Below are 72,089 nucleotides of genomic sequence, written 5' to 3' on the forward strand. Positions count from 1 at the left end.
GAGAAGATGTCATTTAGACTTCAAGGAGGAGGAGCCGAATCACTTTCACAGTACCAAAAGGGAGAAAGGCCAAGAGAGAATTCCAACCCACTTTTATTTCAATTCACAATCTATTTATCTCCTCTGTTTCATCCATTTTGTTCTCAACCCTTATCATGGCACCTCCTTTACCCTGATGAAGTGAGGTGTCGTGGTGTGCGTGCATGTGTGTGTTTGTGTGTGTTAGAAGGCTATCACTTGGGGTTAGAATGTGTAGCTAATAATGACCTTAAGGGCATTTGATCAAAAAGAGGTGGAGAGGGAAGGTGTGTGGAGATTGGGCATTCTCAAACTCTGCTAGCTGGAAGGCAAACTGGTCAAACTTTGCTTGAGGGTATTCTGTTCATATTTACCAGTCATCTTAAAAATCTACAAGCTTCCCTGATGGCTCAGATGGTAAAGAATCCACCTGCAATGCAGGAGACCCACGTTTGATCCCTGGGTTGAGAAGATCTCTTAGAGAAGGGAATGGCTACCCACTCCAGTATTCTTGCCTGGAGAATTCCATGGACAGAGGAACTGGAGAGAAAAATGTGTAATGTTGATAATAATGGAAGAGACATAATCCAACCATCATTGTTCAATACATATCAGTTCAGTCACTCAGTCATGTCCAACTCTTTGTGACACCATGGAGGCAGCATGCTAGGCCTCCCTGTCCATCACCAACTCCTGGAGTTCACTCAAATTCATTTCCATTGAATCAGTGATGCCATCCAACCATCTCATCCTCTGTTGTCCCCTTCTCCTCCCACCTTCGACCTTTCCCAGCATCAGGGTCTTTTCCACTGAGTCAGTTCTTTGTATGAGGTGGCTAAAGTATCGGAGTTTCAGCTTCAACATCAGTCCTTCCAATGAATATTCAGGACTGATTTCCTTCAGGATGGACTGGTTGGATCTCCTTGCAGTCCAAGGAACTCTCAAGAGTCTTCTCCAACACTGCATTTCAAAAGCATCAATTCTTGGCGCTCAGCTTTCTTTATAGTCCAACTTTCACATCCGTACATGACCACAGGAAAAACCATAGCCTTGACTAGATGGACCTTTGCTGGCAAAGTAATGTCTCTGTTTTTTAATATGCTGTCTAGGTTGGTCATAGCTTTTCTTCCAAGGAGCAAGCATCTTTTAATTTCATGGCTGCAGTCACCATCTGCAGTGATTTTGGAGCCCCCCAAAATAAAGTCTGTCACTGTTTCCATTGTTTCCACATCTATTTGCCGTGAAGCGATGGGACCAGATCCTATGATCTTAGTTTTCTGAATGTTGAGTTTTAAGCCAACTTTTTCACTCTCCTCTTTCACTTTCATCAAGAGGCTCTTTAGTTCTTCTTTGCTTTCTACCATAAGGGTGATATCATCTGCATATCTGAGGTTATTGATATTTCTCCTGACAGTCTTGGTCCAAGCTTGTGCTTCATCCAGCCTGGCATTTCACATGATGTACTCTGCATATAAGTTAAATAAGCAGGGTGACAGTATACAACCTTAACATACTCCTTTCCTGATTTGGAACCAGTCTGTTGTTTCATGTCCAGTTCTAACTGTTGCTTCTTGACCTGCATACATATTTCTCAGGAGGCAGGTAAGGTGGTCTGGTATTCCCAGACGATCCAATCTAAGTAGACATGGGAAAATTTATTATAGTCCTTGGGGTTGCAAAGAGTTGGACACAATTGAATGACTAACACTTCCACTTTTTCACTTAAAAATTTACATTCCTTCTTTTAGGAATCTATTTTTAAACAAATAATAAGAAATATAGAAAAAGATTTGTGTCAAAAAATCTGAATCTCAGCATTGTTTATATCAATGAAAAAACTTAAGGATTTGTCAGGTAAGTTATGACATATCCACAATAGTGGGATTCTGTCATTAAAAATATTGCCCTTAAGAACTTTTAGTCACGGGGAAATGAATTATTCTAAGTGAAAAGGATACATTTAAAGCCATGTGACTAATATAAGTTCTGCCAAAAGTGAAATATTGAAAAAGACTGTACAAACATGTCAATTGAATTTGGGGTTACTTTTTCTTCTTGTTACTTTTTGCATTTAAAACACCACAAACACACACACACACCCCTCCAAAACCATCAGGGAACAAAAGAAAGAGAAATAAGGCATAGGGATGTACTAGCTCAAATGCAGACAAACCTTCTGGGAAGTGCCCACAACTTCAAACACAGAACCAAACTTTGACCCAGCTGCAAAAACCCATTGTTGAAAAGACATGTAGGGCTCATAGAACCAGGGAGAAGCCTGAAGATAAAGCTGGAGAAAGACAGATAGGCAACCCGGAATGTCTGTGGGGCCAGAGCAAGTGTACAAATGGAAGCCCATATACTATATGTTTAAATATGTATGAGTTATAAATCAAACTAGTGACATGAAATATGTTCTGTTCTTCGCCCTTGACAAATATGCCTTCAGAATAACAACGAAAAATATATGCAAAGCCATAATTACTTCCAAATAACTGTGGCTCGCCTGCACATTTGCCCTGGGGTTCTGCAGACTCAGCAGGAGCCAGGCAGGAATAGAGAGAGAACAGAGAAGAGTTTCCCCTGACTGCTGGTGCTCTTCCTTCAGCTTCCTCTTCTGAGAGCTCAGGCAGTCCATAAGGAAAGCTCTTTGTTTTCTCTTTTTTTGAGGTGTCTAAGGGGGCTCTTAATTCTCATACAGCTGACTGCCCACTAATACCCCCTTTACCTAGAGATCTCTTGTACCTTTCATCATTTAAGGACACAGAGGTGCTGGCTCAGAACCAGGAAGCCACCAGGCCTGTGTCTTAGTCTTGGACTTCCCAGCCTCTTGAACTGAGAGCAATACATTTCTGTTACTTGTAAGACAGTCAGGGTACCATGTTTTGTTATAGCAGCTCAAATACATTAAGACAGTGCATAAGATAAACTGGAGACAGGAAGACAAATGAGGAACCATCTCGGCCTTGGAGTAAATGTTAATGGTTGCCTCTGATACCAGTGGTCATCAAAAACAATGACCCTCAGATTGCATCTGTGGACTTGGACTCCAGGAAGTCCTTTCCAACTCTCTGTAGGTTATGGTGTGATTTCCTGCCTAACTGATAAGATTGTAAGTGATGCTGAGTGAAGTAAGTAGCTCTCTGCTTGCTCTCAGGCAAGCATATTTGGATGCACAAAGCCTGATACGCTGGCTTGTGTCTGGAGGTACTACCCCTGGATTAAGGTAATTGCACTGAGACCCACGATGTCTTGGAACACTTGCCTATGAAGGATGAAATGAATCCCTTGGAGAATATTTATCACACACAGGTACACACAGTCACACACAGAATGTTGGGAGGACCTAGTAACATATAACTGCAATAGAAGAATTTGTGTGTCAGAATTTATGTGTCCTCTCATAGCAACTGATCTCAGTGCTTGTGTGTGAATAAATCTGGGGGGAGGGCTGCGGGGAAAGCTTTTATTTTATACCTCGACTTGTGAGTTTAATGCCTAGCTTCTGATTAAGTTTCTGAAAAGCACAACAGAAGGTCTCTGGGATTAGGGATTATAAATTCTCCCACATGAGCCAATATTTCAAAATCTCTCACTCAAGTGTGTTAAAGCCCATGCTTCTAGGCTGAATGATTCATGGCCTCTAATACATATTTTCTCCTTTGAAGGTTGAAGTGACGATGATGTCTTTTACTTTATTAATTTCTTCTGTCCTCTTAGTTTCTCTGTCCTTCCATCCAAGGCTTCTCTCTCTTTCCTTCTGAGCTCCCCTCTTGCTTCAAATTAGCCACCTTCTCTCTCTGACATCTCTGTCAGGGGGGCACTTGTTGTTTGTCTTATTCAGAACTGATACCCAGGTGACATCATTTACCCCTCCACTTTCCTCACATCTCATCAGTCAAAAGTGCTGTCAGCCCTGTCAATGTGACCCATATGAAATCTTTTATGGGCCCACCATCCATTCACATCCTGAGATCCCATTGAGCTACTCCATTATTGCTCATCTTTATATTATGTCCAGAGCTCAAATTTTAAAAATAGTCTCCATTAAAAATTTTATCTCTCTTCATATTCTCTTAGGAGATTAATACATTGTTACTAAACACTATTTTCAAACTTTCCAAGGAGCTTCCCAGGATAAATCTCAAATTCTTTAACTTGGCATTAAAGGTTCTCCCTCCATCGAGTATCCATCTTCTTTACATCTTTCCTCCCACAACATTTGCAGCTGGATTTCAGTGTTCTTGAAACTTAAAGCACGTTTTTTACTGGACTATCTTTGTTCCTACTATTCCACCTGCCTACAATTATTTCCCTCTATCTCTACCTTTGCCCAATTCTAGTGTATTTTTTTAAAGCAGGGGTCCCCAGCCTCAGGGATCAAATGCCTGATGATCTGAAGTGGAACTGATATAATAATAATAGAAATAAAGTGCACAATAAGTGTGATGCACTTGAATCATCCTGCAACCACTCTCCCTGCCCCCTGGTCCATGGGAAAATTGTCTTCCATGAAACTGGTCACTGATGCCAAAAAAGTTGGGAACTGTTCCTTTAAAGTCTGCCTTACACCTGACCTCTGCTTTGGAATCTTTTCTGTTTAATATTCTCTTCTTCTCTAATAACCTATAAGAACTTATACTCTCGATCATTCTCTCATTTTAATTTAATGCTAGCTAGCTATAATGTTATTTCTCTACTAAAGGAAATATCCTGTCTTCCAGCTAATGTATATTCCTTGAGTATATGACCTTCCTCTTGTATTGCTTTGACTTGAAACTCTTAACAACAACAATTAATGAAAAGATTAATAGCAACATTCATTGGGTACTTACTATGTGCTGGGCACTGTGCTAAGAGTTTCATGTTTCTGATATTACTTGACTCCTTACCATCAATGAATTAGATAGGCAGTGATACTTACTGCTTTGCACACAAGGAAGCTAAAGCTTAGAGAAGCAAAGAAACTTGTCTGAGGTCACTAAACTAGAAAGTTGTAAAGTCAGCAGGTGAATCTTGGACTTTCTTGTGGCAAAGACTAAACTTATGCACCCATTTTCTACTGAATCTCCAGTTTTTCATTCAGTTTTCATTTTAAAAAGTTTCTGAGGGCCAATCATATACAAAGCATTGTCCTTGTAACTTATTCATTGATATGACAACTACAAATAGCTAAAAGTAGTTCAAACTGGCCTACCCCAAATGGGCCATTTCCTGTGAAGCAGGCAACATCCTTAGGGAACTAAAGTGCAGCAAACTATCATGCAGAATTAAGGATGGCGCAAATTCCTTTGTACTTTTTTGTTGCCAGAGCTACTCCAGGTCCTTTGCTTAATACCCTCCATCTCCCATCTTTAGCAGGAGTGTCCTGTTCAAAACCTACCAACCCCCACCTTTAGCAGGAGTTCATATGAATCTTTAAGTTAAAGGGTTCAAAGATAATAAAGGAAGTTACAAACAACAACAAAACCCAGGGAGAACCATCTGGGGTCAAGATCACTAGGAATCTGACCTCCACCAGACCTGAGTCTCATACAGGCTAATTTTACAACTTGAACATATTACATGATATACCTACCAGTGGCCATGACCAGACATTAAGGACCAAAGAAGATAAAAAGAGGGTAGCACTCCACTATCTCAAAAAAAAACCCTGCCCTTTCCCAGGCAGATTAAAGCATATGTCTCTCCATCATTGACCTCACTCCTCCTCCCTTTGTCTTTACTCTTTAAAAGTAAATCCCTCACCAGTAGGGCCAGAAGCTGATCTGTAAACTTAGTTCTGCTACTCTATTGTTTGGCCTCTGAATAAAGCTAGTGTTATATCCATGTCAGCTTCAGTTTTGTTATTTGCCTACTCAAAGCTAACATAAAAAAGAACCCTCCCTGCCATTCAGAAAGCCTAGGCAGGGCTTGGGCCCAAGCAGGGTCCATATGACTTAATTTAATAATATTTTCATTAAGAGGTCAAGTCCCATTCTCCTCCCCCTTGAATCTAAACTGGACTTACTAAATTGCCTAAAAAAATTGGGACAGAAGAGAATGCAGTGCCAGTTTCCAGTCTGGGACCTTGAGAGACTAGTGGCTTCCACTTCCTCTCTTGGAGCACTTTCTAGAGGAATCCTGAGATCTCTGAAACTACTCTGAATAATCGGAGACTGCCATGCTAAAGCGGTCACAGGAAGACATTTCCAGCTGAGTCCAGGCTTCCTGCCAACCATACCCATGGCACTAACCATGTAAGTGGAGATGCCATGGGCCCTCTAGACCAGTCTGTCTGCCAGCTGAATATCAGTTAGTAACTTTGGACAATGACAGGAAGTGGGAGACCCATCCAAGCTCTGCCCCAATTCCTCACCCTTAACATCATGGGATGTAATGACATGGTTGTTATTTAAGTGAAGTGTTAATCGCTCAGTAGTGTCCAACTCTTTATGACCTTATGGACTGCAGATAGAATAAATTGGTCATAGCACCGCTCCTTAGTTTATGTGTCCTTCTAAGTCAAGAGATGATGGGAACTCAATAATATTTCTTGTTTTAATTCTAAATTTCCATGGGACAAATTTTTAAATTGGGCTCAGCTTGTGTTGCTTTTCAACTCCTGCTACAGAGGAAAAAAAAAAAACAAAAACAAAAAACAGCCAAGGAGAAGGGTTCACAGAATACAAATAGGGCTTCCAGCATCCACTACAGTGTATGTGTCACAGGGGGATGAGCAGTTCTGAGAAAAATCCTCAGTAATGCTTTACTTAAAAGCCTGCCTTCCTTATTTCTGGATCCTCAAATGACACTGCTCTCTGCTTCTAGCCTGTGAAGTGTATCAGCCTCCTAAAGCGTTTCACGTACTCATTAGCACAGTACTGATCCCTGGAGCAGCCTCCATTATTCACTCTCCTCTAGCCGTTCTTTAGCAAGCACAGGAAATTGGCACCCAAGGCAGAATCAGCCTCTATCAGTTAAACATTCTCCCCAGGAGCTGGATTGGGATGCTGGTCCAGAGGCAGAGTAGTGGAGTAGTTAGGAAGGAATCTAATACCTCTGAGATATTGCAAGTTCAGTTCCAGACAACCTCAATAAAGTGAATATCTGAATATCACCACAATAAAGTCACACAAGTTTTTTGGTTTCCAGTCAAAAGTTATGTTTATACTATACTGTAGTCTAGTAAATATATGGTAGCATTATGTCTAAAACCACAATGTATATACCTTAATTAAAAAATACTTCACTGCTAAAACATGCTAACCATCCTCCGAACCTTCACAAGTCATAATCTTTTTGCAACACAAACATTAAAAATTACTGATTACAGATCACCATAACAAATACAAGTAAAAAAGTTTGAAATATTGCAAAAATTGCCAAAAATGTGACATGGAGGCAGAAAGTAAGCAAATATTTGAAAAATGGCACTGATAGACTTGCTCAAGGCAGGGTTGCCACAAACCTTCAATTGTAAACAAACACATAATATCTATGAAGTGCAATAAAGTGAAGTATAATAAAATGAGGTGTGCCTATGTATACATGTTGCATAAAGCAACATTTTTCCAGACATTAGTCATTCATTATAAATTTTTGGATTTGGAACCATTTCCACATACTATCAGTACTAATGTTTACTTTATATTTTTCTTCAAATAAATTTATTTAAAATATAAATATACTTATTTAAAAAGTAACTATCAGGATTTCTGGATTCTGGGTCAGATTGTAAGGGTCTTAGAAGTCCCCACTCACTCCTAACAAGTAAAATGCTGAAGAGACAGAAGTCAGCAACTCTTCTTGGATCCATAAGAAAGGTGAGGGCCAAGGACAAACTATTTCCCTCAAGATTAGAGAGACAGACAGACGAATATAGGGAGTCACAGTTTACCAGAGCAGAGTCATGAGTGGAAATTGCCTTGGCAACCAGTGTCAAGGTAGGAAAACCTGAACTGTAATGGACAAACATCTGAAGGTTCAGTGTGGCCAATTCTAAGAGTTAAAAACACCAGGTGACCAAGTCATGGCTGAGGGAGGGGTTGAGTATGTTTCCACATTTATGTGGATTTTACCTCCCGGAGCTCCATTACGTTCTCATAATAAATATCAGGGGGAAAATCCCCTCATGATTCTAGCAGTGGGAGAAAAAAGAAACCATTTTCAGCTATACCAGAGCACTCTATTATTCTTAACAAGGGCTACCCTCAGGAGAAACTAGTCAGCCAGAACCTAACCTGCTGAAGTATTATCAGAACCTACCTGACTTAGGGGAATAGAAATACCCAACTCCAGTCAGTTTTAACCTTTCATGTGAGAGAAAGGGAAAACTCAGTTCCTGCCCCTATCAACTTGTGGAAGGAGGGAATATCTAGCTCCAGCCCTCTCTAGTCATCTTGTTCCAACTAAGAGGGGAGGAAAACTAAAACACATGTGATGATCCCAGTCCGGAGGTTCAGACTCACTGAAAGACTGACTACATTAATAAAGGCCTATTTACAGCAATTCCTTTTACCCAGTACCTCATGTCTGGCTATCAGGAAATATTACAAGGTGCACTAAGAGGGAAAACAACACAATTTAAACAAACAGAGCAAGTATCAGTACCAGATACAGCAGGGATGTTGGAATTATCAGACTGAAAATTTAAACAACTCTGATTCCTATAATAAGAGCTTTAATTGACAAAGTAGACAGCATGTAAGAACAGATGGGCAATGTAAGCAGGGAGATGGAAATCCTAAAGATGAAACAGAAATGCTAAAGAACAGAAAAACTTTAACAGAAATGAAGACTGCGTTTAGTAGACTCATTTATAAACATGTCACAGCTGAGGAAAGAATCTTTGAGGATTTGTCAATAGATACCTCCAAAACTGAAAAGCAGAGAGAACAAAAACAGAAAATAACAGAAAAATAATGGAACAGAATATGTAAGGACTGTGACAAAACTCCAAAATGTGTAACATATGGCTAATGGGGATACTGGGAAGACCAGAGGAGGAAGAAAGAGAGAAAGGATGGAAGAAATCTTTGAAACGGTAACGACTGAGAATTTCATCCAAACTAATGTTCAATACCAAATCACAGATCAAGGAAGATCAGAGAACACTGAGAAGAATAAATCTCAAAACTACACCTAGGCATATTATTTTCTTTTTTTTTTGGCATATTATTTTCAAACTACATGAAATCAAATATAATAACTCTAAAAGAAGCCAGAAGAAAAGAACACCTGACCTATAGAGACATAAAGATAACAGCTACATCTAACTTCCCAGAAACCACGCAAGCAAGAAGAGAGGGAAGTGAAATATTTAATGTGCTAAGAGAAATATTTAATGTGCTGCCTCACATGAAAAGTCAAAATCAGTTTTCTTAGAGAGAAATAAAATAATTTAGGTCAGAAACCTGGATCTACATAAGAAAAGAAGAACACTGAAGAAGGAAGAAGTGAATATAAATAAATACTTTTATTTCTCTTACTCTTAACTGCTCAACAGCATGTTCAAAATAATAATAGCAACATTGCATTTTATTATGTATACACTATACCTTACTGTATTCCTTGCTGCTGTTTTAGTCACTAAGTCATGTCTAATTCTTTTACAACACCATGGACTGTAGCCTGTCTGTTCCCCAAGTTGGAAGATCCTCTGGAGAACGGCATGGCAAACCACTCCAGTATTCTTGCCTGGAGAATTCCCATGGACAGAGGAGTCTGGTGGGCCACAGTCCATAGGGTCACAAAGAATTGGACATGACTGAGTGACTAAGCACAGCACAGCTGTTGTTATAATGTGCCTAAACTACCTTTGAAATGGTATAGTATTATTTAAAAGTATACTTGGATTAGTTTTAAATGGATTTTGCAAACTCTAGGAGAACCACTAAATAAAGTAAAAAAAAAAAAAAAAGAACTGTAATTGATAAGAGAGAAAATGTAATTATATGAAATGCTCAGTTAAATCCACAAAAGGCAGAAAAAGTGAAGACAAAAATAAGAACATGGGCAACAAATAGAAAATAGTAACAAATATGATAGATATTGATCCACCTATGTTAAAAATTAATTTGAATGTCCGTAGTCTAAATAAATGAATTAAAAGACAGAGATTGTCAGAGTGGGTCAAAAGACAATACTGAACCATATATTGTTCATAAGAAACCCACCTTAAATATATAAAGACACCTATAGATTAAAAGTAGATAGAGAAAACTATATCTATGTTAACGCTAATCAAAAAAAGAGTATCTATATTAATTTTAAAGAAAGCAGACTTCAGGAAAATTATCAGGAATAAAGAAGGGTATTACATAATGGTAAAGACTGACACCATCAAGCAACTGGATATAATGAATCTATAGAATATTTGATTCAACAACAGCAGAGCAAACATTCATGTCAAGATCACATGGAACATTCAGAAAATAAAGCACATTCTGGGCCAGAAAATACAACTCAACAAATTAAAAAGAATAGAAATCATACAATATCTGCTTTCAGACCACAATGGAATTAAAGCAGGGATCAACAACACAGAGATAGCTGGAAAATCCCCAAATATGTGAAGATAAAACAACATACTTCTAAATAACGCATGGTCAAAGAAGAAATCTTAAGATAAATTGAAAATATTTTGAACTAAAGGAAAATAACAACACAACTTATTAAATTTTATGGGATGCAGATCAAGTAGCACTTAAAGGGAAATATGTAGCATTTAATGCATATACATTAAAAAAAGAAAATTTTAGTCATTAATCTAAGTTTCCACTACCAGAAACTAGAAGAAAAAGAGCAATTTAAATCCAGATAAGCAGAAGAAATTAATAATAAGAATTAGAGTATAACTCAATAAAATATAAAATAGGATATCACCAGAGAAAATCAATAAAACCAAATCTTGTATTTTGAAAAATCAGTAAAATCAATAAGTATCTAGTCAGGCTAATAAATATAAAACAAATTACTAATATCAGGATGAAAGAGGAGATATCACACAAATCCATGACCCTGCAAGAAACCATGCAAGTGAGAGGGAAGTGAAAAATTTAATGTGTTGAGAACAACAAACAAACAACTCACTGTCCTAGCATTCTGTACCTTCAAAAGTGAAGGAGAAATAGACTTTCTCAAACAAATGAATATTGAAGAAATTCTTATAAGGTATCTGGCTTATAAGAAAAGTTAAAATCAGTTTTTTTAGACAGAAATAAAATAATTTAGGTTAGAAACCTGGATCTACATAAGATAATAAAGAATACCATGAATAACTCTATGCCCACAAATTTGATATCCTCAATGAAATGGACCAATTCTGGTAAAGGCACAATTTGCCAAGACCAACACAGAAAGAGACAATCTGAATAAGCCTGTATTTATTAAAGAAATTAAGTCAATAATCAACAACTTTATAAAACAAAGCACCAGGTCCAGATGACTTCACTGGGTGAACTCTACCAAACATTTAAAGAAGTAATTAATTCCTCGCATTAATTGTAAGGAATACAATTGCAATTGTACTCCAGTTCTATATAATTTCTCACAGAAGATAAAAGCAAACTTCCTAACTCTTGCTATGAAGCCAGCATTACCTAGTACCAAACAAGAAAATGACATTACAAAGCAGAGAATTATGAAAGATCTCTGTCATGGAAATATTAGCAAATCAAATCCAACAGCATAAATTTTTTTTTTACAACATCTAAGTGAGAAATTTCAGGTATCTAAGGTTGGATCACGGAGAAGGCAATGGCACCCCACTCCAGTACTCTTGCCTGGAAAATCCCATGGATGGAGGAGCCTGGTGGGCTGCAGTCCATGGGGTCGTGAAGAGTCGGACATGACTGAGTGACTTCACTTTGACTTTTCACTTTCATGCATTGGAGAAGGAAATGGCAACCCACTCCACTGTTCTTGCCTGGAGAGTCCCAGGGACGGGGGAGCCTGGTGGGCTGCCATCTGTGGGGTCGCACAGAGTCAGACACAACTAAAGTGACTTAGCAGCAGCAGCAGCAAGGCTGGATCAATATTCTATAATCAATAAATGTAATTCTCACATCAAGAGGCTACAGAAGAAAAATTACATGATCATATATCAACAGATAGAGAAAAAGTATCTGACAAAATTCAACACCAACACACGATAAAATCTCTTAGTAAACTCAGAAAAGAGAAGAAATTCTTCAACGTAATTTTAAAAATCGACAAAAAACTGACAACTAATGTCATAGTTAACAGTGAGAAACTAGAACATTCTAAGACTGGGAATAAGGAGAGGATGTCCCCTCTCATCACTCATTTACTTATTTTCAGCATCATACTTAAAAGTCCAATCTCAGATAAGAAAAGGAAACAAAAGACATATACATTTAAAAGGAAAAAGATAACTGTCTTTGTTTGCTGATGACATGACTATGTAGAAAATCTGAAGGAATTGAATAAAAAAAAATTCAAACTAATAAACAATGACAGCAATGTTTCTGGTACAGATGAATATAAAAAAGTCAATTGCCTTTAGATATGCTAGCAATGAATAAATGGAATTTGAAATTAGAAACACAATACCATTTACATTAGCACCACCTCAAAATGAAATACTTAGGTACAAATCTGACAAAATATGTATAAAATATATATAAGAAAAGCTATAAAACTCTGATAAAGGAAATTAAAGACCTAAATAAATGGAGAGATATTCCATATTCCGGAATAGGAAGACTTAATAGTTGAAGAGATCAGTTCTGCCCAACTTGATTTATAGATTCAATGCAATCCCAATCAAAATTCCGGAAGTTATTTTGTAGATAAACTTATTCTATAGTTTGTGGAGAGGCAAGGAATCTAGAAGAGTCAATATAATGTTGAAAAAGTTGGAGGACTCACACATGCCTGACTGCAGGACTTACTGTAGAGACATAGTAGTCAAGAAGTAATAGTAGTCAGGACACTGTGATAATGGAGAAAGACTAGGCAAATAGTTTAGTGGGACAGAACAGAGAGCTCAGATAGACTCCTATAAATGTAAGCAACTGACCTTTGACAAAGGAGCAAAGGCAATGCAACTGAGCAAAGATAGTCTTCTCAACTAATGGTCCTGAGACAACTGGACATGCATGTGTAAAAAAAAAAAAAGTGAGTTTAGACACAGAACTTATACCCTCCACAAAAATTAATCCAACATGGATCATAGATGTAAATGTAAAGTGCAAAACTATAAAACACCTAGATGGCAATATAGAGAAAAACCCAGATGACCTTGGGTATTGTGATGGCTTTTTAGATGCAATACCAAAGGCACTATCCATGAAAGAAGTAACTGATAAGCTAAACTTCATTGAAATTAACTTTTCTGCAAAAGACAAATTCAAGAGAATGAGAAGGAAAGCAACAGATTGGGAGAACATGTGTGTCTTTCAAAAGATACATCCTATAAAATACCGTTATCCAAAATACACAAAGAACACTTAAAACTCAACAGTAAGAAAACAATCCAATTAAAAGTGAACTTAAGTCCTGAAGAATCTCACTGAAAAGCCACACAGATGGCAAATAAGCAAATGAAAAGATGCTTCTCATCATGTGATTAGGGAAGTGGAAATTAAGATAATGGGATACCATTATACACCAGTTAGAATGGTCAAAATCTGGACCACTGACAACAACAAATCTTGGTGAGAAAGTAGAGCAACAGGAACTCTCATTAACTGTTGGTGGAAATACAAAATTGTTCAGTCATGATGGAAGACAGTTTGGTAGTTGCTTGTAAGACTAAACATACTTTTACCACATCAAAGTGAAAGTGAAGGTTAGTCACACAGTTGTGTCCAGCTCTTTATGATCCCATGGACTGTAGCCTGCCTGGCTCCTCTGTCCATGGAATTGTCCAGGCAAGAGAACTGGAGTGGGTTGCCATTTTATTTTCTAGGGGATCTTCCCAACCTGGGGATCAAACCCAGGTCTCCTGCATTGTAGGCAGATTCTTTACCAACTGAGCCACTAGGGAATGAACCATAATATAATATGTTAATAATATGTCAATGTAGTTTCATTAATTGTGGCGAATGTGCCTTGCTCATGGAATTGATAATAGGGAAGCTGTCTGGTGGAAGTAGACATAGGGAAATCTCTGTACCTTCCTTCAAGTTTTGCTGTGAAGTACTAAAAAAAAAAAAAGTAGTCTCTGAAAAAAAAGTGACACCAATGAAAAACCAGTATTAACTGTGATGAACGTATGGAAACTATAAAAATAAGCATAGTGAAAACAAATAACTATAATTTATTAAATAAAATATAAATATAACAGCCACTATGGAAGACAGTATGGAGATTCCTTAAAAATCTAGGAATACAACCACCATATGACCCAGCAATCTCACTCCTAGGCATATATCCTGAGGAAACCAAGATTGAAAGACACACATGTATCCCATTGTTCATTGCAGCACTACTTACAAGAGCTAGAACATGGAAGCAACCTAGATGTCCATCGACGGATGAGTGGATAAAGAAGTTGTGGTACATAAACACAATGGAATATTACTCAGCCATAAAAAGGAATGCATTTGAGTTGGTTCTAATGAGGTGGATGAACCTAGAACCTATTATACAGAGTGAAGTGAGTCAAAAAGAAGAAGATAAATACCATATTCTAACACATATAAATGCAATCTAGAAACATGGTACTGAAGAATTTATTTACAGAGCAGCACTGGAGAAACAGACATAGAGAATAGATTTGTAGACATGGGGAGAGGGGAGGAGAGGGTAAGATGTATGGAAAGAGTAACATGGAAACTTACGTTACCATATGTAAAATGGATAGCCAATGGGAATTTTCTGTATGGCTCAGGAATCTCAAACAGGGGCTCTGTATCTACCTAGAGGAGTGGGATGGGAGGGAGATGGGAGGGAGTTTCAAAAGAGAGGGGATATATGTATATCTATGGCTGATTCATGTTGGAGTTTGAGAGAAAACAGGAAAATTCTGTAATTATTCTTCAATAAAAAATAAATCTTTTTAAAAAGCAAAGTGAAAATAAATGAATTTATTAAATAAAACACACTATAAAACAATATTATCTATACTATTTATAATAATATATAAACTATTCAGTCCAGTTCAGTTCAGTTCAGTCGCTCAGTCATATCCGACTCTTTGTGACCCCATGAATCGCAGCACACCAGGCCTCCCTGTCCATCACCAACTCCTGGAGTTCACTCAGACTCACGTCCATCAAGTCAGTGATGCCATCCAGCCATCTCATCCTCTGTTGTCCCCTTCTCCTCCTGCCCCCAATCCCTCCCAGCATCAGAGTCTTTTCCAATGAGTCAACTCTTCGCATGAGGTGGCCAAAGTACTGGAGTTTCAGCTTTAGCATCATTCCGTCCAAAGAAATTCCAGGGCTGATATCCTTCAGAATGGACTGGTTGGATCTAACTTATCATAAATATTAATTTATTATGTATTAATTTATACAAATATAAATAAATATTTTATTTATTAAGTTAAATATAATAGATTGTAATTTATTAAATAAATATAATATAAATTTATAAATAAAATATATAATTAAAATATATTTATTTTAATTAGAGGCTAATTACTTTACAATATTGTATTGGTTTTGCCATACATCAACATGAATCCACCACGGGTGTACAAGTGTTCCCGATCCTGAACCCCCCTCCCACCTCCCTCCCCGTATCATCCCTCTGGGTCATCCCAGTGCAGCAGCCCCAAGCATCCTTATCCTGCATCAAACCTGGACTGGTGATTCATTTCTTATATGATATTATACATGTTTCAATGCCATTCTCCCAAATCATCCCCCTGCCTCACTCTTCCACAGAGTCCAAAAGACTGTTCTATACATCTGTGTCTCTTTTGCTGTCTCGCACACAGGGTTATCATTACTATCTTTCTAAATTCCATATATATGCATTAGTATACTGTATTGGTGTTTTTCTTTCTGGCTTACTTCACTTTGTATAACCGGCTCCAGTTTCAACCACCTCATTAGAACTGATTCAAATGTATTATTTTTAATGGCTGAGTAATACTCCATTGCGGAGAAGGCAATGGCAACCCACTCCAGTACTCTTGCCTGGAAAATCCCATGGATGAAGGAGCCTGGTAGGCTGCAGTCCATGGGGTTGCTAAGAGTCAGATACGACTGGGCGACTTCACTTTCACTTTTCACTGTCATGCATTGGAGAAGGAAATGGCAACACACTCCAGTGTTCTTGCCTGGAGAATCCCAGGGACGGGGGAGCCTGATGGGCTGCCGTCTATGGGGTCGCACAGAGTCAGACACGACTGAAGCGACTTTAGTAGTAATAGTAGGAGTAGTAATAGTAGGAGTAGCAGCAGTAGTAGTAATACTCCATTGTGTATATGTACCGTGCTTTCTTATCCATTCATCTGCTGATGGACATCTAGGTTGCTTCCAGGTCCTGGCTTTTATAAACAGTGCTGCGATGAACAGTGGGGTACACGTGTCTCTTTCAATTCTGGTTTCCTCGGTGTGTATGCCCAGCAGTGGGATTGCTGGGTCGTATGGCAGTTCTATTTCCAGTTTTTTAAGGAATCTCCACACTGTTCTCCATAGTGGCTGTACTAGTTTGCATTCCCACCAACAGTGGAAGAGGGTTCCCTTTTATCCACATCCTCTCCAGCATTTATTGCTTGTGGACTTTTGGATCCCAGCCATTCTGACTGGCGTGAAATGGTACCTTATTGTGGTTTTGATTTGCATTTCTCTGGTAATGAGTGATGTTGAGCATCTTTTCATGTGTTTGTTAGCCATCTGTAAGTCTTCTTTGGAGAAATATCTATTTAGTTCTTTGGCCCATTTTTGGATTGGGTCCTATATTTTTCTGGAATTGAGCTGCAGGAGTTGCTTATATATTTTTGAGATTAGCTGTTTGTCAGTTGCTTCATTTGCTATTATTTTCTCCCATTCTGAAGGCTGTCTTTTCACCTTGCTTATAGTTTCCTTTGATGTGCAGAAGCTTTTAATTTTAATTAGATCCCATTTATTTATTTTTGCTTTTATTTCCAATATTCTGGGAGGTGGGTCATAGAGGATCCTGCTGTGATGTATGTCAGAGAGTGTTTTGCCTATGTTCTCCTCTAAGAGTTTTATAGTTTCTGGCCTTATGTTTAGATCTTTAATCCATTTTGAGTTTATTTTTGTGTATGGTGTAAGAAAGTGTTTCAGTTTCATTCTTTTACAAGTGATTGACCAGTTTTCCCAGCACCACTTCTTAAAGAGATTGTCTTTTCTCCATTGTATATTCTTGCCTCCTTTGTCAAAGATAAGGTGTCCATAGGTGCGTGGGTTTATCTTTGGGCTTTCTATTTTTTTCCATTGGTCTATATTTCTGTCTTTGTGCCAGTACCATACTATCTTGATGACTGTGGCTTTGTAACAGAGCCTGAAGTCAGGCAGGTTGATTCCTCCAGTTCCATTCTTCTTTCTCAAGATTGCTCTGGCTATTCGAGGTTTTTTGTATTTCCATACAAATTGTGAAATTATTTGTTCTAGTTCTGTGAAAAATATCATTGGTAGCTTGATAGGGATTGCATTGAATCTATAGATTGCTTTGGGTAGGATACTCATTTTCACTATATTTATTCTTCCAATCCATGAACATGGTGTATTTCTCCATCTATTACTGTCCTCTTTGATTTCTTTCACCAGTGTTTTATAGTTTTCTATATATAGGTCTTTAGTTTCTTTAGGTAGATATATTCCTAAGTATTTTATTCTTTCCGTTGCAATGGTGAATGGAATTGTTTCCTTATTTTCTCTTTCTGTTTTCTCATTATTAGTGTATACGAATGCAAGGGATTTCTGTGTGTTGATTTTATATCCTGCAACTTGACTATATTCATCGATTAGTTCTATTAATTTTCTGGTGGAGTCTTTAGGGTTTTCTATGTAGAGGATCATGTCATCTGCAAATAGTGAGAGTTTTACTTCTTCTTTTCCAATTTGGATTCCTTTTATTTCTTTTTCTGCTCTGATTGCTGTGGCCAAAACTTCCAAAACTATGTTGAATAGTAATGGTGAAAGTGGGCACCCTTGTCGTGTTCCTGACTTTTGAGGAAATGCTTTCAATTTTTCACCATTGAGGATAATGTTTGCTGTGGGTTTGTCATATATAGCTTTTATTATGTTGAGGTATATTCCTTCTATTCCAGCTTTCTGGAGAGTTTTTATCATAAATGGATGTTGAATTTTGTCAAAGGCTTTCTCTGCATCTATTGAGATAATCATATGGTTTTTATCTTTCAATTTGTTAATGTGGTGTATTACAGTGATTGATTTGTGGATATTGATGAATCCTTGCATCCCTGGGATAAAGCCCACTTGCTCATGGTGTATGATCTTTTTAATGTGTTGTTGGATTCTGATTGCTAGAATTTTGTTAAGGATTTTTGCATCTATGTTCATCAGTGATATTGGCCTGTAGTTTTCTTTTTTTGTGGCGTCTTTGTCAGGTTTTGGTATTAGGCTGATGGTGGCCTCATAGAATGAGTTTGGAAGTTTACCTTCCTCTGCAATTTTCTGGAAGAGTTTGAGCAGGATAGGTGTTAGCTCTTCTCTAAATTTTTGGTAGAATTCAGCTGTGAAGCCGTCTGGACCTGGGCTTTTGTTTGCTGGAAGATTTTTGATTACAGTTTCAATTTCCATGCTTGTGATGGGTCTGTTAAGATTTTCTATTTCTTCCTGGTCCAGTTTTGGAAAGTTGTAGTTTTCTAAGAATTTGTCCATTTCTTCCACGTTGTCCATTTTATTGGCATATAATTGCTGATAGTAGTCTCTTATGATCCTTTGTATTTCTGTGTTGTCTGTTGTGATCTCTCCATTTTCATTTCTAATTTTATTGATTTGATTTTTCTCCCTTTGTTTCTTGACGAGTCTGGCAATGGTTTGTCAATTTTATTTATCCTTTCAAAGAACCAGCTTTCGGCTTTGTTGATTTTTGCTATGGTCTCTTTTGTTTCTTTTGCATTTATTTCTGCTCTAAGTTTTAAGATTTCTTTCCTTCTACTAACCCTGGGGTTCTTCATTTCTTCCTTTTCTAGTTGCTTTATGTGTAGAGTTAGGTTATTTATTTGACTTTTTTCTTGTTTCTTGAGGTATGCCTGTATTGCTATGAACTTTCCCCTTAGGACTGCTTTTATAGTGTCCCACAGGTTTTGGGTTGTTGTGTTTTCATTTTCATCCATTTCTATGCAAATTTTGATTTCTTTTTTGATTTCTTCTGTGATTTGTTGGTTATTCAGTAGCGTGTTGTTCAGCCTCCATATGTTGGAATTTTTAATAGTTTTTCTCTTGTAATTGAGATCTAATCTTACTGCATTGTGGTCAGAAAAGATGCTTGGAATGATTTCTATTTTTTTGAATTTACCAAGGCTAGCTTTATGGCCCAGGATGTGATCTATCCTGGAGAAGGTTCCATGTGCACTTGAGAAGAAGGTGAAATTCATTGTTTTGAGATGAAATGTCCTATAGATATCAATTAGGTCTGACTGGTCTATTGTATCGTTTAAAGTTTGTGTTTCCTTGTTAATTTTCTGTTTAGTTGATCTATCCATAGGTGTGACTGGGATATTAAAGTCTCCCACTATTATTGTGTTATTGTTAATTTCTCCTTTCATACTTGTTAGCATTTGTCTTACATACTGTGGCGCTCCCATGTTGGGTGCATATATATTTATAATTGTTATATCTTCTTGGATTGATCCTTTGATCATTATGTAGTGACCATCTTTGTCTCTTTTCACAGCCTTTGTTTTAAAGTCTATTTTATCTGATATGAGTATTGCTACTCCTGCTTTCTTTTGGTCCCTATTTGCATGGAAAATTTTTTCCCAGCCCTTCACTTTCAGTCTGTATGTGTCCCCTGTTTTGAGGTGGGTCTCTTGTAGACAACATATGTAGGGCTCTTGTTTTTGTATCCATTCAGCCAGTCTTTGTCTTTTGGTTGGGGCATTCAACCCATTTACGTTTAAGGTAATTACTGATAAGTATGATCCCGTTGCCATTTACTTTATTGTTTTGGGTTCGAATTTATACACCGTTTTTGTGTTTCCTGTCTAGAGAATATCCTTTAGTATTTGTTGGAGAGCTGGTTTGGTGGTGCAGAATTCTCTCAGCTTTTGCTTGTCTGAAAAGCTTTTGATTTCTCCTTCATACTTGAATGAGATCCTTGCTGGGTACAATAATCTGGGCTGTAGGCTATTTTCTTTCATCATTTTAAGTATGTCTTGCCATTCCCTCCTGGCTTGAAGAGTTTCTATTGAAAGATCAGCTGTTATCCTTATGGGAATTCCCTTGTGTGTTATTTGTGGTTTTTCCCTTGCTGCTTTTAATATTTGTTCTTTGTGTTTGATCTTTGTTAATTTGATTAATATGTGTCTTGGGGTGTTTCGCCTTGGGTTTATCCTGTTTGGGACTCTCTGGGTTTCTTGGACTTGGGTGATTATTTCCTTCCCCATTTTAAGGAAGTTGTCAACTATTATCTCCTCAAGTATTTTCTCATGGTCTTTCTTTTTGTCTTCTTCTTCTGGGACCCCTATGATTCTAATGTTGTAGTGTTTAATATTGTCCTGGAGGTCTCTGAGATTGTCCTCATTTCTTTTAATTCGTTTTTCTTTTATCCTCTCTGATTCATTTATTTCTACCATTCTATCTTCTAATTCACTAATCCTATCTTCTGCCTCTGTTATTCTACTATTTGTTGCCTCCAGAGTGTTTTTAATTTCATTTATTGCATTATTCATTATATATTGACTCTTTTTTATTTCTTCTAGGTCCTTGTTAAACCTTTCTTGCATCTTCTCAATCCTTGTCTCCAAGCTATTTATCTGTGATTCCATTTTAATTTCAAGATTTTGGATCAATTTCACTATCATTATTCGGAATTCTTTATCAGGTAGATTCCCTATCTCTTCCTCTTTGGTTTGGTTTGGTGGGCATTTATCCTTTTCCTTTATCTGCTGGTTATTCCTCTGTCTCTTCATCTTGTTTAAATTGCTGAGTTTGGGGTGTCCTTTCTGTATTCTGGCAGTTTGTGGAGTTCTCTTTATTGTGGCATTTCCTCACTGTGTGTGGGTTTGTACAGGTGGCTTGTCAAGGTTTCCTGGTTAGGGAAGCTTGTGTCGATGTTCTGGTGGGTGGAGCTGTATTTCTTCTCTCTGGAGTGCAATGAAATGTCCAGTAATGAGTTATGAGATGTCTATGGTTTTGGGGTGACTTTGGGCAGCCTGTATCTTGAAGCTCAGGGCTGTGTTCCTTTGTTGCTGGAGAATTTGCTTGGTATGTCTTGCCCTGGAACTTGTTGGCCCTTGTGTGGTGCTTGGTTTCAGTGTCGGTATGGAGGCGTTTGATGAGCTCCTGTCAATTAACGTTCCTTGGAGTCAGGAGTTCCCTGGAGTCAGGGTTTGGACTTAAGCCTCCTGCTTCCAGTTATTGGTCTTTATTTTTACAGTAGTTTCAAAACGTCTCCTTATATACAGCACCATTGATAAAACATCTACGTTAAAGATGAAAAGTTTCTCTACCATGAGGGTCACTCAGAGAGGTTCACAGCGTTACATGAAGAGAAGAGGGAGGAGGGAGTTAGAGGTGACCCAAATGAGATGAGGTGGAATCAATAGTGGAGAGAGTGGGCTAGCCAGTAATCACTTCCTTATGTGCACTCCACAACTGGATCGCTCAGAGATGTTCATGGAGTTATACAGAGAAGAGAAGGAGGAGGAAGGAGACAGAGGTGGCCAGAAGGATAAAAGGGGGGAATGAAAAGGAGGGAGACAGTTCCAGCTAGTAATCAGTTCCCTAAGTGTTCTCCACCGTCTGGACACACAGAAATTCACAGGGTTGGGTAGAGTAGAGAGGGTTTAGGGAGGAGACACAGGAGACCTGGTGGAGAAAAAGGAGAGTCCAAAGGGAGAGAGAGCAGTCAAGCCAGTAATCTTGCTCCCTAGTGAAAAATGGGTCCTGAAGATTGGGTTCTTAAAGGTACAAAATTGGTAACAAATACATAAAAGTAAAAATTAAAAATCTAGAGTAGAGTTTGGAATTTCAAAAATACGATGTTAAAGAAAAGAAGAAGGAAAAGAAAGAAAAAACAAACCAACAAAAACAAACAAGGTCGCGAAAATTATAAAGAAAATATAGGTACAAAATTGATAACTAATACCAAAAAGCAAAAGTTAAAAATCTAGAGTAGAGTTTGGAATTTCAAAAATACAATGTTAAAAAAAAGAAGAAGAAAAATAAAGAGAGAAAACAAACAAACAAACAAAAACAAACAATGTCGCAAAAATTATAAAGAAAATACAGGTACAAAATTGATATCAAATACCAAAAAGCATAAATTGAAAATCTAGAGTACAGTTTTGAATTTCAGATATACAATGTTATATTAAAGAAGAAGAGAAAGAAACAGAGAAAAAAAAAAGGTCACAGAAATTATTAAAAAAACTATAGGTACAAAATTGATAACATATACTAAAAAGCTAAAATTAAAAATCCAGAGTAAGTTTGGAATTTCAAAAATACAATGTTAAAGAAAAGAAGAAAAAAAAACAAAAAAACAAGGTCAAAAAATTATAAAAAAAATATGTATATGAAGTTTGCTGAAGAAGAAAAAAATAGGGTTGTTTTTTTTTTTTGCAAAGTAATAGGTTATAAAAGTGAAAATTAAAGGACCAATAGAGGACTTAAAATTTTTTTAAAAAATTTAAAAAAAAAGGAAAAATTATCCTAAAAATAGTAAAAATATATCTAGGACTTTCTCTGGTTTTGTTGTGAGTATTGTGGGTTCAGTTTATTTTTGTCTAGTTCCTTGGTCTGACTTATATTTCTCAAGATCTATAGGCCCCTTCCTATGTAGTCCGTAGTAACTACAGGGTTTTATTCTATTGCCTGTAGCTTCCAAGGCGTTTCCCTCTGTTATAGCTTCTTCTGTTTGCTGGTCTCTTCAGTGTCTGGTTTCCGCCCTGACACAAAGGGGACGGTAGAGGACACCTTTTTTTTTTTTTTAGGCTCACCTGTTCAGTCGCGCTGTGGGGAGGGAGAGAGGGATGCTGCAAACAAATAACACTGGCATGCGCTCGCAGTGCCTCAGCCACACTGGGTCTGCCCCCGCTCACGGTGCGTGTAGCCTCCCTGCCCACACTGCTCAGGCTCTAGGTTATTCCGCCAGGAATCATCCAAGGCCGGCCCTGGGCTGCCTGCACTTCCCAGGTCCAAGCCTTTCGGGTTCAGGCACTTGGGTAGTCCTCAGAGGCGCAGACTCTCGGTTGGGCCTGCGTTTTGTGCCCTTCCCAGATCCGAGCAGCTCAGATGATGAGGTGTTTGGCGTGCGCGATTGCTGCAACTTATTGCCTCCCCGCTTGGTTATCTGGGTGTAAAACCGGCGCACTTTCTCAGGCAGATGTTGACCGTCCAGACCCCCAAGAAGTTTTAGTTAGCAAAGAAGCCTGCTTACAGTTTTATAGATAATGTCTCTCTGGGGCTGCGATTGCCCCCTTCTGGTTCTGGCTGCCTGTCACCAGAGGGGGAAGGTCTGCAGCTGGCTATCTCTGTTCGGTCCTTTGTTTCATGTGCAGGCCTGGTGGTGTCTTAGGTTAGGGCTGGCTTTTCACGTGGTAGATATCCCACAGTCTGGTTTGCTAGCCCAAATTATTTCGCTCAGATAGCCCTCAGGGTATTCAGGCCAGGTTCTTACTCTAAGCGATGCAGCCTGCGCCATGCCGCGCCTCCCTGCCCAGCCCCCGCTTGCTAATGGCCTGTGAAGTCATCCGTGCTGCTTCTCCGCTAGGGGAGTTACCATAGGGCTCGCAATCTGTGAGTTTTAATTGTTTATTTATTTTTTCTCCCTGTTATGTTGCCCTCTGTGCTTCCAAAGCTCGGCACAGATTCGGCAGTGAGAAGGTTTTCTGGTGTTTGGAAACTTCTTTCTTTTTAAGACTCCCTTCCCGGGATGGAACTCCATCCCTCCCTCTTTTGCCTCTTTTTTTGTCTTTTATATTTTTTCCTACCTCCTTTCGAAGACTTGGGTTGCTTTTCTGGGTGCCTGATGTCCTCTGCCGGCATTCATAAGTTGTTTTGTGGAATTTACTCGACATTTAAATGTTCTTTTGATGAATTTGTGGGGGAGAAAGTGTTCTCCCCGTCCTACTCCTCCGCCATCTTGGCTCCTCCCCATCCTGTCTTTTATTTTTCAATTAGTTGATGTGGTGTATTACATTGATTGATTTGCGGATATTGAAGAATCTTTGCATCCCTGGGATAAAGCCCACTTGGTCATGGTGTATGATCTTTTTAATGTGTTGTTGGATTCTGACTGCTAGAATTTTGTTAAGGATTTTTGCATCTGTGATATTGGCCTGTAGTTTTCTTTTTTTGTGGCGTCTTTGTCAGGTTTTGGTATTAGGCTGATGGTGGCCTCATAGAATGAGTTTGGAAGTTTACCTTCCTCTGCAATTTTCTGGAAGAGTTTGAGCAGGATAGGTGTTAGCTCTTCTCTAAATTTTTGGTAGAATTCAGCTGTGAAGCCGTCTGGATCTGGGCTTTTGTTTGCTGGAAGATTTCTGATTACAGTTTCAATTTCCGTGCTTGTGATGAGTCTGTTAAGATTTTCTATTTCTTCCTGGTTCAGTTTTGGAAAGTTGTAGTTTTCTAAGAATTTGTCCATTTCTTCCACGTTGTCCATTTTATTGGCATATAATTGCTGATAGTAGTCTCTTATGATCCTTTGTATTTCTGTGTTGTCTGTTGTGATCTCTCCGTTTTCATTTCTAATTTTATTGATTTGATTTTTCTCCCTTTGTTTCTTGATGAGTCTGGCTAATGGTTTGTCAATTTTATTTATCCTTTCAAAGAACCAGCTTTTGGCTTTGTTGATTTTTGCTATGGTCTCCTTTGTTTCTTTTGCATTTATTTCTGTCCTAATTTTAAAGATTTCTTTCCTTCTACTAACCCTGGAGTTCTTCATTTCTTCCTTTTCTAGTTGCTTTAGGTGTAGAGTTAGGTTAGTTATTTGACTATTTTCTGGTTTCTTGAGGTATGCCTGTATTGCTATGAACATTCCCCTTTGCACTGCTTTTACAGTGTCCCATAGGTTTTGGGTTGCTGTGTTTTCATTTTCATTCATTTATATGCATATTTTGATTTCCTTTTTGATTTCTTCTGTGATTTGTTGGTTATTCAGCAGAATGTTTTTCAGCCTGCATATGTTGGAATTTTTAATAGTTTTTCTCCTGTAATTGAGATCTAATCTTACTGCACTGTGGTCAGAAAAGATGCTTGGAATGATTTAAATTTTTTTGAATTTACCAAGGCTAGATTTATGGCCCAGAATGTGATCTATCCTGGAGAAGGTTCTGTGTGCACTTGAGAAAAAGTTTAAATTCATTGTTTTGGGGTGAAATGTCCTATAAATATCAATTAGGTCTAACTGGTCTATTGTATCATTTAAAGTCTGTGTTTATATCTTTCCTTTTCTCCTTTGCTTTCGCTTATCTTCTTTTCACAGCTATTTGTAAGGCCTCCTCAGACAGCCATTTTGCTTTTTTGCATTTCTTTTCCATGGGAATGGTCTTGATCCCTGTCTCCTGTACAATGGCACGAACCTCTGTCCATAGTTCATCAGGCACTCTATCTATCAAATCTAGGCCCTTAAATCTATTTCTCACTTCCACTGTATAATCATAAGGGATTTGATTTAGGTCATACCTGAATGGTCTAGTGGGTTTCTGTACTTTATACTGTTTAAGTCTGAATTTGGCAATAAGGAGTTCATGGTCTGAGCCACAGTCAGTTACTCGTCTTGTTTTTGTTGACTGTATAGAGCTTCTCCATCTTTGGCTGCAAAGAATATAATCAATCTGATTTTGGTGTTGACCATCTGGTGATGTCTATGTGTAGAGTCTTCTCTTGTGTTGTTGGAAGAGGGTGTTTGCTATGACCAGTTCATTTTCTTGGCAAAACTCTATTAGTCTTTGCCCTGCTTCATTCCATATGCTAAGGCCAAATTTGCCTGTTACTCCAGGTGTTTCTTGACTTCCTACTTTTGCATTCCATTCCCCTATAATGAAAAGGACATCTTTTTTTGGTGTTAGTTCTAAAAGGTCTTGTAGGTCTTCATAGAACTGTTCAACTTCAGCTTCTTCGACGTTACTGATTGGGGCATAGACTTGGATTACTGTGATATTGAATGGTTTGCCTTGGAAACGAACAGAGATCATTCTGTCACTTTTGAGATTGCATCCAAGTACTGTATCTTTAGTAGGGATAAAATTATGTGTCTTAATCATGGACTTTAAATGGAAACAACTGTCTCGTGTCCAGGACCCTTGTGATCACTTGCACAGAGTGTTTTGTCTGTGACTGTGAAACAGAGTAATAGTAACTGAATATAAAATTTAATCATGAAACCTATGTAACTTGGCTATGTTCAGAGCAGCAACCATGGCCTAACAGAGTATGTCTAGAATAAACCTTTTGCCTCAAAGGAAAATATTAGTTTCCTCCTGGCATTTTAAGCACATCAGATTCCCCAGAGAAGACAATGAGGATTTTCCAGCTTTTCGAAGATGATGACAGGAATGTTCACATCAGTAGCGGGCACCTATTAAAAGATTTATAATTAGCAGGAGCTCATCAAGACCTGGCTGCTGAGGTCTAGTCTCTTTCTTGCTAAACTTCACAATTGTTTATTCTCTCCCAACAGTCTGTCAAGTCAGATGATTTCTTCATGCAGGAATTCCTAATAACACCTTTGAGAACTGACTGTTCAGGTGGAAGCATGGGAATATTCAGGTATAATAAAACTTCAACTCCATTGCTGTTCATTCTCTGCCTCATTCCACTACTTTCTTGGGATATTAAATCTTTTTTCATTGTGAATCTACAGCCCAGTTGGCAATCTCTTGAAAATTGCAAAGCTTCATGTTTGCTTGTCTGCCAACATCTCAACAGTGAGTCTTGCTCTGACTGAAATAGTTTATATGCTGGGGAGACTGAGACAAAAAAAAAAAAGAGTTTCCTACTCTAATATTTTTACTCCCTTTATCCTCAAAGTGTATTACATTAGTGGGATTAAAAGAGGTCTTCGTACAATCAGCAAAACTCAGAGGTAGTTAGAAAATAAACAGGAAGCCCAAGGACAAACTTCCAGCTCATAGGAGAAATTTAAAGCATCATGTCCAGCAGTGATACTTAGCATCCTTTCTAGATTTATGGGTTACTTAAGGATAGGGATCAGGGCTTATTTGTATCTTTTGACAAGGTATTATACATAGTGCTTGCTCAGTTGCTCAGTTGTGTCCAACTCTTTGCACCCCTTGGGCTTTAGGCTGCCAGGGTCCTCTATCCATGGAATTCTCCAGGCAAGAATATTGGAGTGGGTTGCCATTTTCTCCTTCAGAGGATCTTCCTGACTCAGTGATGCATCTCTTTTGTCTCCTGCATTGGCAAGTGGATTATTTACCACTGCATCACCTGAGAAGCATTATATAAAATACTCAAGTTTGAAATTTTACCTGCAGAATATCTATTTTGGGAGATTATAGTTGGGCATAATCTTTTGTTTTTTTCTGGCCTGCAATTCAAACCAATTCATTGGTGAGAGGCAGTGTTGGTTAGAGCTGTGGAACTTCCTAAATACAGATTTACTTATCCTCACTGGATGCTGAACATTCATTCATGTTTAGAATCTTTCCAGCTTCTTATATGATTTCCCACCTACTGAAGCATCTACTTGTGGTACACTCAAAATTTCATAGTGCATTAACATATAATGGTTCATTTCTTTAAAAGTACATTATTTATAAAAGTATTGCACAAATAGCAGTTAAGCACACATACTAATTATTCTTTTCATTTTGCCAAAGTGGAAATAACTTTCATCAGCAGTTAATTCCCTTCTTAATTCCTAATGAAACAAATTCATTAAGATGTTCATTCTTTTGCCTTTTCTGATTTTCTTTCTCATTGTGATCTTAACTTTTCTAGCCTATTTCTCTCTTAATCCAAGGGGAAAGTGAGGAGATGAGAAGGGAGAAATTACAACCAAAACACATTTTTGTACACAAATAAAAATTTCTTGCCACTTTCTTTGGTAGTGACTGTCTCAGGTGCCAAGATATTAGTTTTTGCTATCAACTTGAGTTATGAAGGTATTTGCCATTTTTATTTTGCTTTAGTCTTTTAAATACATTTTTTAGCATTTATATTCCATAACTCACAGATGGTCCATGGAAAAGCAACACCAGCATCACCTGGAAGCTTGTTAAAAATGTAAAATTTCAGGCCCCACCACAGACCTCCTGGATCAGAGTTTGCATTTCAACAAAATCAAACACTCATACGAACATAAGGTTTGAAAAGTGCTGCTCTAACCCATTAGTTCTCAAAGTTGGCTGCACATTGGAATCATCTGAAGTATTTTCAAAAATATTAATTAAAAAAATTCTTTTTGCCATTACCACACTATATTGATTACTGTAGCTTTAAAATAAGTCTTAAACTTTGAGGTTCAGTTCTCCGACTTTGTTCTTCTCTTTCAACATTATTTTGGCTATTCTGGGTCAGGTCTCACTTTCTGAATTCTGATGAAATTGATATGGATGATGGTATTTTACTAAAAGTTCATCAGATTATTTTTACTGCAAAGTGAAAACTGCTGCTATTGCATGATTTCACTGACAATATTGATAGATTTCTGTAAATAAACTTTAAGTCCTCTGCTATGTTCTCTTCTCAGTAAAACTAGGACATCAGGAGGTAGGTTATTAATAAGCTGATATTACAAATGGAGATGACATGATTCAGGACAGGTAAGTCACCTAGGAGGAATAATTATGAATGTTTACCCCACAATTTGCTCTTCTCTTGCTTTTTCTATGCTTCCCCTTTGCCTCTTATAAAAATTAGACTACATGTACTACAGACATGCTTTGTCAAATCTATCACCAAAACCCAGTTTTATTAAAACAACTTGATTTTGCCATATATGTTATTCTAGAAAGCAGGCGTTAATAATCAGCTGCCTGATGCTCTGGCTAAGCCATGAGAAAAACACCATGCGAAAAAAATAAAAGCAAAATATAGCAGTCTAGTATAATCAAAACAAAAGTACATCGGGTTGATTAGTTGGGGTTGTCATGCCCTGCTGAGCTAAGGAAAAACATAGTGTGGACCTTGGAATGTGGGTCAGCGCACATGCAGAATGTTGCTTGTGCACACACCAAGATGTTTTCCAAAAGCATATGCAGGTTTATGGCCTCCAGCTGGGTGATACCCGTTTTACAAGAAAATAACAAAGATAGTCCAAAGTAATCAACAAAATGGGAGACATGACCAGGGAGACAGGAGGCTGATTTTATCATAGCACAACAGATACTCTCTGTGTGCCAAGACACTAAATAAAAGTGATGTGGCTCCGAGGAATAGGGCTCTTGATCCTAGAGGTCTTGAGTCCCCCAGTCCCATCTTTAAAACTTTAATTCTGTCTCTAGTTTCTTTTTTCCAAACTGTCCATTGCCCACTTTTGATCCCTACCTGCTGCACTGGCTGCAGCACTAGAAAGTCTGTTAAGTTGGGATAAAAAAAATACCAACATGATCTCATCATTACTTAGCAAATAACTTGGTATCTTTAAAACTAGAGATCAAAGTTGTTGAAGCCCACTAACTAAAAGCCACAAGGAACATCCAGAAAAATTGCTTGGTTTATTTCCTCACTGCAGCAAAGGAAAGTGCCTTCCAGAGAAATCATGGAGGGAGAGGGAGGCTAGGAAGGGCTTCTCGTAGGACTTAAGCTTATGCTGTATGATTCTCTGGAGAGATTAAGAAAGCAGGGGCTGGTTGTCTATTGGAAGCTCTCAAGAAGCAGTGACTGTGTATCTTAATGCATTTTATCTGTGAGGTGGGAGGATTATCGGGACTAGAGCTGCCACTGGTAGCATCAGAATCACACAGGTCAGTCAGGAAGCTGTGTTTAATCATCTGTGGTTGTCTCTGTTGTTTTCCAAAAGGAGCCTAATGTGGTCTTGTTTGAGTCTTACTTACACTCTGAAATCTCATAGGCTGTTTACAAGATGGTTATTTTTACTTTATCAAAGTATGCCTTTAAGTTCCAATAGCTCTTTAGAAAATTTTAAGGGTAAAAAGAAAAGGAAGGAATATAAATTCCTGGGTCCCTATTACTATTGGGCTCTGAAAATGAACACAGTTGGAAGTTTTAGACTCAAAAATATTATTACTGTATACCAGAAAAAAACCATAATTTATAATGCAATGGCTTGTTAAAGGGGGTGGATTTTGGTAGCTTGAAGGGATTTTACTGTTCTGCTGATAAACGCTAGGTTAAGTTGTCATGGTAAAATGTTAAGGGTAAAAGAGTAGAAATAAGAGTATATTACTACCAAAAGAGTGGAAGAAGAGAGATATATTTGGAAAACAATCTTAGTCAATCAAAAAGAAGATTGCTAGCATAAAAATTATAGGAAAATGAAGGGGAAAAAAGAACATAAAGTAAACGCTAGAAAACAGTGCAAATATATTAGTAATAATGAGACAAGGACAAAAGGAAAAATATACCCATTTGAATGCAGAGTTCCAAAGAATAGCAAGGAGCAATAAAAGAGCCTTCCTAGGTGATCAATGCAAAGAAATAGAGGAAAACAATAGAATGGGAAAGACTAGATCTCTCTTCAAGAAAATTAGAGATACCAAAGGGACATTTCATGCAAAGATGGGCACAATAAAGGATAGAAATGGTAGGGACCTAACAGAAGCAGAAGATATTAAGAAGAGGTGGCAAGAATACATAAAACTATACAAAAAAAGATCTTCATGACCCAGATAATCACGATGGTGTGATCACTCACTTAGAGCCAGACATGCTGGAATGTGAAGTCAAGTGGGCTTAGGAAGCATCACTACAGACAAAGCTAGTGGACGTGATGGAATTCCAGTTGAGCTCTTTCAAATCCTGAAAGATGATGCTGTGAAAATGCTGCACTCAATATGCCAGCAAATTTGGAAAACTCAGCAGTGGCCACAGGACTGGAAAAGGTCAGTTTTCATTCCAATCTCAAAGAAAGGCAATGCCAAAGAATGCTCAAACTACTGCACAATTGCACTCATCTCACATGCTAGTAAAGTAATGTTCAAAATTCTCCAAGCCAGGCTACAACAATACATGAACCGTGAACCTCCAGATGTACAAGCTGGATTTATAAAAGGCAGCGGAACCAGAGATCAAATTGCCAACACCCGCTGGATCAACCAAAAAGCAAGAGAGTTCCAGAAAACCATCTACTTCTGCTTTATTGACTATGCCAAAGCCTTTGATTGTGTGGATCACAACAAACTGTGGAAAATTCTTAAAGAAATGTGAATACCGGACCACCTGACCTGCCTCCTGAGAAATCTGTATACAGGTCAAGAAGCAACAGTTAGAACTGGACATGGAACAACAGATTGGTTCCAAATCAGGAAAGGAGTACATCAAGGTGGTATATTGTCACCCTGCTTATTTAACTTATATGCAGAGTACATCATGAGAAATGTTGGAGTGGATGAATCACAAGCTGGAATCAAGATTGCCAGGAGAAATATCAATAACCACAGATATGCAGATGACACCACCATAATGGCAGAAAGCAAAGAAGAAGTAAAGAGCCTTTTGATGAAAGTGAAAGAGGAGAGTGAGAAAGTTGGCTTAAAACTGAAGATTCAGAAAACTAACGTCATGGCATCTGGTCCCATCATTTCATGGCAAATATATGGGGAAACAGTGGCTGACTTTATTTTTGGAGGGCTCCAAAATCAGTGCAGATGGTTACTGCAGCCATGAAATTAAAGGACGTTTGCTCCTTGGAAGGAAAGTTATGACTAACCTAGACAGCATATTAAAAAGCAGAGACATTACTTTGCCGACAAAGGTTCATCTAGTCAAAGCTATTGTTTTTCCAGTAGTCATGTATGGATGTGAGAGTTGGACCATAAGGAAATCTGAGCCCTGAAGAATTGATGCTTTTGACCTGTGGTGTTGGAGAAGATTCTTGAGAGTCCCTTGGACTGCAAGGAGATCCAACCAGTCCATCCTAAAGGAAATCAGTCCTGAATATTCATTGGAAAGACTGAGGTTGAAGCTGAAACTCCAATATTTTGGTCACCTGATGTGAAGAACTGATTCGTTGGAAAAGACCCTGATGCTGGGAAAGATTGACGGTGGGAGGAGAAGGGAACAACAGAGGATTAGATGATTGGATGGCATCACCAACTTGATGGACATGAGTTTGAGTAAACTCTGGGAGTTTGTGATGGACAGGGAAGCATGGTGTGCTACAGTCCATGGGGTTTCAAACAGTTGACATGACTGAGTGACTGAACTGGAATGTGACAAGAAAGAAGCAGGACACAATCTTTAAAAGAGTGACACAACCTGAAGACACAGCATAAAATGATCAGAACCAAATAAATTCAAGATGGATGGATAAGTCAACTTCCACTAGGCCTTGAGCCTCAGTATACACCCATTGTAACATATTAGCAAGCTAAATGACATACCTACAGGTGCTATGACAGTTTCAAGGCCAATCATAAAGGTCAAAGAGTGGGCAGCAGCCTGATCCCTGGAAATCCCACCCTTTCTCCAAAATAGCTGGAATACTCCTCCCACTCAGTAGCCTATAAAATTACCCACTCTTATAAAAACTGACAACCCCATAGCCTGGTGTCTCTCTTGTCTTCCAAGATGGCCCACAGTCTGTCTATGAAGTGTTTCCTCCCTAAATATACCTTCTTTCACTGTACTAGGGCTCCCTCCTCAATTAATTCCTGTGTGAAGCCAAGAACCCACACTAGGCAGCCATTCCAGGGTCTCAGACATGACCTGGGATGTGACTATCCTCTTGCACTTCTCTTTTCTGCAACAATAACAATTACAATGAACTATGCCTGTTAACTGGGAGACAGAGACTACCAGATTAAAATTTTTAAAATCCAACTCTATGATATTTAAAAGACACATTTAAAATATTAATGAGAAGATTGAAAGAAAAATGATGGAAACAGGCACATCAGGCAAATACCAAGCAATATATAGCTGGGTAATAAGGCAAACTGTACTTTAAGAAAAAGAGCATGAATAGTGATCAAGTAAATCATTATTAAATTATCATATAATGATAGGTTTAATTATAAGGAAGACATAATAATTCTAAAATTATAGGTATCTAATAAAATGTTATAGCAGGAGGAGAAGGGGGTGAAAGAGGCTGAGTTGGTTGCATGATATCACCAATTCTATGGAGATAAGTTTGAGCAAATTCCAGAGGATAGTGAAGGGCAGGGAATCCTGGTGTGCTGCATTCCATGGGGTTGCAAAGGGCTGGATATAACTTAGTGACTGAACAACAACAAAGACATACATATAGATATAACCTATGATGGAACTACATGGGCACATTGAAAGATCCATCATCATGGTGGAAATTTTCAAGATATCTTTCTCAATTTTCAGACAAGCAGATGGAAAATTAGTAGGATATAGAAATTTGAATACACAAATAATAAGCATGATATAATAATGTACAGAGAACTCTGCCTTGAACAACTATGGAACACATTTTTTTGAAGCACCTATGGAACGTTCACAAAACAAACCTTGTACTAGGTCATAGAGCAAATATTGATAAATTTTAGGATATGTACATTATTAGAACACATTATGGGAGAAGGCAATGGAACCCCACTCCAGTACTCTTGCCTGGAAAATCCCATGGACGGAGGAGCCTGGTGCTCTGCAGTCCTTGGGGTCGCTAGGAGTTGGACACGACTGAGTGACTTCACTTTCACTTTTCACTTTCATGCATTGGAGAATGAAATGGCAACCCACTCCAGTGTTCTTGCCTGGAGAATCCCAGGGACGGGGGAGCCTCACGGGCTGCCGTCTATGGGGTCACACAGAGTCGGACACGATTGATGTGACTTAGCAGCAGCAGAACACATTATACGATCACAATGCATTTAGAAAAAACTTTTGTAAAGGGATAGATTTAAATAAATAATTAACAGTAAAGGAAACTTAAAAACCTTTAAATTTTTTATCTTGAGACTAGAAAAAAATCATAATGGAAATTAAAAATACAACTGAATAATACTTAAAATACTGAGAATACTGTAGAATAATCATATAATGGTATACTAGAGTAATGAAAATTGACAAATTACTGCTTTAAGCAATAAAACGGATGAATCTCACAGACACAATATTTGGCAAAGATTAGCAAAGAAGCCAAACACAAGCTTACACATCAACAGTTTCATTTTCATAATAGAGAGGCAAAACTAATGGACGGTAATAGATGTCATAATTATTCTCACTTTCAGGAAGGGATACTGACTGGGGAGGTGCCTGAGAGTGTGTTCTGAGGTCCTGGTGATGTTCTATACATCAACAGGGGTAAGAACCCTGTCACCACTGACTATTACTAGTGCTGCCTTTATTCTATAAACATTCAGCATGCTGCAAACTTATGGTTTGTGTACTTCTCTATGTATATTTCAATTAAAAGTTTCCTTCAACAAAAGCGAGCAAAACAATATAAAATATTGCAGGTGAATATATATCTGTTAAAACTTTTTTCTTAGTAAGCCAGATAAAGGCTCATCCAAAATTTAGACTAGAAATTACCTCTGAGGAGCAGTGGGAGGCTGGTAAGTGATCTGGAGGACTGCAGGACATCTTTAGAACCAGTGATGTTCTAAGCCAGGCCAGGGGTCAGAAGACTTTTTCTGTCAAAAGACAAATAGTAGATGTTTTCACTTTTACAGGCCATAAAGTCACTGTTGCAACTACTCATCTGTGCCATTGTTGCCTGAAAAGAGCCACAGACAACATATAAATGGATGGACTTGATTGTATCTCAATACAACTTTATTTACAAAAACCAGTGTTGGATTGGATTTGGCCCACAGGTCATAGTTTTCTGATCCCTGTTCTAATTCTTTACAAAAGATCTAACAGTCTCATTCACAGTTTTCTCTGCATTTCTATACTTTCTAATTTTATCTTCCTCATTTACATGGTTTTGTGCATTTCAGAAAACAGTCATCCACCAAACTCATATGGGGTGATGTGGGGTGGCATGAGGGAATCTAATATGACAATGCCTTTAAGTTGGACTTGCTATTTCATATTAATTGAACACTGATAAACTGCAAATACTTCAGTGTCATTACTTGACTAGCAGACCCTGAATGAACTATATAATCACTATTTCTTTACCTATAAGTGAAGATAGAAATGATGTTTGTACTTGTTATTTGTAAAACCTAACTGCAGTAGTGCAAATAAAGTGCATAGCATTCTGTCCAGTTCATAGTGAGCATTCAATGCTGCCGCTACAACCACTCCGACTGTGGCTATTGCTACTGCTCTGGCTACTACTACTGTACTGCTACTATTAATACTAACCTCTAGGGGCCCAGGGTCTTTGGTAGAAAGTGAAAGAGATAAACAAGGTAAACTTGTTTATCAGAGGTAACCGAGAATGAGATGGTTGGATGGCATCATTGATTCAATGGGCATGAGTTTGAGCAAACTCTGGGAGATAGTGAAGGACAGAGAAGCCTGGTGTGCTGCAATCCATGGGGTTGCAAAAAGGCAGACACAACTTAGTGACTGAACAACAGCAACAGCATAGAGATAGGAAATGAGTTAGGAAGGATAGGTGTTTGCCCAGTTAAGGTGACTTGATTTAATGAGGAAAGAAGAACAATAACACTAAGTCTATGGTTGTACTTGACCTTTCGCTTCCTGAAGTAGTGTAAACATACCCAGAACACCACTCATTTACGCTGCATATGAAGCAAATGGCTTCTGAACAATGTGCATTGGTAGCCTCAACATGAGAATAATTACAAATCCCAAATGAATTAAGACTTCACTGTAGAAAAGATACTGAAAAGAGGTCAGGAAGAGAGGGGGAAAAAAAGCATTGGGATAAATGAGGTCAAGCAGCCAAGAATTCAGTGTAGCTGAAAAGTACAGTTGTTGAGTGTTTTGGCTCCTGGTAGACCTGGATTCCATCCTGAATCTGCTTGTTTCTAACTAGATCACCAAGGCAGTTAAAACTAGAGCTTAGTTTCTCACTCTGTAAAAAGGAGGTGATGATGAAAGGTACCACTTAATGATAAATGCATGTCAATCACATGGCTTCAGGCCAGCATGTAGTAAATGCTCAACAAAAGGCCTTGGTATCATTTAATATCTAAGTCTGAGCATTCCTTTTAAACATGGAAGACAGAGGACAAACTTTAAAACCTGCAACACTCCGAAAGAATCCCCCTTCCCCACTGTGGACTCAAGAATGAAAAAGTGTGACCATGCATTTGTCCATGCTCTATGCCAGAAATCAGTCAGCAAATTTTGTGTATGTTATCTCATTTAATCCTCACAAAATTCTACTGAGGTAGACATTACTATCCCTTCTTAAAGAAAAATAAGCCCACATTGAGAGAAGATGGATAACTTATTCCAGGTCACAAAATCAGGAGCCTAATCAAGGTTTCTCTGACTCTAAATGCAGGACTTTTTTCTGCTCATCAGCTTGTCTTTTTCAACAGATCCCTTTGTTTGGCTACAGCGTTTCAGTGGTTCAAATTACTGGTATGTTATTGCATTTGTGATTTGGTTATTGGCCTCTGACTTACTAGGCTTTCTGTGCAGGGGTCTGAGATTACCACATTCTTCTCTTGGCCTAGAAGTTAGTTTCTGAGAAGAAATCTACCCATTTCCAGTTCCCTCATATGTGCAGTCACCTCCTGGAGGAAAGAATTATCTCTGTGTCTCTTCACAAAAGACTTCTCCCAAGGGCTACAGAAAGGTTCTGCTCTGTGTCCAGCAAATTCCAGCCCCTTTCTCCCAAGGGCCATGACAACTACACTTTTATATAAACCCAGCATGGAGACATTTTTCCTTTGATACTTCCCAAGAGCTATAATTACCCACTCCTAATTGAAGAGCAAGTAAAATGACTTTACATTGAAGAGGAATAAAAGACTGAGAAACAGTGGTGTTTTGTCAATTGTGGGACCTTGAGGACCTGGTAAAAAAGCCCTAGTTTGGAAAGAGCAGACACAACAGGCCACCACTTACTTCCAGTAAATGAACGGGGCCTTGGCATGTCCCTAACTTGAGCTTAGCAGATTCAAAGGAAAATTGCACTACTGTATACACACAGACAGAGAAGGCAATGGCACCCCACTCCAGTACTCTTGCCTGGAAAATCCCATGGACCGAGGAGCCTGGCAGGCTGCAGTCCATTGGTCGCTAAGAGTTGGACACGACTAAGCGACTTCACTTTCACTTTTCACTTTCATGCATTGGAGAAGGAAATGGCAACCCACTCCAGTGTTCTTGCCTGGAGAATCCCAGGGACAGCGGAGCCTGGTGGGCTGCCATCTATGGGGTTGCACAGAGTCGGAGACGACTGAAGCGACTTAGCAGCATACACACAGAATCAACAGGCTGTGATGATATTTGCTCACCGGCATTCAAGAGCTGTTTCATGACTGTGGATTGACACCATGTCACTACATCATTTTGCTCACCACTTTTTTCTGCTTCTGACTTGTATACATTTGTGTGACTGTAGTCCATAACTCCTGACTATGAAAGTTAGGAGAAGCTAATTGATCTCCAAAGATATAAAACCCATGAATTCCTGAATGATGTTTATGGTCAACAACCTAATTAATATTCTTTTCTCTGTGAACATATAAAGTCATATAGTCTATATTTGAGTGCAAAATAATGAAGAAATTAAAATAGGGATGTGTCAACAGAAAGAACCATGCTGAGTGAATCGTCTGTGGCAGTTGCTGCTCTTGGCATTTTTACACTATCTCACTTAGTTCCTCACACAGCCCTCAAATCAGTGTTATTATTCCTACAGGCAGTTGTAGGACACTGTGCCCTACAGACACAGTCCAGAAGAACATGGACTCACAGATACTGGGTGACTTATTCAATGTTTTGAAGTCTCAGAGAAAAGATTCAAAAGCACATGCATTTCCACAGTCCCATGCTTCCTTGCCCCACTGTAAAGTTGACATTTTAATCCTTATACAAGCCTTTGAGGAGAGTATATATGATGCCACCTGCATAGTACAGATGAGGACACCAAGGCTCAGAGCTAAGTCAACTGCCTAAGATGGCAGAGATCGTACATACAAAAACCAAAATTCTCATTCAAAAATGTCTGACCTCAACAAATTTTAAATATTAGCAGTGGTACCTGGTTTTTAGCATTTCAGTATTTTCAATAAAGTACAATGTCCTACTAAACCAACTGACCATTGCCTTTCAACTTGCAAATTCAAAGACTAAGACTGAATGGAGCCAGAGTCAGCATGAGATAGAGGAAAGAAGAGACTCAAAGGAGTGCTCTGTTTGGCCATTCATCAAATCTATTTCTATCAGTGTCTAAATTGCATCTTCACAGCTTGGATTGGGACCACTGCCCCTTAACTGAGCAGTGAGATTAGATAACTGAAAAGGAAAAATATAGCAGAAAGCATTTTTCTTGCTGTTTCGTTACTGCCTTTCAAAATGCACAGCTATAACTGGGATGTGGAGAACAAGGAGGGATTAAGAGACCTAATGGTAAATTCTTCGGCTGAAGTGAGATCTGAACCAGGCAAACCCTACTCTGCTATACTACCCACATGCATGTATGTACATGTACCCACATGTACAGATATAAGAGTTGAACCATAAAGAAGGCTGAGCAGCAAAGAATCGATACTTTTGAATCATGATGCTGAAGAAGACTCTTGAGAGTTCCTTGGACTGCAAGGAGCTCAAACCAGTCAATCCTAAAGGAAATCAATCCTGAATATTCATTGGAAGGACTGATACTGAAGCTCCAATACTTTTGCCACCTTATGCAAAGAGCCAGCTCACTGGAAAACTATGATGCTGGGAAAGATTGTAGGCAAAAGGAGAAGGGGGCGAGAGAGGATGAGACTGTTAGATAGCATCACTGACTCAGTGGTGAATTTGAGCATGCTCCAGGAGGTAGTGGAAGGACAGGGGAGCCTGGAGTGCTGCAGTTCATAAGGTCACAGGGTTGGACATGATTTAGTGAGTGAACAACAACAACAAACCGCCTGCTGGATAACTGGGGGCATGTTATTTAAACTTCTGGGTGCTGTAAAGATGAAATAAGTTTGTGCAGGTGATGTATTTGGCATTGTTCCTGGTACATAATAATAACACTGTAATTGTTCATTAGTTTATTATGATAGTCTCAGCCAGGGCAAAGGGATGGGAGTGGGTTCCTACCTCCCTTGGTTAAGTTCAGTTCATTTCAGTCCAGACTAAGGTCTGTCTCAGTTCATTCAAGGTTATGTCCCTTTCTCTTCACTTCTCTCTGAAATGCAGAGGGGTGGGTGGGCAAGGGACATAGGAAGGCACACCAGATCCTCTTGAGATGCCGCCTGAAGCTCCTCTGCACAGCCTGCTCTGCAGACCAGGTGTTCCAGGCACCTCATCTTTGCAGGTATTTAGCAAATCAAAGCCAACAGCAGGAGGCTGTCAGCCTGACATATGATAAACACCCTCTGCAATTTAGCACGCAGCACAGAGAGAGTGTGTTAGCAGGATGAGTTAATTGCCAAGCTATCAACGGAGCTGATGTTTCTTGAATATTCTGAAAGGCAGCTGAGAACTCCTTAAGAGTCTGGGGTGGTGGGAGGTTTTCAAGCCTGAAGAGAAAATTGGGTGGGGACAGTCAGTGAGAAGATTGGCAGGCAGTAACACAAACTGTATTAGCTAACTCTTGAAAATATAATTACCTACAAACAAGAAGAAAATGACTCAGAGCTTTAGAAATAATGTAATAAAAGTCTTTCATTTTTCAGGTAGAATTGAGGCTCTGGATGAGGCATGGACAGGTTTAGGGAAAAGAAAGACTATAGCCAGTGACAAAGTCAGCACTGCAATGTCCATCTTTTGAGTTTGAATTCATTTTTGTGCAATCATGTTTTTATTATTAAATTTTCTTCTCAATTTCATAAAAGGCAACATAGTGTAGGCTCTGGTATATCTTGGTTTAACCAATTACTAGTTCTGTCCACTGAGGCAAATTATTATTACTTTTTTTTCTGGGCCTTAGTTTCCTTAACCCTAAAAGGATTGATATTAGTATCTGTTCCAAAAGGTTTATGACAAATGTATATATGTATGTGTGTGTGTGTGCACGCACTCAGTCATGTCTGACTCCTTGTGACCGCATGGACTGTAGCCCACCAGGCTCTTCTACCCATGGAATTTTCCAAGCAAGAATACTAGAGTGGGCTGCCATTTCCTCCTCCAGGGGATCTTCCTGACCCAAGGATCCAACCCACGTCTCTCAAGTCTCCCACATTGGCCGGTAGATTCTTTCAGTTCAGTTCAGTCACTCAATAGTTTCCAACTCTCTGCGGCCCCATGTAGGAAAGCATGCCAAGCTTTCCTATCCATCACCAGCCCCCAAAGCTTGCTCAAACTCATGTCCATTGAGTCAGTGATGCCATCCAACTATCTCATCCTCTGGCAGATTCTTTACCACTGGACAAATGAAATGATGTTAAAGGTTTGGAAGGTTGTGAAGGTGTCAATAAAATGCAATTGATATTATTATTATTGGTTCAAGATTACTGGCTTTGATTTACTTGGTGGAGAGTTTGGCTGGGACTTTTGTAGTGATTGAGGACATGGCAGAAACATCTTTCTGAGTCCCCTCTTGTATTTCTTAAACACATTCCTCCTGAGGGAGGAAGTCTACTCACTACAAAAAAGAGCCTTGGACCAGTACAGGTGACCACCAGTTTATAATGGTTTGACTTGCAATTTTATGACTTTAGGACTTCCCTGGTGGCTCAGATGGTAAAGCATCTGCCTACAATGCGGGAGACCCAGGTTTGATCCCTGGGTCAGGAAGATCCTTTGGAGAAGGAAATGGCAACCCACTCCAGTACTCTTGCCTGGAAAATCCCATGGATGGAGGAGCATGGTAGGCTACAGCCCATGGGGTCGCAAAGAGTCAGACACAGCTGAGCGACTCCACTTACTTTTATGACTTTACGATAGTGTGAAAGCAATACGCATTCAGCAGAAACTATACTTTGAATTCCTAATGTTCATCTTTTCCTGGGCTAGTGATAAGTAGCACAATGAATTCTTGTGATGCTGGGCAGCAGTAGTGAACCACAGCCTCCAGACAGCCACAAGATCAAAGTAAACAAATGATACAAGTACAACCATTCTGTACCCACACAACCATCCTGGTTTTCACTTTCAGAACAGTATTCAACAAAGTACATGATACATCCAAAACTTTTTTTTTATAAAAGAGGCTTTGTGTGAGATGATTTTGAACAACTGGAGGATAATATATTTGTTCTGAGCTCATAAAGGTAGGCTAACCTAAGTTATGTTTTGTTGGTTAGGTGCATCTTCAAATAACTCTATTTTCAACTTAAATGGATTTATCAGGATATAACATTCATCGTAAGCAGAGGAAGATCTGTATTATAGAATTTGGTTCTGGTCTCAGCTGTGGGTTAATTACTAGATTAAAAGCAGATAGCCCACATGACTCCTTTGAACCTTCTTTCCTTTGTCTGTAAAAGGGATAATGCTGATCCCTTGTTTATATTATATCTTTTAATAATAATTGTGTTATTATGGTGATCAAATCAGATAATGCATGTGAACTACTTTAGAAAATCTATATAAATAGAATAAAATCTTCTATATTTTTAAAGCCAAGCTTTGGATACCACTTTTTCTCTTATTTCCCTGTTTATTCTATGGCCAAGTCCTATTGAATCTACCTTTAATATATATTTCAAATGCAATAAATTATTTACCTCCACAGCCCATCTTAATCCAAGTCATTGTCATTTTTCACATTAACATTTCAGTAGCCTCCTAACCCACTTATATATGTTCAGTTTTCCAACCCATTTTCCATGGAGCAAATTGGCACTTTGGTGATTAAAACTATTTGATGAATAAAATTTAAGACCTTAACTGATCATGTGGCTTTATATGACCAAGCATCTTTCATCTAACAGACTCTTTTTCATTCAAGCTTGCATAGTTTCAAAATGCTTAATAAAAGCAGCATCTATGTTAGAAAAACTCAGTCTTTCACCTCCTGTGTCTCCCTTACGGTTGACATGGAGTGGTTCATTTCTGATAATTTTGTCACCAAATATGAGGTTTTTCCCTATACACCAAGCAGTGCTCCGAGAGACCAGCTGAGTGTCCTATAATTTAACTCTATTTTGACACTATTTGGAGACAGCTTCAGGTCCTACAAGTATGCCCCCTGCTCCCAGCCCTTCAGAAGCCAGTCACAAGCCCACTGTATCATCTGAGCTTCTGACCAACCAGCCACAGATAGGAAGTTCAAATGACTCCCTCTTTGGGACGGATTAATTTGCTAGCACAGCTCATATTACTCATAAAAAAACATTTTACTTACTAGATTACTAGTTTGTTATAGAAGGATATAACTCAAAAACAGCCAGATGAAAGAGATGTTTAAAGCAAGATATGGAAAAAGGCATGGAGTATCCATGCCTACTCTAAGCACACCACCAACCTGGAAGTTCTCCAAACCCACTTTATTTGGGTTTTTATGGAGGCTTCATTATGTAGGCATGATTGATTAACTCATTGGCTATTGGTGATTGAACTCAATTGCCAGCCACTTTCCCTTCCCTGGAGGTCAGGAGGGTGGCAATGAAAGTTCCAAACTCTAACCACAAGGTTGGTTCTCTCAGCATCCAACCCACTCATTAGGTGTAACATTAAAGTCGCTTCATTAACATAACAAAAGACACATTTATTGCTCTATCACCACAGGAAATTTCAAGGGTTTCCTGAGTTCTGTGCCAGAAATGAAAACAAAGACCAAATAAATATTTCTTAGTACAAATCACAATCTAATATTTTCCAACTTTACACTATTGAATATAATGTTTAGTCTCCCTGAAATTAATTGGTTTTCATTCTTTTAAAGCCTTCCTGTGTCCCCCATTTCTTTCTTGTACGAAATGGGCTTCATTCAGTCTCTAAGACATTCCCTGAGTTCCAACTGACAGGTTGAAAAAATTGCTAATCAGGGAAGACAGAGAGGACAAGGGAGGAACAATCAAGAAACAGTAGTGCAGCCTTAAGGCAAAGTCTTGGTTTGCGGTTCCTCCCCCACCATCCCCAGCCCCACCCTCGAACCCCTGCAACATCCCCACCAAGGGGTATTAGTTCAGTTCAGTTGCTCAGTCGTGTTTGACTATTTGTGACCCCATTGACTGCAACACTCCAGGCTTCCCTGTCCATCACCAACTCCTGGCGTTCACTGAGAATCACGTCCATCGAGTCAGTGATGCCATCCAGCCATCTCATCCTCTGTCGTCCCCTTCTCTTCCTGCCCCCAATTCCTCCCAGCATCAGAGTCTTTTCCAATGAGTCAACTCTTCGCATGAGGTGGTCAAAGTACTGGAGTTTCAGCTTTAGCATCATTCCTTCCAAAGAAATCCCAGGGCTGATGTCCTTCAGAATGGACTGGTTGGATCTCCTTGCACTCCAAGGGACTCTCAAGAGTTTTCTCAACACCACAGTTCAAAAGTATCAATTCTGCAGCGCTCAGCTTTCTTCACAGTCCAACTCTCACATCCATACATGACCACAGGAAAATCCATAGCCTTGACTAGATGAACCTTTGTTGGCAAAGTAATGTCTCTGCTTTTGAATATGCTATCTAGGTTCGTCATAACTTTCCTTCCAAGGAGTAAGCATCTTTTAATGTCATGGCTGCAGTCACCATCTGTAGTGATTTTGGAGCCCAGAAAAATAAAGTCTGACACTGTTTGCCCATCTATTTCCCATGAAGTTGTGGGACCGGATGCCATGATCTTCGTTTTCTGAATGTTGAGCTTTAAGCCAACTTTTTCACTCTCCACTTTCACTTTCATCAAGAGGCTTTTTAGTTCCTCTTCACTTTCTGCCATAAGGGTGGTGTCATCTGCATATCTGAGGTTATTGATATTTCTCCCGGCAATCTTGATTCTAGCTTGTGCTTCTTCCAGTCCAGCGTTTCTCATGATGTACTCTGCATATAAGCTAAATAAACAGGGAGACAATATGCAGCCTTGACGTACTCCTTTTCCTATTTGGAACCAGTCTGTTGTTCCATGTCCAGTTCTAACTGTTGCTTCCTGACCTACATACAAATTTCTAAAAGGCAGATCAGGTGTTCTGGTATTCCCCTCTCTTTCAGAATTTTCCACAGTTTATTGTGATCCACACAGTCAAAGGCTTTGGCATAGTCAATAAAGTAGAAACAGATGTTTTTCTGGAACTCTCTTGCTTTTTCAATGATCCAGCAGATGTTGGCCATTTGATCTCTGGTTCCTCTGCCTTTTCTAAAACCAGCTTGAACATCTGGAAGTTCACGGTTCACATATTGCTGAAGCCTGGCTTGGAAAATTTTGAGCATTACTTTACTAGCGTGTGAGATGAGTGCAATTGTGCGGTAGTTTGAGCATTCTTTGGCATTGCCTTTCTTTGGGATTGGAATGAAAACTGACCTTTTCCAGTCCTGTGGCCACTGCTGAGTTTTCCAAATTTGCTGGCATATTGAGTGCAGCACTTTCACAGCATCATCTTTTAGGATTTGGAATAACTCAACTGGAATTCCATCACCTCCACTAGCTTTGTTCGTAGTGATGCTTTCTAAGGCCCACTTGACTTCACATTCCAGGATATCTGGCTCTAGGTCAGTGATCACACCATCATGATTATCTGGGTCATGAAGATCTTTTTTGTACAGTTCTTCTGTGTATTCTTACCATCTCTTCTTAATATCTTCTGCTTCTGTTAGGTCCATACCATTTCTGTCCTTTATCGAGCTCATCTTTGCATGAAATGTTCCTTTGGTATCTCTGATTTTCTTGAAGAGATCCCTAGTCTTTCCCATTCTGTTGTTTTCCTCTATTTCTTTGCATTGATTGCTGAAGAAGGCTTTCTTATCTCTTCTTGCTATTCTTTGGAACTCTGCATTCAGATGCTTATATCTTTCCTTTTCTCCGTTTCTTTTCACTTCTCTTCTTTTCACAGCTATTTGTAAACCCTCCCCAGACAGCCATTTTGCTTTCTTGCATTTCTTTTCCATGGGAATGGTCTTGATCCCTGTCTCCTGTACAATGTCACAAACCTCATTCCATAGTTCATCAGGCACTCTATCTATCAGATCTAGTCCCTTAAATCTATTTCTCACTTCCACTGTATAGTCATAAGGGATTTGATTTAGGTCATACCTGAATGGTCTAGTGGGTTTCCCTACTTTCTTCAATTTAAGTCTGATTTTGGCAATAAGGAGTTCATGGTCTGAGCCACAGTCAGCTCCTGGTCTTGTTTTTGTTGAATGTATAGAGATTCTCCATCTTTGGCTGCAAAGAATATAATCAATCTGATTTCGGTGTTGACCATCTGGTGATGTCCATGTATAGAGTCTTCTCTTGTGTTGTCGGAAGAGGGTGTTTGTTATGACCAGTGCATTTTCTTGTCAAAACTCTATCAGTCTTTGCCCTGCTTCATTCCGTATTTCAAGGCCAAATTTGCCTGTTACTCCAGGTGTTTCTTGACTTCCTACTTTTGCATTCCAGTCCCCTATAATGAAAAGGACATCTTATAATTGGGGTGACACTATACAGTCTTGATGTACTCCTTTCCTGATTTGGAACCAGTCTGTTGTTCCATGTCCAGTTCCAACTGTTGCTTCTTGACCTGCAACAGATTTCTCATGAGGCAGGTCAGGTGGTCTGGTATTCACATCTCTTTAAGAACTTTCCACAGTCTGTGTGATCCACACAGTCAAAGGGTTTGGCATATTCAATAAAGCAGAAGTAGGTATTTTTCTGTAACTGTCTTGTTTTGTGGATGATCCAACAGAATTTGGCAATTTGGTCTCTGGTTCTTCTGCCTTTTATAAATCCAGCTTGAACATCTGCAAGTTCACAGTTCACATACTGTTGAAGCTTGGCTTTGAGAATTTTGAGCATTACTTTGCTAGTATGTGAGATGAGTGCAATTGTGCGGTAGTTTGAACATTCTGTAGCATTGCCTTTCTTTGGGATTGGAATGAAAACTGACCTTTTCCAGTCCTGTGGCCACTGCTGAGTTTTCCAAATTTGCTGGCATATTGAGTGCACACTTTAACAGCATCATCTTTCAGGATTTGAAAGAACTCAACTGGAATTCCACCACCTCCGTTAGCTTTGTTCGTAGTGATGCTTTCTAAGGCCCACTTGACTTTGCATTCCAGGATGTCTGGCTCTAGGTGAGTGATCACACCATCGTGGTTATCTGAGTTGTGAAGATCTTTTTTGTATAGTTCTTCTGTGTATTCTTGCCACCTCTTCTTAACATCTTCTGCTTCTGTTAGGTTGATACCATTTCTATATTTTATTGTGCCCATTTTGCATGAAATGTTCCTTTGATATCTCTAATTTTCTTGAAGAGATCTCTAGTCTTTCCCATTCTCTTGTTTTCCTCTATTTCTTTGCATTGTTCAGTGAGGAAGGCTTTCTTATCTCTGCTTACTATTCTTTGGAACTGAGAGGGCAAGAGGCAGGAAGGCTAGAAGTCTTCAAATGGAGGAAATAGGCTGCAAGTGTCAGATGTTTTTTATCTCTCTCTTAAGCTGCAAGAGAAAACTACAAGATGTTTTCCCCTTCTTTTTACAAAATTAAAAGGAGGATTCCTTTTTCAAAATCTGTGTTTCCCTGAGGACACCTGGTTCCACCTGAACTTTTCTCAAACCTTTAGCCTACCAATGCATTTTTCTTATGGAAATGTTTTTTCTTAAGGTATGTTAATGAACTATGTATTTACCCTAGACTCTGTCTTTCTGCAAGTTGGTTCTACCTAAGACTCAGAACTGACTTGACAAACCAGTATGTTTTACTCATGCAAATCTTAATGAAAGTATGTATTTGCTTGGAAACAGATCTTTCTTCAAGATTCATGTCAATCATTTTATGGCCTGGGACAACTCATCTTGTGCCAATGTTATCTCAAAATGCATGTTGTGGGAGAGGGGCCTAGTGCCAGTCTCTGAGTTTGGTACATTTCCTTTCTCTAATTAGCAGCCTGCAAGTAGCTATATAACTTCTGGCTAAAGACTAGCAGGGGAGCACTCTTTCTGCCCCCTTCTGATGTCTGTATCAGAAGCTTTCACTATCTCTTTTGTATTTTAATAAAACTTTATTATACAAAAGCTCAGAGTGATAAAGCCTCCTTACTGGTTCCGGATTGAATTCTTCTCCTCCAGAGGGCAAAAATCCCAGCGTCTTTCATGGCTCAGCAACAACCTTTCAGAACTCTGCATTCAAATAGGTAAATCTTTCCTTTTCTCCACAACCACAGAAAACCAAGGGGTATACATAACAATATTCTTGCCAAGTGAATCCCATGGACAGAGGAGCCTGGTGGGCTATAGTCCATGGGGTTGCAAAGAGTCAAACACAACTGAGCTACTAACACTTTTTCAAACTCCCACTAGGTAAAAGAAGTTAACTGTATGCTCCCCACAAGCACTAGACATCCAGACCCATTGGAACCAGAAGACTGATGATGCACACCAGCAGCCAGTCAGAAGAATGTCCACGAGCTGATCACACCATCTTCTTGGAACCATTAAGATAAAACTCCTCACTGTCCCCTCCAGGTTGGGGCACACAGTTTTGAGGGCATTAGCCCCTTGTGGCCCCCTTTGTCTGGTAAAGCAATAAAGCTATGCTTTTCTATTTCACCCCAAACTCTCTCCAGGATTCAATCCAGAGCCAGTGCACAGAGGCAAGGTTTCAGTAACAAGGCCCCAATATAATTGTTCAGTTGGTAAAGAATCTCCTTGCAATGCAGGAGACCCTGGCTTGATTTCTGGATTGGGAAGATCCGCTGGAGAAGGGATAAGCTACCCACTCCAGTATTCTTAGGCTTCCCTTGTGGCTCAGCTGGTAAAGAATCCTCCTGCAATGCGGGAGACCTGGGTTTGATCCTTGGATTGGGAAAACTCCCTGGAGAAGGAAGAGGCTACTCACTCCAGTATTCTGGCCTGGAGAATTCCATGGACTGCCTAGTTCATGGGGTTGCAAAGACTCTGATACGACTGAGTCACTTTCACTTTCACTTTCACTTCAGAGAGGATGTACCTGATCCTGCAATCTAAATCAATAGCCTTTTGGAATCTTTTACTTTATACTACTCTTTTATAGCACTTAACTTTTTAAATTGTGTGCTGATTTAAAAAAAAAAAGTGGAACTCTCTCACTCATTTGTAAGCTCTATAATGGCAAGGGCCATATATGTATTGTACCCATTTTTACCACCTGAAATTCTTGGTAAAATGTCTGATTATATTTACTGAGCACTAAGTGTGTGTGATTTTCAAGATGGAGACCTGGTGAGGGAGGTTATGGAGACATTTCCTACCTTAAATTCAACGTAGAAATTCTATTTCTAAGCAGAATAAACTAAGGGCATTCTTTCTGCCCCCTTCTGATGTCTGTGTCAGAAGCTTTATTATACAAAAGCTCAGAGTGATAAAGCCTCCTTACTGGTTCCGGATTGAATTCCTCTCCTCCAGAGGGCAAAAATCCCAGCGTCTTTCATGGCTCAGCAACAATCTTTCAGAACTCTGCATTCAAATAGGTATATCTTTCCTTTTCTCCACAACCACAGAAAACCAAGGGGTATACATAACAATATTCTTGCCAAGTGAATCCCATGGACAGAGGAGCCTGGTGGGCTATAGTCCATGGGGTTGCAAAGAGTCAGACACAACTGAGCTACTAACACTTTTTCAAACTCCCACTAGGTAAAAGAAGTTAACTGTAATATCAAGAAGGTTTTGCTTCTGTGCAACAACACATAATAGAATCAATATTTAGAATTATGATTTTTAAAAAGACTGAAGTATGGACGCAAAAACAGATAATTAGAATTCCTTAGAGGAAAGAGCCTCTTCTAGGGAAGCTGAGATCAGAGTCCTTTTCATTTTCCCTGGAGGCATTTCCAAGTCTGGGAGTAGGCTGTCAGACTGACTTGTTACTGCCAGAGGGGCACTTCCAGGACAAAGAGAAACCAGTGGAGTTCCTGATGGTCATGTTTACTGCTGTAGCATTGTGAAAAGAAGACTTCCTATGTGGCTAGTTTTGCCACAGGATATGTTTCCCCTAGCTTTATTAAGGTATAATTAAAAAAATAACAATTATATGTGTTTCAAGAGTACAATATAATATTTTTATGTGTATATAACAGTGAAATGATTACCACAACCTAGTTAATTAACATACGTATCATCACATCAGAGGTTACATATTTTTGTGGTGAGAATACTTTATTTATTCTTTCAGAAAACTTCAAATATACTACACATTATTATTCAAAAGCAGAGACATTACTTTGCCAACAAAGGTCCGTCTAGTCAAGGCTATGGATTTGCCTGTGGTCATGTATGGATGTGAGAGTTGGACTGTGAAGAAAGCTGAGCGCCGAAGAATGGATGCTTTTGAACAGTGGTGTTGGAGAAGACTCTTGAGAGTCCCTTGGACTGCAAGGAGATCCAACCAGTCCATTCTGAAGGACATCAGCCCTGGGATTTCTTTGGAAGGAATGATGCTAAAGCTGAAACTCCAGTACTTTCGCCACCTCATGCGAAGAGTTGACTCATTGGAAAAGACTCTGATGCTGGGAGGGATTGGGGGCAGGAGAAGAAGGGGACGACAGAGGATGAGATGGCTGGATGGCATCACTGACTCGGTGGACATGAGTCTGGGTGAACTCCGGGAGTTGGTAATAGACAGGGAGGCCTGGCGTGCTGCGATTCATGGGGTCGCAAAGAGTCAGACACGACTGAGTAACTGAACTGAACTGACACGTTATTATTAACTGTAGTCATCATACTTTAAGTTTGCAGGGCTAATTCTTATTATAACCCTGGAGACCTAATATAATTATTATTTCATTATATAATATTATATAATATATAATAGTATAGTAATAAAATAATAATTCTATTTATTAGGTTATATATAAAACTATCTTATATTAGGTCTCCAAGCTGAGCACCAAAGAATTGATGCTTTTGAACTGTGGTGTTGGAGGAGACTCTTGAGAGTCCCTTGGACTGCAAGGAGATCCAATCAGTCCATCCTAAAGGAGATCAGTCTTGGGCGTTCATTAGAAGGACTGATGTTGAAGCAGAAACTCCAGTACTTTGGCCACCTGATGTGAAGAACTGACTCACTTGAAAGGACCCTGATGCTGGGAAAGATTGAGGGCAGGAGGAGAAGGGGACGACAGAGGATGAGATGGTTGGATGGCATCACCGACTCAATGGACATGGGCTTGGGTGAACTCGGGGAGTTGGTGATGGACAGGGAGGCCTGGTGTGCTGCGGTACATGGGGTTGCATAGAGTTGGACATGACTGAGCGACTGAACTGACTGAACTGAAGGTTTATTCTTATTATTCTTTCATTCTTATATAATGAAAGTTTATACCATTTGATCACAACTCCTCATCCCCTGCTCCTAACCCAAGCCACTAGTAACCCACAATTCTATTCTGGTATATAAGTTTGATGTTTATAGATTCCACATATAAGAGAGATCATGCAATAACTGTTTTTGGCTTATCTGATGAACCATAATGTCCTCCAGTTCAACCAAGTTATTGAAAATGGTAACATTTCTTCTTCTTTAATGTGAAATAATAGTTCGGGGTGTATACGTGTGTGTCTCACATTTTCTTTATCCATTCTCCATTGGTGGACACGAGTTGATTCCACATTTTGCCTATTGTGCATAATGAAGCAATGAACACGAGACTTCAAGATACTATTCTTTTTTTTTTTTTTTAATGGCTATCACCTAAATGTAGGATTGTTGGATCACGTAATATTTTTAATTTCTTAAAAAATTTTTTTGAGGAACCTCTATTCTATTTTCCATACTGGCTGCACCAATTTTCATTCTCAACAACAGTGCACTGGATTCTTTTTTCTTCCCATCTTCACCAGCACTTGCTATCTGTTATCTTTTTGAGGATAGCCATTCTGACAGGTATAAGGTGATACCTCATTGTGGTTTTCATTTGCATTTCTTTGCCTATTGGAGAAGCTGACTGTTTTTTTTATATACTGGTTAGCCATTTGTATGTCTGTTTTGAAAAACAAAACAAAACAAAAGGTCTATTCATTTCCTCTGCCCATTTTAAAATTAATTATTATTTTAGGTTCTTGAGTTGTATGAGTACTTAAAAGCCATAAACATGGATTAACTTCATACTCCATAAAGGTATAAAGAAGCTTTATACATAAACAAAATCTTTCAGCAGCACTATTTACAATAGCCAGGACATGGAAGCAACCTAAACGTCCATCGGTAGATGAATGGATAAAGAAAATGTGGTGTGTGTGTGTGTGTGTGTGTACAATAGACTATTACTCAGTCACAAAAAATAACAAAATAATATTTGCAGTAACATGGATGGACATAGAGATTGTCATTCTGAGTGAAGTAAGTCATACAGAGAAAAGCAAATATGATATCACTTATACATGGAATCTAAAAAAAAAATGGTAAAAATAAACTTATTTACGAATCAGAAATAAAGTCAAAGATGTAGAAAACAAACTTATGATTACCAAGGGGGAATGGGTAGAGGAGGGATAAATTGGAAAACTGGGATTGACATATACACACTTATGTATAAAATAGGAAAAGGAGTATGTCAAGGCTGTATATTGTCACCCTGCTTATTTAACTTATATGCAGAGTACATCATGAGAAATGCTGGGCTGGAGGAAGCACAAGCTGGAATCAAGATTGCCAGGAGAAATATCAATAACCTCAGATATGCAGATGACACCACCCTTATGGCGGAAAGTGAAGAGGATCTAAAGAGCTTTTTGATGAAAGTGAAAGAAGAGAGTGAAAAAGTTGGCTTAAAGCTCAACATTCATAAAACTAAGATCATGGCATCTGGTTCCATCACTTTATGGCAAATAGATGGGGAAACAATGGAAACAGTGGCTGACTTTATTTTTGGGGGCTCCAAAATCACTGCAGATGGTGACTGCAGCCATGAAATTAAAAGACGCTTACTCCATGGAAGGAAAGTTAGGACCAAACTAGACAGCATATTGAAAAGCAGAGACATTACTTTGCTAACAAAGGTCCGTCTAGTCAAGGCTATGGGTTTTCCAGTAGTCACGTGTGGATGTAAGAGTTGGAGTATAAAGAAAGTTGAGTGCTGAAGAATTGATGCTTTTGAACTGCGGTGTTGGAGAAGACTCTTGAGAGTCCCTTGGATTGCAAGGAGATCCAACCAGTCCATCCTAAAGGAGATCAGTCCTGGGTGTTCATAGGAAGGACTGATGTTGAAGCTAAAGCTCCAATACGTTAGCCACCTAATGCGAAGAGCTGACTCATTAGAAAAGACCCTGATGCTGGGAAAGATTGAGGGCAGGAGAAGGGGACGACAGAGAATGAATGGTTGGGTGGCATCACCAACTCAATGGACATGGGTTTGGGTGGACTACAGCAGTTGGTAATGGACAGGGAGGCCTGGTGTGCTGCAGTTCATGGGGTCACAAAGAGTCGGACACGACTGAGCAACTGAACTGAACTGAACTAATATAAAATATATAATCACCAAGGACCTACTGTTATAGAACAGGGAATACTCAATACTCTATAGTAATCTATATAGGAAAATAATCTGAAAATCAAATAGATATGTGTATGTGTATCAATTTAGGCTTCCTTGGAGGCTCAGATGATAAAGAATCTGTCTCCAGTTCAGGAGACCTGGGTTGAGCCCTGGGTCAGGAAGATTCCCTGGAGAAGGGAATGGCTACTCACTCCAGTATTCTGGCCTGGAGAATTCCATGGACAAGGAGCCTGGCAGGCTACAATCCATGGGGTACTGAGCAGCTAACACTTCTAATTGATTTATTTTGCTGTATAACAAAAACTAACATAACGTTATAAATAAACTATTTACAGAAATTAATTTAAAAAAAGAGGAAGATAAAGAAAATCTTTCAAAAATAAATGCAAAATTAATAGATATTAAAAAAAAAAACTAAGAGAATTTGTCACCAGCCCATGACATTACAAGAAATACTAAAGGAAATTCTTCAGGATTAAGAAAACTATCCTAGAGGAAGTACAAAACTGTATAAAAGAATTAAGAAAATTAGAAAAAATTAAATTGATATATATATCAACTGTTTAAGCAACAACGATTGTGTTGTTGAGTTTATATTCAACACACAGAAGTAAAATGCACAAAAACTATAGTTCAGAATGTAGAAAGGGGTAAAAAATTTAAACTGTTGTAAAGTTCTTGCAATGTTTGAGAAGTACTAATAATATAAGGTAGCATAGTTAAATTCAGGATATATATTCTAAGGTCTAGGGTAACCACTAAAATATGAAGGTAAACCACCAATAACCAAAACCTTATGGAAGAGATAAAATAATGTAAAACACTAAAATAATATTAAACAATAAAAAAGTAGGCTAGAAGGAATAAGAACTAAGAACAAACAGAACAGAAAGAAAATGAATGCCAAGATGGCAGACTTAAACCTAATTATGGCAATAATTACATTATATGTAAATGAACTTAGTATTCTAAGTAAAAGACAAGATTGTCAGACTTGCTAAAAGAAATTATGTATGGCTATATTGCTGCTAAGTCGCTTCAGTCGTGTCCGACTCTGTGCGACCCCATAGACGGCAGCCCACCAGGCTCTGCTGTCCCTGGGATTCTCCAGGCAAGAACACTGGAGTGGGTTGCCATTTCCTTCTCCAATGCATGAAAGTGAAAAGTGAAAGTGAAGTCACTCAGTCCTGTCTGACTCCTATCGACCCCATGGACTGCAACCTACCAGGCTCCTCCGTCCATGGGATTCTCCAAGCAAGAGTACTGGAGTGGGTTGTCAGAAAAATAAAGCTTTAATACTAAAGTATTATTAAACATAGAAAAGGATATTTCATAGTAATAGAAAAGTTAAACAGTGAGACATAAATTTTCAAACTTCCTATGCACTTAATGTACTGTGCTTAGTCGCTCAGTCATGTCCAACTCTTTGCTGCTCCATGGATTGTAGCCTGCCAGGCTCCTCTGTCCATGAGGATATTCCAGGCAAGAATACTGGAGTGGGTTGCCATGCCCACCTCCAGGGGATCTTCCCAGCCTAGGGTTCAAACCCGGTCTCCCACATTGCAGGCAGATTCTTTACCGTCTCAGCCACCAGGGAGGCATTCACTTAATAACATAGCTTTAAAATATGTAAAGTAAAAACAGAAAGAGTAAGAGGAGAAATAGGTGAATACCAAAATCTCAGTTGGAAATTTTAACATACTTCTACTAGTAAATGATAAAAAAAAAAAAAAAAAGATAAAAAAATTAAGATATAGAATTCAGTTCAGTTCAGTTGCTCAGTCATGTTTGACTTTTTGTGACCCCATGGACTGCAGCATGCCAGACTTCCCTGTCCATCACCACTCCTGAAGCTTGCTCAAACTCACGTCCATTGAGTTGGTGATGCCATCCAACCATTACATCCTCTGTCGTCCCCTTCTCTTCCTGTCTTCAATCTTTCCCAGCATCACAGTCTTTTTCAGTGAGTCAGCTCTTTGCCTCAGGTGGGCAAAGTATTGGAGTTTCAGCATCAGCTTCAGATATAGAATTAATGCTTGTAAGACATAGCCAACAAGTACAGAATACAAATTCCTTTTTAAAGGATTAGAATATTTACCAAAATAGACCCCTGTCTGGGCCAAAAGCAATACATTGCAAAGGGATGATATACAGTGTATGTTCTCTCACCACAATAGAATTAAACTAGAAATTAACAACAGAAATATTACTAAGCTACTCCCAAATGTTCAGAAACATAAGCAGCATATTTAATAGGTCACTGGTCAAAGAACAAGTCATAATATAAATTAGAAAATACTTTGAAATGGAAGATAAACAGAAAACTGACACAAACTTATTTAAAATTACTTTATAAGCAGGGTCCTTATAGTTAAAGATTTTTCAGAAGTACAGGTACAACTGAAAAATTCTGTGGTGAGATGGTGTATTCATTTGCCAGGGCTGCCATAAAAAAGTACCACAGATGGGGTGACCTATTAAACAACAGAAATTTATTTGCTCATAATTCTGGAAGCTGGAAGTCCAAGATCAAGGGCCTGGAAGGCTTGATTATGCCTGGGGCCTCTCTCCTTAGCTTGCAGATAGCCCTTTCTGATTGAGTCCTCATATGGACTTTCCTTTGTGCAAATGCATCCCTGTGCCTCTTTCTTTTCTTATAAGGACATCAGTCATGTTGGATTAGGGACTAACCATATGACCTCATTTCACCTTCATTACCTCTTTAGAGGCTCTATCTCTCTACATAGTCCCATTCTGAGGTACTTAAGGGGGGTGGGGTGGTGGTGTGTAATTCAGACCATAACAGATGGAAAAGTGTTGGCTTATGCCCTCTTCATCATTAAGGGTGGAGCAAAGAGAAAACTCAATGCTGAAGAAAAATTGGAAAAATCGAGGTTTGGGGAAACAAAAAATACTATAACATAAGCAATTGTCTATAGTTATAACTATAGTTATAGTTAAAAGGTCACCAAGGCTTCTGGCTTAGCTGGTAAAGAATCTGCCCACAATGTGGGAGACCTAGGTTTGATCCCTGAGTTGGGAAGATCCCCTGGAGAAGGGAATGGCTACCCTCTCCAGTATTCTGGTCTGGAGAATTCCATGGGCTGTATAGTCTGTGGGGTCACAAAGAGTTGGACACAACTGAGCAACTTTCACTTAAAAGCTCACCGAAAGTAGCAATAGTAATATTACTAACCACTAACATTTGTTCTATGCTTATTATTTAGATTTTCTTGATGATTAAATAAGATAATCATACAAGGTAAGCAAAATTCAGACCATAAAGCAAGTATTCAATAAATGTTACAAACTGTTCTGATATTTGAGCCATGTTTTTGCTTCTTGAAGGAGGAAGCAGGCAGTGGCTCAGGAGCTAAATTTTGTTTAAAATTGTTAAAAACATATGGTGCTATTTTATCATTTGTTTCAAGAACTATAATGGCAAATGGAGATTAGAAGGAGTGTGCTGAACATGTAAGAGAAAGTATTGGTTGTTATGGTGAATCAAGCTTTGGAAGAGGCAGAACATGTTTCATTTTATTTTGACGCTTATCCCAGTGTCTATGAAAGTCTTCTGTCATTTGGAAAAGTATACAAGTAAGCTATGAAAAATTGATTTCTCACCAACAGGACATTTGGCAAATATGGTGTAAATATATGTAAGCAAGAAGAGAAAAAAAATGCTTTTCAGTTCTGTTCAGTTGAGAGTAAAAGGAGACAAGGATGGAATTGTATCAGTGCCACGAATGAGCTTCTTGACAGACCCTTAATGGTCTCTATTACCTTTTCATTCCAAGGGAACACCTGCGATAGAAACAGTCACAAGAACTGCCCTTTGCTGAACACCTACTGCACGTCATGTGCTTCCCAGGTGGTGCTAGTGGTAAAGAACTCACCTGCTGATGCAGAAGCAGTGAGAGATGTGGGTTCAATCCCTGGGTTGGGAAGATCCCATGGAGCATCAAAGAACCCACTCCCTGGAGAAGCCCATGAACAGAGGATCCCTGTTGGGCTATAGTCCACAGGGTTGCAAAGAGTCGGACATGACTGAATCGACTTAGCACTCACTACTACGTATCATACACCATAAATCTCCTTCTCTCTCCCCCAAACCCACTAAAATAGAAAAGCAAGTCTCAGAGAGGTTTTATGAGCCCCACCCCCCCACACACACACCCTGAGTTCACATAGCTCAAATGGGTGAGCTGAAATACAAATCCAAATTTGCAGAATTGAAATCTCATCCTCTTTCTGCTAAAGATGTGTTTGTTTATTCAGTGGTTACTGGGGAAAGTGAAGAGGCAGGCTTAAAGAAGTGATTGAGCACAAACTCAGGCTCACATCCAGTCTCCTTTGAGGAGCTCTCAGAACTGGCACTTGTCTTCTGCAGAGGAAGTCAGCTGGGCAGCCCATCCATGGGTAGCTGGGTGGCAGCTGGGTAGCTCTCGTCCCTGCACCCTCCCTTGCCATCCCCTGTGTCTTTCCTTCTTTCCCAATTTCTACTTCCTTTCACAGGACTTTATTAACAACCTCTTCACTAATGTCCTTCACTTTCAATCAGTCCCCAGTCCAAGTTCTCTTCTGTATACATGGCTTGTCATACTTAGGTTCTCTCAACCACAGTTAGGAACATGTTTTGTTGTTCAGTTGCTAAATCGTGTCTGACTCTTTGTGACCTCATGGACTGCAGCACACCATGCTCCCCTGCCCTTTACTATCTCCCAGAGTTTGCTCAAATTCATGTCCATTGAGTTGGTGATGCCATCCAACCATCTCATCCTCTGCTGTCCTTTCTCCTTTTGCCCTCAATCTTTCCCAGTACCAAGGTATTTTCCAATGAGTGGGCTCGTCTCATCAGTGGCCAACTATTGGAGTTTCAGCTTTAGCATCAGTCCTTCCAATGAATATTCAGGGTTGATTTCCTTTAGGATTGACTGGTTTCATCTCTTTGCAGTACAAGGAACACTCAAGAGTCTTCTCCAGCATCACAGTTCTAAAGCATCAATTTTTTGGTGCTCAGCCTTCTTTATTGCCCAACTCTCACATCCATACATGACTACTGGAAAGACTACTGGAATGTGTTACTGCTTTCCTAAAACAACAGCTACAACAAAGTTATTTCCCTGTGTCACATTCAGAACAAATTTTCAGTTAGCTCCAGTTGCCTTTCCTACCTTCTCTTCCACTGTCTGCCCACACTTACTGGTGTCCAGCCATGCTGAGTTTACACTCTATGTTATGTCCTCTAATTCCTAACTTCCCCATTGGTTCATGCTACTCATGTACTGCCCTCCCATGCAGTATATCCCCATCTATCAAATTCACTCTCTACTTTGAGCCCAACATCAATGCAGCTCTGCTATGATATCTTTCTAGACACCCAGGGTTGTATATCTCCCAGAGAAGGGTCTGTCTACTGTTACAGGTGACATGGCTGCCTATTGGTCCCAGAGGATAAGCAGTTTGAAGATAGTGAGCATGGCCTATTTTTATTTTTTTAAATCTCCACTGCTTGATAAATAGTCTCTCCTCAGTAAGTGTTTGCTTTGGTTGAAGAGACAACTCTGTGATACATGCACTTCACAGTCATACTGACTATTTACTTAAAGTGTGGTTATTATAGAATTTGGGCAGAAAGGGAGGCAAAGTAGATTGGTTTAAAAATCCTCTTTGGTCTAGTTCTGTGTAACTTCAGAACTTTGTGTATCATGAGAGTCAGAATTCTTTTTCCTGTTGAAGGAATATCTAAATACTTTAATCAGAAAGATGGTATTGTAGACATCAAAGTGAAAATTACAGACTCTTTTTTTTTCTCTAACAGAAAACTAATTAAAAAATTATGGCTGAAACAAAAAATGTGGGGAGAGTAGGCAACTGAGGGAACCACAGAATGTTACAGCTTCCATTTATTTTATACACAGGGAAAATGAAGCATGTGAAATGAATGACCTAGAATCACTCTTTTATCAAATACTTGAATTTTATAGTCTATGTAGAGCACAAGGACAAGATTAAATCTTGGCCTGGTACCAAGTCTCCAATTGTCAATACTTTGTCCTTAATTTTTTGTGTGTGTGTCTGGTTGAGACAAGCTGCTCTGCAGTCAGGGAATACATGTTGTCACTATTATTTGGATGAATTAATTAATTTGTCTAAGATTCATTTACTTATCTGAAAAAAGAGAAAAAGAACAGTATAGAGATGTTGTGAGTATACAGTTGGATAATGCTCATAGAGGGCTCAACTCAGAGTCAGGCACACAATGGAGTACTTGATGAACATTACCACCACTCCCATCAGTTTTACATTTTAATTGTCAATATCAATGCACCATACTCTCTTACCATTTCCTTCTGTGGAATCTTGGGCATAGCTCCTTCTCAACAATGAATGAAACCTAGGAAGATGCTGCCATGATCAGGATTACCTTCTATGGTTGTTACTAGGCCATCAGGTCCTCCAACCCTGATCCCCCACACTGGAAATTCTGGTGCAGTAGATCTGGACTGGGACTAAGGTCTTGTTAACCCAGATGATTGCTTAGAGAGGGGTTTGCTTCTCACAAAGCTATCTCATCACCCTTTTGACAAGCCCATGATCAAATCTGATGGAGAACAAAGAAGGTACTGCTGGGTGTGACCCACTGTGAAATAGTGGGACTAGAATATCACATATAGGAGAGACATGACAATGCCCGGCACTCTTCAGGACTCTTGGAGTCCCTCCAATAACTCTGAGGTGAATGTTCTTAACTCATGTAATAGATGAGAAAACCAAAAAATATTTGGTAAGTTATTTGACTAACAAGTCATAGATTCAGTAAGTTAGCAAATGTCAGAGTTACCATCTGAACTTACATATTTTGAAACTCTTTCTACCATTCCTTGAGAATCTCTAGAAGTAATGGAAATCTGGGAATGAAGAGCTATGAGATGAAATATTTTGTAAAGCTGAGGGTATTATGTATTACATATGACTAGATCCTCTGTGCCAAACGGTATCTTGCTCATGGTAGGTATTCAATAAACATTTAGTGGCTGATTAAACTTGGCTCTTACATATTGAAGCACTGATATACTGTAGGTTTTAAACAATGAATTATAAAATGAATGATATTTACTGTGGGTGCTCCCATGTTTTTCTTTTTCCCTTCTTTTGTTCTAAATGTCCAGGGTCCTTGGATTTCTCCTACTCAGATCCTAACTGCTCAAAGAGAGGGGCTCATGTTTTCCAGCTCTTCTGCAAATTATATTGGTTTGATAAATGCTTCTCATACATAAATTTACTTTTTTAACTAGAAGGTTGTTGGCCAAAACAACAATTTGGGGAAAAAAAATCAGTGAGGGGATGTTCAATAGGTGAAATACAGGAGATATATTTTTTTTTTTTATTTTTTAGCTTTACAATATTATATTGGTTTTGCCATATATCTTCTTTATGATATTGTAGTCATGGATGCATAACACTATAAATTTAAGTACATAAAAGAGTAAGCCTTAATGTACAAAATTTTAAAAATATTACAAGATTGAGGGAAATCTAAAGATGGAATACAGACTATGACCAAATAATTTAACTATGTTACAAAGGTATGAAACAACCGTATTGCTGGGGTGGGGGGAAATGGTCTTGACCTAACTAACTTTGGAGTTGGGTGGGGTCTACAGAGCAAAAGAAACAGCATATTCGCACCATATACTAGCTGGTAAGGTTGTTTCCCATGGAAGCATGGTTTCCGATTTTGAAACTACTTTACATGTATACACAAACTGAACAATTAAATAAATAGTAAGGAAGAGAAAAATGAGGAACATTACTTTGGTTAGGTGATCAAGATCAGTATCAACAATGATAATGTTGGTAGTATGTACTCTGATGTGATATAGTAAGCATGGCCCTTCACCTCTGTGATCTCCCACCATAAATCTCATAATCCCTGTCTATTCATGAGAAAAGGAGCATCAGATAAATGCTAACTAAAAGACACTCTACAAAATACCTGACGACTCTTCCTCAAAATTATCAAGGTCATCAATAAGAAGGAAAATGTCAAAGTCGATAGGAGTCTAAGGCGACAGGATGACTAAATGTAATGTAATATCCTTGATGGAATTTTGCAGCAGAAAATTAGGTAAAAACTAAGGAAATATGAATAAGATATTGACTTGAGTTAATAATAGTGTATCAATACTTATTCATCAATTGTGATGAATATACTGAATTAATGTAGGATTTTATAATAGGGCAACTGGGGGTGGAGTATATGGACCCTCTCTGTATTATCTTTGCAATTTTTCTGTAAATCTACAACTATCAAAAAATAAAAATTTATTTAAAACATGACAGAAAAAGCATTCCTAACTGACATGAAATTGGTTTGTTAATGCTCTTGCTTTAGATGCATCTTTTGGCATATTTGGATTTAAATGTTCAGATATGCATTTGATGCCAAGAAAATTCTTTCAAAATAATAGCCCCTGAATTAAAAGTCAACTTTGGTAAAACAGCCTTGTGGTTTGCAGTTTAATGGCTGGGGTCAGCTCACGTAGTTGGTGACTAAACCCCTCTCCTATTTGTCTTGTCAAATCACAGCAATAAAGAACTTGCCAACATTAGGAACTTTTTTGTTAAAAAAAAAAAAAAAAGTGGATGTACTTTACTGTATTTTTCTAGGGCTTCCCAGGTGGTTCTGTGGTAAAGAACTCACCTGCGAATGCAGGAGATGCAGGAGACATGGCTTTGATCCTTCCAGTCACGAAGACGCCCTGGAGAAGAAAATGGCAAACAACTCCAGTATATTTTTCTGGAGAATCCCATGGAGAGAGAAGCCTGGGGGGCTGCAGTCCTTCGGGTTGCAAAGAACTGGACACAAATGAGCATGCACATGGCTGTATTTGTTTTAAAGCTTTAAGTTTTTCACTGAGGAGGTGGGGAGAAAACCACTTTGAAATGATGAGTTGTTTTGCATATTTTTGCACCAAATATATCAGCTTTTCCACATGTTTTTCTGTATTATCAGATTTTTTATTTACAGTAAAAGAAACATGCTTGTGTGCTCAGTCATGTCTGACTCTTTGCAACCCCATGGACTATAGTCCGCCAGGCTCCTCTGTCCATGAAATTTTCCAGGCTACCAAATGTGTATTTTTTTTTTTTTCAAATGTGTATTTAGTGATCTGATTTAGCATCCTTTTCATATGAAGCGCACTGTAAAAGACGGTCCCCATTAATCTTCTGGCTTATGAAGTTTCTTATATATGTAAAAGCACCTATTCTGTTTCTCAAGTTTAACCTTCAAATGACGCTGTTTCTAATAAATACTAGTGTTTAAACACACGTAATACTTCAGTATATTATTGAAAGAATGGGACTTGGAGCTTCAGTATAAGAAGTAAATATTTAATACAGGATTATGGGGAAACTTGTCTTTGAAATTAATATCTTGATTGAGCCTGTTGGTAATTACAAACTATCTTCAAATTAAATTATTAACATCTGCATTTAAACATGTAAATTATATGCTTTAAAATAATAATTATTTATTTGGCTTATCAGGATTATCTGAATGATTTAAAAAATTGCATTTCTGCCCATAAATGTAGACCCTCAACTAGTATTTACACTAACAGGAATTTCAGACATTGCGTTAAAGTATCCTTCTTTTTTACTTTAAATGGAGGGATTAGGTGAGAAAATATGATGCAAAAATTATAAAATTAATTTACTTGTCAAAATTCTACTCATCCTTAAAGTCTAGCTTATTAATTTCCTATCCTTGAAAGTCTTATATTTTTCCAGATGTATGTAGTGTCTCTCTCTTGAGAAACTCTGTTAATTTCTCAGATAAACTGATTATGAAAAAAACTTATGTCTAGCTAGTTTCAAGAAAAAAGACTCCAGAAAAGCTAACTCAAAGATTTCTTTCTTATTGCCACATGTAGAAAATAATGTAAAGGAATGTCCAGCTAAATATGATTGGGAGACAGTCACAGAGATGAATGTAGGACACTGCTGTACATTTGCAGGTCTGGCTTGAGGTTGCTAGGCAATACAGAGGGACTGGATAGCTTCTTTTCCCTTTGTTGTTGTTCAGTCACTCAGTTGTGTCCGAATCTTTGGGATTCCATGGACTGAAGCATGTCAGACCTCCCTGTCCTTCTCTATCTCCCAGGTTTGCTCAAACTCATGTCCACTGAGTTGATGATGCCATCCAGCCATCTCATCCTCTGTCACCCCCTTCTCTTCCTGCCTTCCATCTTTCCCAGCGTCAAGGTCTTTTCCAATGAATTAACTCTTCGTATCAGGTGGCCAAAGTATTGGATCTTCAGCTTCAGCATCGGCCCTTCCAATGAATATTCAGGGTTGATTTCCTTTAGGATTGACTGGTTTGATCTCTTTGCTGTCCAAGGGACTCTCAAGAGTCTTCTCCCAGACCACAGTTTGAAAGCATCAGTTCTTCAGTGCTCAGCCTTCTTTATGGTCCAACTCTCACTTCCCTTGGTAGTTATTCCTCTCATTAAAAGCTACTGGATAATTGTTCAGGTATTCTATCAGGAATCTTAGCTACTATCTAGGAGAGGTTATCAATTACATCATAATAATCGACAAAAATATTTTGTCAAATGATGTTTAAAGGAAATTTTTCTTTCTCAGCACTGAATATCTCATCTCAAACCAGATACTTGGTGGCAGCTTGCATAACACAGGAAGTGGAGGAATAAGCCTGGAATGTCTTCCTACACTACACTTTTACTGGAAGAAGTTTTAGAGGGAACAGAATCTTTTTCTCTCCTAAAGGGATTTGCCACAGATATGGGCCAATAAATCATAAACATTTCTATCTCCTCCAATGACCAATATTATACTTTATAAGCATAAGTTCCATTCAAGCCCAAGGAACATAACAGTTAATTACATGAGTGCTAGAGGATTTTAAACTTTTGGGCTTTTGAAAACATTATGCTATTTGTACTATGTTAAAATGAAGGAATGAAGGAGTTCATAATTTCAGTCATAAAACTGCACACCAGTATCTCTAACTGACTATAACAGATGAGCAAAGACTGCTGTTTTAGAAAACTTCCTTTGCCATCTTAGAAATTCGGGTTTTTTTTTTCTTCAGTACTAACTACAAATAGGAAAAGCACAGCCTTCCACAAACCAATTCAACTTCCTGTACATATATTCAAGGGTTTAATTCACAAACAATTGGCTGTACTGAATTTCAATGCACATGGAACAAAAGAACACACATGATTCTGGGTACTGAAAGTTTTATTTTCTTCTTTCTTTGTCTAAAAATGAAGACAATTTCACTTGCAGCAAGAAACACAAATTATTGAATAAGATAAGATGTTTGAAGCATATGCTTACAATTGAAATTATGCAAGACAGGGAGGGAAATTCAAAATAATCTCAAGTAACTAATGCTTTTAATAAAACAGTATCAGTGCTGAAGATGTCACAGTGAACTTAATAGTGAAAAAGGATAGCAATCCCAACTACAGTTAGAACTCCATACACTTCACTCTTAGTCACTGATAGAGCAAGTAGACAGATAGCCAGAAAGGACAATGATAATTTAAGAGAAAAATAATAAGTTTTTGCCAAAAAAAATAGATAATTATGCCAAAAAATTGAAAATATGTGTTCTTTTTGAGCAAACATTGAACATCTAAAATGAGTGTATACTAATACATAAATTAACTCTTGATAAATTTCAAATCTGAAAGCATTCAGATCACATTCATTGAAAAAAAGTCAATTTATTAAGAAGTCAGGTAATAAAAATAAAACAAGAATAATTCCTTAGGACTGGAAACCAAAAACAAAATACACACTTCCCAACAATGGATGTGTCACCTAAGAAGCCTTAAAGGAAAATAGATTCATAATTTGACTATAATAAAATTACTACATATTAAAACCTGTAGAACATAGATTTTTGAGTGTCAACTTCTGAAAAGAAGGCTAGCCAAATAAGTTAAAAATCTTATAAAAATACTAAAGAATAAATAGAAAGAAATTTGATATTAATATCAATAATAAAGGTAGCATAGAATCTAGTGAAATAGAAACACAAAATAGAGAGAATCTACAAAACTAAAGTTTGGCTGTTTTCAAAAATTAGCAAAATTCACAAACTTCTATAGACAAGTTCTAATAATTATCAGAGAAACATATGATCCCAATCTCATATAAGTAACTCCAGACAATGGAAAAGGAGGATGATAATTCCAGTTTCATTTATATAAGTCTAGTATAATCTTGATACTGAAAGCTGATGAAGAAAAGAAAGAATACTTACAGTCTGATTTTGCTGAGGAATATCAAAAGTACTGAAACAAATATTAATAAATGAAATCCAGCATAGAACAATACCATTATTGGTAAGCAGTAGAAGTAGGGGAAAAAAAGAAAGTATAAATGTCACCAAAAGATGACCTGGAGCTGACTATGGCTCAGATCACCAGCTCCTATTGCAAAATTCAGGTTAAAATGAAGAAAGTAGGGAAAATCACTAGACCATTTAGGTATGACCTAAATTAAATCCCTTATGATTATACAATTTAGGTGATGAATAGATTCAAGGGATTAGATCTGGTAGATATAATGCTTGAAAAACTATGGATGGAGGTTCATAACATTCTACAGTAGGCAGTGACTGAAAACACCCTAAAGAAAAAGAAATGCAACAAGGCAAAATGGTTGTCTGAGGAGGCCTTACAAATAGCTGAGAAAAGAAGAGAAGCATAAGGCAAAGGAGAAAGGGAAAGATATACCCAAATGAATGCAGAGTTCCAGAGAATAGGAAGGACAGATAAGAAAGCCTTCTTTAGTGAACAATGCCAAGAAATGGAGGCAAACATAGAATGGGAAAGACTAGCGATCTCTCAAAAACAAACAAACAAACACAAAAAAACCTGGAGATACCAATTTCATGCAAAGATGGGCACAATAAAGGATAGAAATGGCAAGGACCTAACAAAAGCAGAAGAGATTAAGAACAGATGGCAAGAATACATAGAAGAACTGTAAAAAAAAAAAAAAAAAGAAAAAAAGAAAAAAGAAAAGAAAAAGGTCTTAATGACCCAGATAACCACTATGGTGTGGTCATTCATCTAGAGCCAGACATCCCTGAGTATGTAACCAAGTAAGCCTTAGTAAGCATTACTACAAACAAACCTAGTGGAGGTGATGGAATTCCAGCTGAGCTATTTCAAATCCTAAAAGATGATGCTGTGATAGTTCTGCATTCAATATGCTAGCAAATTTGGAAAACTCAGCAGTGGTCACAGGACTGGAAAAGGTCAGTTTTCATTCCAATCCCAAAGAAAGGTAATGCCAAAGAATGTTCAAACTATCATACAATTGTATTCATTTCACATGCTAGCAAGGTAATTCTCAAAAATCCTTCAAGCGAAGCTTCAAAAAAACATCTACCTCTGTTTCATTGACTACACTAAAGCCTTTGACTGTGTGGATTACAACAAAGAGTGGAAAATTCTTCAATAGATGAGAAAACCAGACCACCTTACCCATCTCCTGAGAAACCTGTATGCAGGTCAAGAAACAAGAGTAAGAACTAGACATAGAACAATGGACTGGTTCAAAATTGGGAAAGGAGTACGTCAAGGCTGTATATTTGTCATCCTGCTTATTTAACTTCTATGCAAAATACATCATGCAAAATGCCTAGCTGGATGAATCACAAGCAGGAATCAAGATTGTCAGGAGAAATATCAATAACCTCAGATATGTAGATGATACCACTCTATGGCCGAAAGCAAAGAGGAACTAAAGAGCCTCTTGAATAGGGTGAAAGAGTTGAGTGAAAAAGTGGCTTAAAACTCAGCATTCAAAATACTAAGATCATGGCATCTGCTCCCATCATTCATGGCAAATAAATGGGGAGAAAGTGGAAACAGGGGCAGATTTTATTTTCTTGGGCTCCAAAGTCACTGTGGACAGTGACTGCAGCCATGAAATTAAAAGACACTTGCTTCTTGGAAGAAAAGCTATGACAAACCCAGAGAGCATATTCAACAGCAGAGACATCACTTTGCCACCAAAGATTCGTATAATCAAAGCTATGGTTTTTCAACGGTCATATAAGTCATGTAAAGATGTGAGACCTAGACCATAAGGAAAGCTGAACTCTGAAGAATTGATGCTTTTGAATTGTGGTGCTGGAGCAAACTCTTAAGAGTTTCTTGGACTGCAAAGAGATCAAACCTGTCAATCCTAAAGAAAATCAAGCCTAAATATTCACTGGAAGGACTGATGCTGAAGATGAAGTTCCAATACTCTGGCCACCTGATGTGAAGAGTCGATTCATAGAAAAGATCCTGATTCTGGGAAAGATTGAGGGCAGGAGGAGAAGAGGGTGACAGAGGATAAGATGTTTGAATGGCATCACCAACTCAAAGGACTTGAGTTTGAGGAGACTCTGGAATATATGAAGGACAGGGAAGCCTGGTGTGGTGCCGTCCATGGTGTCACAAGGAGTTGGACGTGACTTGGTGACTAAACAACAACTGGAAAGGAAGGAAGCATTCTATCATTACATGTAGATGATAAGATGTCCACATAAAAAACTCAAAATAATGTACAGGTATACTATTAAAACTAATAAAGCTGCTGAATTAAAAAACAACAACATATAAATTCCAAATAAATTTCTTTATATCTTTAACCAACAAAAAATATAATCTAAAAACATATCTACTACTGGATACTACCCAGATACAACAAGTTTAAGTTATAAATCTAAAAAGATGAGTAAGTCCACTGTGGAGAAAAATTTTTAAACTTTAGACGTTAAACAAGATATAAGTTAATGGAGTTTTATGCCATGTCCATGACTTAGAAGCTAAATATCATATAGACATCAATACTTACTAAATTGATTTTTAGATCCAATGCAATTCTAATCAAAACACCAACAGCATGTTTTGCGGAACTTGACAAGTTGATTTTGAGACATAAGTGTAAGAACAAAAGGTCAGATGTTGGCTAAGAGATTTCTGAAGAATATGTGGGACAACTATACTAGCAGAAATGAAGACTTGTAATCAAGCTGTAAACATTAATGTATGATCTTGTAGCAGAGAATGAGAAATCGATCAAATGAACACAACAAAAGTCCAGAAATAATATTGCATATAAGAAAATTTGACTATGACTCAAAAAACTATGCTGGAACAATTTGTTATCCTTAAGGGAAAAGCTGAACCCTCAATCACACCATACAGGAAGAAAATTCTATTTTGAAAGCATACTTGAAAGCTTCTAGGATAAAACACAGAAGAATATCCATAACCTAGGACAAAGTAAGGATAAAGACTTAAAAAAAATGCAAATTATAAAAATTGAAAAATATAACCTCATTAGGAATAAAACATATTAATCAAAGTTATGATAAGAAATGTCAAAATACAAACTTAGGCACTGTAAGAATATATTTATAAAGTAGTTTTTTCCTGAATACATGATGAAATGTTAAAAATCAACAAGAAAAAATGCAATCCAATCAAAATGAATAAAGGACTTTAACAGACTTTGGGAAAAAAAAATGGCTATAAATTTATTAAAATATATTCAACATTGTTAGTAATCTTCAAAATACAAATGACAATGAGCTTCTGTTTTACATTCATCAGATAGACAAAGATCAAAAAGTTTTGACAACAACAAGAATTGGCAAGGATGTGGAACAATAGGGTCACTTATAATCTGATGGCATCATCAGTAATATAAATTTGTGCAACTACTTTAGACATAAGTTGGTAATATTTTGTGAAGCTGAAATGCCTATTCCCTTCAAACCAGTGATTTTTTGAGAAATCTTGCACATGTTTTCATGAATTATATCCAAGTATGTTCATTGCAAGAGTTGGGGGGGAAAAAGTGGAACTGCCCAAACATCCACTGAAAGGAAAATGAAGAAATAACATGGTGTTGATTAAAGGATTTCTAGACAGAACTGAAAATAAGTGAACTAAACCTATACCATCATCATGGATAAATCTGAAGAATGCAATATCGGAAGAAAAAAAAATCAAGGGATGAAAGAATTCCCACAGTTTTATTCTGTATATTAATACGTCAAGTTCAAAAACCTGAAAAATTAAATGATCTAATGTTCGGTGAGGTATTTTTCGCTTGTGAAAGCTACTCAGTTGTGTCCAACTCTTTGTGACTCCATGGACGATAGTCTGCCAGGCTCCTCTGTCCATGGAATTCTCCAGGCAAGAATACTGGAGTGAGTTGCCATTCCCTTCTCCATGGGATCTTCCCAACCCAGGGATCGAACCTGGGTTTCCTGCATTGCACGCAGATTCTTTAACATCTGAGCCACGAGATGATGTATATAGGGCAAAATTTTAAAACATAAAGCAAGGAAACAGTAGACATGAAATTCAGGATAATGATTAATTCAGGTGGTTGTATGAGAGGATGATGAGATAGGGCTTATATGCAACTATTAATGATAGTTTTTAACCCCTAAACAGATGGTGGGTATATGGAGTTTTAATTATTGTCACTGTAAATTATTTGCACATATTATAAATTTATTTTGGGTACATATACCATTTTTACCATAAACAACAACAACAAAAACTTTAAAAATTCATACAGTATTAGATCTTACCAGAGAGACCTTCACTAAAAACCATTCAACTAAAAGTAACTTCAAATTAGAAAATAAAGATCACCTGAGTCTTTTGTTTGAAAATCATTTTGAAATGTGATGTTCACTATATTGGACAAAATTTGACAATGTCTCTTTTGGTAGAAGTTTGGGGTTGAAATGGTAGTAGCGAGTCTTGAAAAGGTGCACTCATCCCAAACAATTAAATAACATGCTTCAGTGTATGTAATATCTAACATACTTCATCAGATTTCTGGGGAACTGAAGGTTATGTAATTCTTTCCTTAACTATTGTTTAAAACAAGAATATGAATACCATCATGATTTTGTCATTTCATGAAGGTATCTTAAGTGTCCTTACGGATATAATGTCTGAAGTTATATGGTGCTAGTGGTAAAAACAAAAAACAAAAAAAAACCCACCTGCCAATGCTGGAGATGTAAGAGATGTGGGTTCAATCCCTGGGTCAGGAAGTTCCCTGGAGGTGGGCATGGAGAATTTCATGGACAAAAGAGTTGGTTATGCTCCATAGGGTCACAAAGAGCTGGACATGACTGAAGCAACTTTGCACATAATTAATTTGCAAAGTGATTCATGATAAAATATAATAACTGTTGAAGACATTTCTAATATGATATATAGGCAGTTAAGTGCACATGTGATTGGCCAGGAAAGATGACTGGACATGTGCAAATGAAGCTGGGCTATAAACAGGCTGCATGAGGAAAGCAGGGAATTTGATTACAGCTTCTAGGCTTTCTGAAATCATCAATGGACTTTACTGCTCTAATTTCTCTTTTGATTGTTTCAGTATGTACAACATGTTTCTTTAAAATGGATAAAAAATGTATTCTACAAGTCTTTTTAGAATAATTTGTAATCGAAGGCCCTACCTTCGACTTCATTTTATTCTACCTTAGCCAGCAGAAGGAGCTGATCAGTGTAAACAAATTTAGAGATTGAATTTGCTTTTCTTCATGAGAAGAAAGGAAATGGATCACTATATAAAGAGAAAGGAATTAGGCTGAGTAAAATATCTGTTCAGTTTAACAAGCAAGAGAGACTTAGAGAATTGGTTTATATAACCATTTTTTTTTTCTCAAGAAAGAGTTTCTCAAAGCTGCACACTTATAATCAACAATTCCAAGGCACAAGCTATACATGTTTTTATTGAGCATGAAAAGGTTGTTGCAGTGTGAAGCAAGTTTGATAAGAAGCAAACTGGCCACAGAGACCACAACTCATTTGAGACTTTTCATTCATTAAGATTCACACCTCAATAGATAAATTAGCAAAAAATGATACATCTTAATTCTGTCTCTCTCGTTTTCTCTCCTTATCCCTGCCAGCCACCCCCTTTTCTCTCTCCACCTCCTTCTTCTGCCCCTTGTCACACACACACATGCATGAGCGTGCGCGCGCGCGCACACACACACACACACACACACACACACATCCTTTGGTGGTTATTCTGCTGAGAGAGGAAACTACATTGATTGCTTCAGTGTAAGATGTGGCATCAAGTTTGGCCTATGAGTAAAGAAGGTGCTGGCAGGAACTCCCTGAATCTTATGATTCTTTAGCAGCATTCTCATCACACTGGCTGAGCTGAAAGAACAAAAGTATTGTTTTGATTTGTATCCACATTTGTGTCTACTAAAATGTTTGCTCAAACTTAGCCCTGACACCATCTAGTTTCAAACATTTCAGAGAGTAGAGCTTATAATTTCAGACCAACTTTAACAATGTTCTTTGGAGAATATTAGAAATGAAAGAAAATTTTGGAAACAGTTCAACACATCTCTTCCTCCCCCAAACTATATGTATATAGAAGGCTCAGAGAAGCAAAGAGATGAACTCAAGACAATACAGTCACTCCTATTTCTAGTTCAATCCCTGGTTTGTTTATCATATACTTTGAGAGAGAGGGAGGGAGAAAGAGAAAGGGAAAGAGAATGCTTTATAAAGCAGATGTAAGATATTAAAGCCATATAAACCCTCAGCATTTTCTGAGAGCTGAGTATTTGAACAATGATGGGGGCTTCCCTGGTGGCTCAGATGGTAAAGAATATCCCTGCAATGCAGAAGATACAGGTTTGATTCCTGGGTTGGGAAGATCCCATGGAAAAGGGAATGGCTACCCACTTCAGTATTTTTGCCTGGAGAATCCCATGGGCAGAGGAGCCTGGCGAGCTACAGTCCATGGGGTCACAAAGAGTCAGACGTGACTGAGCAGCTTATATACACACAAGGGGAAAGAACCAGGTGGGCACCACTCTGCTTCCTTACCTCTTCCACCCACGTTGCCAGTCCTATGTCTGCACAAGGGAAATTTATTCATACCGATGGTCTGAGGTAGCTCTCTCTAATGTCTGACTCCACCAAATCACTGTCCATTCCTATGGTTGCAATCGCTTAGGTAGTATACATACATTCTTGGTTTAATGAAGAAGGAGAAAGGGAGAACTCTTTGAAAAAAATTTAGAAATCCACTGTGTATATTTAGTTTCCAGAAAAATTCCAATAACTAGGGTGCAAATCACTTTACAGTTCAATTTCAAGAATCACATAGCCACAACTCAGGTGCTCTGAAGTT

The 72,089-nt window shown here is 38.3% G+C and overlaps 1 long non-coding RNA gene across 1 annotated transcript; it reads left to right on the plus strand.

Moving 5' to 3' along the window:
- Nucleotides 1-23,019: 23,019 nt before the first annotated feature.
- On the plus strand, nt 23,020-35,348 carry LOC129642277 (uncharacterized). Its single transcript, XR_008709587.1, has 3 exons — nt 23,020-23,873; nt 26,761-26,849; nt 34,877-35,348. It is a non-coding gene; the product is annotated as an uncharacterized LOC129642277 (long non-coding RNA).
- Nucleotides 35,349-72,089: the final 36,741 nt, after the last annotated feature.

Source organism: Bubalus kerabau, chromosome 1, assembly GCF_029407905.1.
Source record: "Bubalus kerabau isolate K-KA32 ecotype Philippines breed swamp buffalo chromosome 1, PCC_UOA_SB_1v2, whole genome shotgun sequence".
In the NCBI taxonomy this organism is placed as follows: Eukaryota; Metazoa; Chordata; class Mammalia; order Artiodactyla; family Bovidae; genus Bubalus; species Bubalus kerabau.